Raw genomic sequence first — 72,089 nt, 5'->3', positions numbered from 1 at the left:
TTGTTAGAGGAAATGTGTGGGAAGTATTATAAGATATGCATTGGTTGGAGGAGTATTATGAGATTGGGCTTTGAGGTTTCCAAATTCAATACCATTTATACTTAACTCTCACTTTCTCTGTCCCCAACTTGCAGATAAGATGTAAGCTCTCAGGTAGCTCTCTAGAAACATGGTGACCTACCTGCCGCTATGTACCTCAGCATAATAGTCATAACTCAGAATCCTTGAAACTGTAAGGAACAATACACTCTTTCTTCTATAAGTTCCCTTCGTCATGGTGTCTCTTCACAGCCTATAAAACAAAGATTGGAAGGAATACTTAAGTGAAAATTTTCTCAATAAAATACAGGCAAATAAAATTCAGACATATACCAAATATATCAGGTACCCTGATCAAGATGGCTTGACTACAGAGGGGCAAGAATATTTCAACAAATACAAATGAATAAACAATACACCACATGAAACCAAGAACAGGAAACACATGATCATTGACTAGAGGCAGACAATTTCTTTGGCAAAATCTCACAGTGATACATGAAATAGTCCTGGAGAATCTGGGATATGGAGAAGATATACATTAACATTATGAAGAAAATATACAAGGCCAACAGCATCCTAACTGGAGAACATCTTAATGCATTTCCCTAAGATCAGTAATAAGTCACAGGTGTTCAATCTTTTCATCTAATCCAAGTAGTATGTGAAGTCTTATTCAAAACAGAAAATAGAAAGATGGAAAGGCCATGTCCATATGAAGGAAAGCAGTCAGAATTTTCTGATTTGCAGGTGATATGATCCATATATAAACAGCACGATATATCCACTAGAAAACTCCTACAGCTCATAGACCCACTCACTAAAATCACATTAAAGTCAATAAAATTCCTGTATACCAAAAATAAATATCAACAAACATACCAAGAAAAGAGACCCATTCAGAATAGCCTTAAAAATTTTGTAATAAATATAAGGAACTGAAGACTTGCTACAAAGAACACATTAAGAAAAATAAGAAAAAACTGAAGAAAGCAGAAAATGAGGACACCTCATTTTCATGTATCAATATGACTGATATTTTTTATCGAATTCCTACCAGAATCGTCAACAAGTTTAAATCCATCCCGTCCTAATTGTGATGCAGGGCTTCATTTGAATGAAAAAAAGATCTCAACCAATGAAAGCATAAATGAAGGGCAGTCAGACACTGCCAAATAGTAAGATAGTAAAACACTGCAGGACGCATCATCTTTAATAATTTCAAGTTCATTTTGGGGAATAGTAAAAAAGAAACCCAGCCTGTTGATACAATGAGAACAAACACAATGTCTAAAAGAAGATAATAAAGGACACAGATATTGGTGTATGATCTCATCAGCATCTCTGTTTTGACACAAAGTAACAAACAAAAGTAAACAAAAAACCCACAACAACCACCTCCACACACAAGGTGCAGTTTTCAACCAGTTGGTTGCAACTACTTCCTGGGGCAATCACATAGGAGACATACTTTATACAGGATATTTACATTACCATTCAAAAGAGTAGTAACCTTACATTTATGACTTAACAATGAAATAATTTTGTAGTTGGGGGTTGGCTACCACACCGTGAAACACTGTATTCCTTGACATGCTTTTGGTCATGGTATTTTTTTTTTTGAAGTAACAGAAATGTGACTGATATATAAACTGGTACCAGAGGGAGTGGACTTGTTTTTGTGAGGAATCTCTTGTTTTTTGGAAGAGGGTGGAATACTTTGGATTGGGAAAACTTTTGAAATATGTAAGCAGATCATAACAGTCCATTTTAGTTTGCTACACGAGAGACATAAGAATTGTGAGTAGTGTGCAAAATAGAGCCTCTCTAATGAGACTTCAAAGGATTGCAGGAACTCTATTCGTGACTGGCTTAGAAGCTATTAACATTATTTTAGCAAACAATCTGTCTCGTTTCTGCCTGTATACTAAGAAGATACCTGAAGCTAAATAAAAACGTAACTGAACGCTCTCTACTCCCAGACCCCGTGAGAGAGAGAGACCCAACCGCCTGCTCAGGTGGGCACTCCTGAGGCTGCAGAGCGGAAGAGACCACCAACACTGCTCACCCCTGCCCACATCCCTGGCCCAAGAGGAAACTGTATAAGGCCTCTGGGCTCCCGTGGGGGAGGGCCAAGGAGCGGTAGGACCCCTGCCTGAGAAACCGCCGGACCCTGAAGGAAACAGACCTGATAAACAGTTCTCTGCACCCAAATCCCATGGGAGGGAGAGCTAAACCTTCAGAGAGGCAGACAAGCCTGGGAAAGCAGAAGAGACTGCTCTCTGCACACACATCTCGGACGCCAGAGGAAAAAGCCAAAGACCATCTGGAACCCTGGTGCACTGAAGCTCCCGGAAGGGGCGGCACAGGTCTTCCTGGTTGCTGCCGCTGCAGAGAGCCCGTGGGCAGCACCCCACGAGCGAACTTGAGCCTCGGGACCACAGGTAAGACAAAATTTTCTGCTGCAAGAAAGCTGCCTGGTGAACTCAAGACACAGGCCCACAGGAACAGCTGAAGACCTGTAGAGAGGAAAAACTACACGCCCGAAAGCAGAACACTCTGTCCCCATAACTGACTGAAAGAGAGGAAAACAGGTCTACAGCACTCCTGACACACAGGCTTATAGGACAGTCTAGCCACTGTCAGAAATAGCAGAACAAAGTAACACTAGAGATAATCTGATGGCGAGAGGCAAGCACAGGAACCCAAGCAACAGAAACCAAGACTACATGGCACCATCGGAGCCCAATTCTCCCATCAAAACAAACATGGAATATCCAAACACACCAGAAAAGCAAGATCTAGTTTCAAAATCATTTTTGATCATGATGCTGGAGGACTTCAAGAAAGACATGAAGAACTCCCTTAGAGAACAAGTAGAAGCCTACAGAGAGGAATCGCAAAAATGCCTGAAAGAATTCCAGGAAAACATAAATAAACAAGTAGAAGCCCATAGAGAGGAGACACAAAAATCCCTGAAAGAATTCCAGAAAACATAAATAAACAAGTAGAAGCCCATAGAGAGGAGACACAAAAATCCCTGAAAGAATTCCAGGAAAACACAATCAAACACTTGAAGGAATTAAAAATGGACATAGAAGCAATCAAGAAAGAACACATGGGGGTTGGGGATTTAGCTCAGCGGTAGAGCACTTGCCTAGCAAGCGCAAGGCCCTGGGTTCGGTCCCTAGCTCTGAAAAAAAAAAAAAAAAGAAGAAAGAACACATGGAAACAACCCTGGCTATAGAAAACCAAAAGAAGAGACAAGGAGCTGTAGATAGAAGCTTCACCAACAGAATACAAGAGATGGAAGAGAGAATCTCAGGAGCAGAAGATTCCATAGAAATCATTGACTCAACTGTCAAAGATAATGTAAAGCTGAAAAAGCTACTGGTCCAAAACATACAGGAAATCCAGGACTCAATGAGAAGATCAAACCTAAGGATAATAGGTATAGAAGAGAGTGAAGACTCCCACCTCAAAGGACCAGTAAATATCTTCAACAAAATCATAGATCAAAACTTCCCTAACCTAAAAAAAGAGATACCCATAGACATACAAGAAGCCTACAGAACTCCAAATAGATTGGACCAGAAAAGAAACACCTCCCGTCACATAATAGTCAAAACACCAAACGCACAAAATAAAGAAAGAATATTAAAAGCAGTAAGGGAAAAGGGTCAAGTAACATATAAAGGCAGACCTATCAGAATCACACCAGACTTCTCGCCAGAACTATGAAGGCCAGAAGATCCTGGACTGATGTCATACAGACCCTAAGAGAACACAAATGCCAGCACAGGTTACTGTATCCAGCAAAACTCTCAATTAACATTGATGGAGAAACCAAGATATTCCATGACAAAACCTAATTTATACAATATCTTTCTACAAATCCAGCACTACAAAGGATAATAAATGGTAAAGCCCAACATAAGGAGGCAAGCTATACCCTAGAAAAAGCAAGAAACTAATCGTCTTGGCAACAAAACAAGAAGAATGAAAGCACACAAACATAACCTCACATCCAAATATGAATATAACGGGAAGCAATAATCACTATTCCTTCATATCTCTCAACATCAATGGCCTCAACTCCCCAATAAAAAGACATAGATTAACAAACTGGATACGCAACGAGGACCCTGCATTCTGCTGCCTACAGGAAACACACCTCAGAGACAAAGACAGACACTACCTCAGAGTGAAAGGCTGGAAAACAACTTTCCAAGCAAATGGTCAGAAGAAGCAAGCTGGAGTAGCCATTCTAATATCAAATAAAATCAATTTTCAACTAAAAGTCATCAAAAAAGATAAGGAAGGACACTTCATATTCATCAAAGGAAAAATCCACCAAGATGAACTCTCAATCCTAAATATCTATGCCCCAAATACAAGGGCACCTACATATGTAAAAGAAACCTTACTAAAGCTCAAACACACATTGCACCTCACACAATAATAGTGGGAGATTTCAACACCCCACTCTCATCAATGGACAGATCATGGAAACAGAAATTAAACAGAGATGTAGACAGACTAAGAAAGTCATGAGCCAAATGGACTTAACGGATATTTATAGAACATTCTATCCTAAAGCAAAAGGATATACCTTCTTCTCAGCTCCTCATGGTACTTTCTCCAAAATTGACCATATAATTGGTCAAAAAACGGGCCTCAACAGGTACAGAAAGATAGAAATAATCCCATGCATGCTATCGGACCACCACGGCCTAAAACTGGTCTTCAATAACAATAGGGGAAGAATGCCCACATATACGTGGAAATTGAACAATGCTCTACTCAATGATAACCTGGTCAAGGAAGAAATAAAGAAAGAAATTAAAAACTTTTTAGAATTTAATGAAAATGAAGGTACAACATACCCAAACTTATGGGACACAATGAAAGCTGTGCTAAGAGGAAAACTCATAGCGCTGAGTGCCTGCAGAAAGAAACAGGAAAGAGCATATGTCAGCAGCTTGACAGCACACCTAAAAGCTCTAGAACAAAAAGAAGCAAATACACCCAGGAGGAGTAGAAGGCAGGAAATAATCAAACTCAGAGCTGAAATCAACCAAGTAGAAACAAAAAGGACCATAGAAAGAATCAACAGAACCAAAAGTTGGTTCTTTGAGAAAATCAACAAGATAGATAAACCCTTAGCCAGACTAACGAGAGGACACAGAGAGTGCGTCCAAATTAACAAAATCAGAAATGAAAAGGGAGACATAACTACAGATTCAGAGGAAATTCAAAAAATCATCAGATCTTACTATAAAAACCTATATTCAACAAAACTTGAAAATCTTCAGGAAATGGACAATTTCCTAGACAGATACCAGGTACCGAAGTTAAATCAGGAACAGATAAACCAGTTAAACAACCCCATAACTCCTAAGGAAATAGAAGCAGTCATTAAAGGTCTCCCAACCAAAAAGAGCCCAGGTCCAGACGGGTTTAGTGCAGAATTCTATCAAACCTTCATAGAAGATCTCATACCAATATTATCCAAACTATTCCACAAAATTGAAACAGATGGAGCCCTACCGAATTCCTTCTACGAAGCCACAATTACTCTTATACCTAAACCACACAAAGACCCAACTAAGAAAGAGAACTTCAGACCAATTTCCCTTATGAATATGGACGCAAAAATACTCAATAAAATTCTGGCAAACCGAATTCAAGAGCACATCAAAACAATCATCCACCATGATCAAGTAGGCTTCATTCCAGGCATGCAGGGATGGTTTAATATACGGAAAACCATCAACGTGATCCATCATATAAACAAACTGAAAGAACAGAACCACATGACCATTTCATTAGATGCTGAGAAAGCATTTGACAAGATTCAAAACCCCTTCATGATAAAAGTCCTGGGAAGAATAGGAATTCAAGGCCCATACCTAAACATAGTAAAAGCCATATACAGCAAACCAGTTGCTAATATTAAACTAAATGGAGAGAAACTTGAAGCAATCCCACTAAAATCAGGGACTAGACAAGGCTGCCCACTCTCTCCCTACATATTCAATATAGTTCTTGAAGTTCTAGTCAGAGCAATCAGACAACAAAAGGAGATCAAGGGGATACAGATCAGAAAAGAAGAGGTCAAAATATCACTATTTGCAGACGACATGATAGTATATTTAAGTGATCCCAAAAGTTCCACCAGAGAACTACTAAAGCAGATAAACAACTTCAGCAAAGTGGCTGGGTATAAAATTAACTCAAATAAATCAGTTGCCTTCCTCTATACAAAAGAGAAACAAGCCGAGAAAGAAATTAGGGAAACGACACCCTTCATAATAGACCCAAATAATATAAAGTACCTCGGTGTGACTTTAACCAAACAAGTAAAAGATCTGTACTATAAGAACTTCAAGACACTGAGGAAAGAAATTGAAGAAGACCTCAGAAGATGGAAAGATCTCCCATGCTCATGGATTGGCAGGATTAATAGAGTAAAAATGGCCATTTTACCAAAAGCAATCTACAGATTCAATGCAATCCCCATCAAAATACCAATCCAATTCTTCAAAGAGTTAGACAGAACAATTTGCAAATTCATCTGGAATAACAAAAAACCCAGGATAGCTAAAGCTATCCTCAACAATAAAAGGACTTCAGGGGGAATCACTATCCCTGAACTCAAGCAGTATTACAGAGCAATAGTGATAAAAACTGCATGGTATTGGTACAGAGACAGACAGATAGACCAATGGAATAGAATTGAAGACCCAGAAATGAAACCACACACCTATGGTCACTTGATTTTTGACTAAGGAGCCAAAACCATCCAATTGAAAAAAGATAGCATTTTCAGCAAATGGTGCTGGTTCAACTGGAGGGCAACATGTAGAAGAATGCAGATCGATCCATCCTTATCACCCTGTACAAAGCTTAAGTCCAAGTGGATCAAGGACCTCCACATCAAACCAGACACACTCAAACTAATAGAAGAAAAACTAGGGAAGCATCTGGAACACATGGGCACTGGAAAAAATTTCCTGAACAAAACACCAATGGCTTACGCTCTAAGATCAAGAATCGACAAATGGGATCTCATAAAACTGCAAAGCTTCTGTAAGGCAAAGGGCACTGTGGTTAGGACAAAACAGCAACCAACAGATTGGGAAAAGATCTTTTCCAATCCTACAATAGATAGAGGCCTTATATCCAAAATATACAAAGAACTCAAGAAGTTAGACCGCAGTGAAACAAATAACCCTATTAAAAAATGGGGTTCAGAGCTAAACAAAGAATTCACAGCTGAGGAATGCCGAATGGCTGAGAAACACCTAAAGAAATGTTCAACATCTTTAGTCATAAGGGAAATGCAAATCAAAACAACCCTGAGATTTCACCTCACACCAGTGAGAATGGCTAAGATCAAAAACTCAGGTGACAGCAGATGCTGGCGAGGATGTGGAGAAAGAGGAACACTCCTCCATTGTTGGTGGGATTGCAGACTGTTAAAACCATTCTGGAAATCAGTCTGGAGGTTCCTCAGAAAATTGGACATTGAACTGCCTGAGTATCCAGCTATACCTCTCTTGGGCATATACCCAAAAGATGCCTCAACATATAAAAGAGACACGTGCTCCACTATGTTCATCGCAGCCTTATTTATAATAGCCAGAAACTGGAAAGAACCCAGATGCCCTTCAACAGAGGAATGGATACAGAAAATGTGGTACATCTACACAATGGAATATTACTCAGCTATCAAAAACAACGAGTTTATGAAATGCGTAGGCAAATGGTTGGAACTGGAAAATATCATCCTGAGTGAGCTAACCCAATCACAGAAAGACATACATGGTATGCACTCATTGATAAGTGGCTATTAGCCCAAATGCTTGAATTACCCTATATCCCTAGAACAAACTAAACTCAAGACGGATGATCAAAATGTGAATGCTTCACTCCTTCTTTAAATGAGGAAAAAGAATACCCTTGGCAGGGAAGGGAGAGGCAAAGATTAAAACAGAGACTGAAGGAACACCCATTCAGAGCCTGCCCCACATGTGGCCCATACATATACAGCCACCCAATTAGACAAGATGGATGAAGCAAAGAAGTGCAGACCGACAGGAGCCGGATGTAGATCGCTCCTGAGAGACACAGCCAGAATACAGCAAATACAGAGGCGAATGCCAGCAGCAAACCACTAAACTGAGAATAGGCCCCCCGTTGAAGGAATCATAGAAAGAACTGGAAGAGCTTGAAGGGGCTCAAGACCCCATATGTACAACAATGCCAAGCAACCAGAGCTTCCAGGGACTAAGCCACTACCTAAAGACTATACATGGACTGACCCTGGACTCTGACCCATAGGTAGCAATGAATATCCTAATAAGAGCACCAGTGGAAGGGGAAGCCCTGGGTCCTGCTAAGACTAAACCCCCAGTGAACTAGACTATCGGGGGAGGGCGGCAATTGGGGGAGGGTTGGGAGGGGAACACCCATAAGGAAGGGGAGGGGGGAGGGTGATGTTTGTCCGGAAAACGGGAAAGGGAATAACACTTGAAATGTATATAAGAAATACTCTAGTAAATAAAAAAAAAAGTAACCGAACAATTGTTTTGAGCAAACTTCAAGAGGTAGATATTGTGTGACCTTCCTCAAATTGTATGAATGTGTGTTTGTATTTTCAATTGTTAATGTAGCCAGGACTTCAGTTAATCCCTCCACATTCAGGACTTGGAAGCATATGAAACTGCAAGATCTCACAGGATTAGGAAAATATCCCAATTATTGTAAGGTCCCCAAAACTTGTTGTCACCCCACACTCATAGGGATACAACTTTAGAGAACATGACACCCTCATTCTCATAAGAAGGATGGGTAGCTGATTATTTGTCTGCAGTGGGTCATAGATTTTTATTGTCATTTAGTGGGTTGGTTGCAAGTTTTTACTGGTCATGGTCAGTGAGGAAAGGGTAAAGGAGATTGGAATCAGGGATGTCTTACTTAATTTCTCTTTCCCTCCTCAACCCTTTTCTCTCCTATCTAGAAGTTTTGGGAAGGAGGAGAAAGGGGCTAAAATGATAAAAAGCATAGATTATTCAATCTCTTTTTGTACTAGAAAGCAACACCAAGTCTCAAATATTTCAGGATGTCATGGATTTCGTATTTAAAATTGTATTTGCATAAATGATTGAAATCTTGTTTCAGATATAAGTATCTGCATCTTATTCACAATGTGGTGTATAATTCTAATTGTATAAAATTACTACTGTACACTGCCATGGATAATTAAGGAATGCAAATATCCAACTATAAATAATCAGTGTTCTAGTGATGTTAGGTACTAGTTCAGTTGGTACAGAAATGAGCTTTATTTAGCTTCTTTCATATGTATTCAAAGGTACAGAGAAAGTAAATCCCTTGAAAAAAAGCCACGTTTGTCCACTGAGATAAACTTTCATAAAAAGGTGGTTCTCAAATCCTTTAGAGCTCTGAAGAATCTGCCATTTCAGATGTCCAAATAGTTAAAGGCTTTTCACAGTGGGAGAGACCTCAACTCCTGGCAGTGTCCCCAGTCTGTCTGAAGAAGATGATGGGAACTAAAGAAACCTAACTGGAGTTTCCTTCAAATGTGGCAAAGTGGTCATGGGGTGAAATACCACCCACTTACCTCCACTGCTGCCAGAAAGTTGTCCAGACTGTGGAGAAGTGGATTATGGGGAAGTCTATTGTCCCAGGCTTTGGAGAAAAAAAAAGAGGATAGTCCTTCAAGTGACCTACTTCAAAGGATTGTTGTCAGGGGCCCTGACCTGTTCAACTGAGGGTGGATGACACAATGATATGGAAAAATTTGCTGACTGTCTGTCTGGTAGCCAACAATTTCTGTCATTTCTTTAGAATTGGAAGCTATTTTCTCTGAATTTCCTGTTTCTTCAGGCAACCTTTCTCCTTCTCAGGTCTCAGATGGAGATGATTAGATAGTTTACTCTTAACCTTTTCTTGTCATGAGACACAGAAAAGAAAACGAGTTCACCATCACACAGGAGTGTGACAACTAGGTACCTGACAGGACCAGGGGGGACATGGGAGGTCCAGAATGAGGGGCTCGACAGACAACCCACTGGAGCATCAAAATGCCCGCCACAACCGCTCTGGCACCATAAATCCTGAGCCCCTACGGGTTTGACAACAGAGTGTGCATGGCCTGACTGCAGCCCGGGACTTTTCAAAGCTTGTATCACCCCCGAGCACTTCTGCTTGAGCAGAAAGGCAGATGCCCAGAAGCTGCTGCTATAGTAGGAGGCAGTTATGGCAGTTGGAGGTGGTGGTAGAGGAAGAGGAGGGATGAGAGAAGAGGGAGGAGTTTCCCTGGAAGGACCAGAACAGACAACATTCTGACTACTCCAGAACCCCACCCAAACCCAGCCCACCCCACAAATCCCAAGTCCACTGCCAAACCTCTCCATGCTAAGCATTCATTTCTTCATCCCCACTGTGCTCATTTTAGTTTTTTAAACTCCTTTTTTGTTCTCTGTGAATTTCGCATCATGCAGCCCAACTCCGTTGATATCCACCATCACCTCATATCTGAAGTCCACCCTTGCATCCTTCTCCATATCAGAGAAAAAATAATCTATTTGTGGAAGATGAAAAAAGAAAAAAAATGGCACTATGTCCACAAAAGAGGTGTAAAATTATAAAGATGAAGCACATAAACCCTTAAATTACTTAAAATTAACAAAATTGTTTTTCATTTCAGGAGAGTTGTTATGGCTAATAAGTGCAAGCTATGATAAATAGAGAATACAAAAGCTTAAAAAGTGAGAGAAAATGATTCAGGTACAAAATTTTACACTAATATAATTTAGTTCATGAAGTACCTTCTCCAATTTTGCCAAATACAAATGGACTAAATGTTATGATAGTCATTCTTATCTGATGTATCCTATAAATTTTCTAATTTTATCTAGCTGATCAGTGTTAAAGATAAAGTTATTTTTTTGGTGTAAAAGGGGAAATGATGAGGTGAGCTCCCTTTGTACTAAGGTGTGTCAACTTTCAATTTTTAGTTCTTTACTGGCAGAGAGCTAAGTGCTGGCAGGATTACTGTCTTGTCATTTCTACGGTCCATCATCAAGTTTGCTATTTTGTAGATGTTTGTCCTTCTCACCAGCTCAACACAAGCTGAGAGATCTCTTAGATGTTGTCTAACTGCCGATTGGACATAATAAAGATCTGAAGGCGAAGATATGCTGCAGAAAGTATGTGGGCAGAACTCCAGGCTTACAGAGGAACATAGGGTGAGGAAAGCTGAAGCTGGAGCTTCAGAATAGACATGGTAGGGAAGTGATATGGACCAAAACAGGGCATAGGGGTTAAGAGATAATCACCAGTTGGGTCTCAAAACTAGAAGAATGGGGTTAAATTTAGAGAAGATAGTGCATGCCCTGTGAAAGGCCTAAGACACAAACTGTCAGTCAGAATCTTATGGTAGAGCTTACAGAGGCCTGTGAGCAATGCTCCTTTGGTGACATTAGTAAAAAGAGGAGAACCCCCAAGCAGCATGAGGGTGCCTCCATTGCTAGCTCCTACATTTCACTTTCCTTTGGCAATTGGAATCCAAACTGTTCCGAAAAACATAATGATTTCAACTCTTTCTCCTAAGGGATTTTGTGGCAACTGTAGAAGGCTAAGCTAACGACAAGGCTTCATGAGTGTTCCCAGAACACACACCCATGTCGCAACCTAACCTACAGGCTATTTCTTGATGTGATTTCAAGCACGTGTACATAAGGAGACAGGAGAACCTTCTGACTGCTTATTCAAACTGGTATTATTTCTCAGGAATTTTTAATGGCTGATGTTGATGAGTAAGGATAATTTGACTTAAGATGAGATATTTTTGGGCAGGATTTAGAGGGAAAAATTCATTAAAATGCATAGGAATTACTCAGGTTTTTATAATCAAGCCTTGACGAAAATTTGGTCTTGCAAGCAGGAGTTGCTCAGTGGCTATGCCCTGGGAAGGTCTCTAGGAAAGGGCACCTCAGCTTATGCACTGTACAGGGAGATTATTAGCAGGGAGGCAATGTCTGTTCACCATGACATCAGCGGTCCCTTCTTGGACATTCTATTGTGTCCTAGAGAGTTCTTGGCATCCTCTGTGATGTCACCAGCGTTGTAGTAACCACCAGTGCCCTACTTTTTCTCTGTCCCTGCCTGGCAGATACACAGGAAGACATGTTTTCCCGGCTTCGCAAGAATTTTGGGAGAGTGAACGCCGATTTTGGACAGACTGGAGTGAGGGAATCTCGCCTTTCATCAAAAATAAATGATGGACAACGAAAGCTGGCCTGGGGAATGCTGAGTAAGTTCTGTGAATTGTATGCTGAGCTTTCTGTCAGAGGGAGAATAGGCTTAGGCTGACCTGTCTAGCAATAGGCCAGAACAACTGGAGTATCTGCAAAGGACTTGAATTTCCATGAAGATCACAATTCCTAAAAGTCAAGGATTTCAGAACATTAGTTTGCCCATCCCCAAAGGGAGGATATGGTAAGGCCAATGCTATTATTCTGTGAACTTCTGGCCTTCACTTTTAACGTGCATATGATACGTTACATTGATATAATAACACGATCAGGAGACACTGAGTGTCCAACTTTATTGAACTTAGACAGGGCATCAATCTACTTCACTCTCATTGCTTCTTTAAATAAAGTAGATCTCTGTCTTTAGTATCAGGGAGAGAATTATGCTTCTGGCCTTATGTTCTTAGAACTCCTTTGCCTTTTTCTAATTGGCAGAGATGGGACATCCTTAGCATTATAAATTAGAGTTTGTGTGTTACAAACATTTTTTTACAGTACTAAAACTATTTGTAGCAGGTAGACCAAGATTCAGCCTGTAACCAATTGGCACTTCTGTGGCATTTGGTGTTTCAGTTAGGGGAATTGATAAGTCCGTTGACCATGACATCCCCCGCAATGCTTTTAAATTCCAAATGGTGTGGACTAGAGTATCAGTGCAGGACATCTGAGTATCTCCAATCACTCAAATCTTTTGGAGGTTGAATTTATCACCTGACTTCTGAAAGTACAGCGGTGAGGGTCCTGAAAGAAAGTTGTACCGTGTTAACTTGATAACAATCCCGTAGAAGCCATCTCTGTGGTACATGGAGCATGGGTCAGCAGGCATAGGGAACACCCGGCATCTGACATCTCTTGGTCTCTATAGAGTGCTGGGAGAGTTGACATCCACTGAGGAGGTCTCTTAGGCAACAACAAACTCTTTGTGGTGACACTGTGTTCTACACATGTTCTCCTCCTGTTTGGGGCTTGCCATGGTCTATGCACACTCATCAGTTTCCCCAAAAATGTTCACTTGTGTTCTTCTACCTACAGAGGATGGGAGACTGACATCATCCCCTGGCCCTGTGGTAATCAACAAGGAGGCCAACACGGAGAACACAGAAGAGCAGAGACTGATTAGACAGCTGCAGTCAGCTACTGAGGAGAGAAATGAGCTAAGAGATCTCCTGACTTACGTGACAGAGAGATACAGGAACAACAGGTATGCATTGCTCCAAACTGCCTTGTGTCACTCATGGACCTGCAATGTCACCTACATCTTATTCTATTAAGGTGTTGGGGTCTAGAAAGCTGTGCCTCCCAAAATACTCGTCCTAAACCTCATTTCTGATATAGAGGAGATTCAGAACCTGACCCTTGGTCAGGAGTGAGGTGGGAAATGGTCTCATCTGCTGCCTCCAGCTGAAAATCTGAACTTGTGGCCTTAGTGAGGATTCAGGGATAACGTTACTGGAGCATGAGTTCCCAGTGTGCATTTGGAAAGCCCTTGACAGGTGGTAGCTTTGCAAGGTTCTAGGTGCTGTGAGTTTGGGTGTGTGCTAGGAAGGTGACTTAGTGCTGGACTCTTGTTGCAGTAGCCTGAGGTGACAGATCCCAAATTGTTCATCTCAATGTTTGACTAGATGGCCAGAGACACAGGGCTTTTCCTTCTTTTTTGTTTACCTCTGAGCCAATAATGTGGCATGCATTTTTTCTGATTCTGATTGTGTTCTCCGTTTGCATATTTCGCTCCCTTTTTCATTCTCTTACTGTTTACTTTTCTTTTCCTGTGTGTGTGTCCCAGTTTCTGTGTCTCTGTGTGTACACACCTACATGCATATGCACAATTTTTATATGTTTATATTTCCCCCCACACTTGGAATCTAGGGGTCTATGTTTTTTCCTGAGTATATTCATGTATAACAATTTCATGGTGATGTGAGTGCTTTGTTTTGGGAGCCCCTCTTCAACTGCACACTTCTTTAGCAATGTGGTCACATTTGTCTGTATATTTGTGCCATTTGGGCAGATTATACTTTTGTGGCGATTTATGTTCTCAACTCCATAATTGTGTGAATTGTGTGTCTCTACCATATTAATTATTCAGGATGTAGAATTCCTGTTGTCAAAACAGGAAAAATGAAATCACAGTTTTCTAGGTCTTGGATGTGGGAGAGCTGTGGCCTAGGCCCTTGTTAGCATAACTAGCTTGACTGCAGATCCAGCCCTTCTGAGTGAAGAAAGGGAACCTGGGAACCCTTTATCTCGATGCCGAGCTTATGGGATCCTGGGCCCAGAATAACAAGTTTCTGAAGCTGAAGAAGCTTCCAATATGTAGAACTCAGAAATTGTCCTCCCAGGGCTGGGGTACTAGAAGACCCAGCCTGAGTTCATATATTCCTAAACGCAGATGATCATTGGGTTTTACTCTCCTAGGGCCAGCCGCTACATCAGGTCAAATCCATTTTATGAAAAATTGAAGATAAAGGAGAGGGAGGTCATGTCATTACTGCACAACTTAGAGATGAGGAACATCGAGCATTGTGAGAAATTTCAGGAGCTCCAGAAGGAAATTAACTTCTATCGGTGAGCACTGGTCAGAGAGGCCATTAACTCTGCTTTGCCCACAGGTGCCATCCTTTGTTCTGACTGGAGGTCTAGCAGCTCTCGCTCCATGTCTTGTGCTCTTTAAACATCACTGTGTCTTGGGCCTTTTGGACTCAGTTTTTAGGTCCACAGGAGACTGTTACTCATACCCAGAGTGTCTAGGCATCTTCAGAAGGCTCTAGGTAGACCAGTACTTATTCAGCTCACCAAATGGCTAATAGGCTGAACTGGGCCTCTGCGGTCACACCAGGTTTAACAAAACTCAGTGTGTGGACCACATGGATAACATGACCTTCCCTTAATTCTACTGACCTCCTTTGAGGGTATTTGCCCACTATTTATTAATGTTGCCCCCATGCCTTTTGCTTCCATGGATAGATGTATATCCCCTGTTGTTGTGGAGAGAAATGAACGCTTTTTGGTACTTGGGTCACAGAAACAATTTAGTCTTCCCTGAATTGGCTGTTTGATGTTTGTGCAGCAGCCTTGTGTGTATCAAGATGTATTCTATGAAGTTTTCACTTGTATCTGGGTCCAGAGCGTGTTTGTGAGACTTGCGAGTAGGAATGGGAGGAAGAGGGTGCAGGATCTAACTATGCAGTGTGTGTTTCCAGGAACCTGCCCAGCCGGATCCATATGGACAAGATATGTATGCAGAAGAAGTTGTTCCCATTCAGAAAGGAGAGCAAAGCAGAACAGCTTGATTCTGCACCGCTGCTACAGAAATTTTTGTTTGATTTGAACAAGAAAGATAAAGACGAACAGGAGAAAACCAGCAACCTCCAGACCAAGCAACATCTGGTAGGGACAAGCAGCTGTGTCAGCCTAAAATTATCTGATTCCATTTGCCAATTTGATACATGTTTGCTTTCCCTACCACCTTAATAATGTACACTCCAACAATACAACCACCTCATGCTATGGAATGTTCATTCCTCTGTCTGTGCACGAGTATTCTGGGAAGACAACCACTTTTCAGGAACTGACTTATTAACAACTATGCTTTGGTGCTCTTTTTGAAGCTGCAGTCTGGAAATGGTGACAGATGAATAACCTATCATATTACTGCATGTCCCTGTGATAGAATGGATGCTATGTAGCGCTTTGAACAAGTTTTGTTCCTGTGATAAATGATATTCTGTGGTCATGTGACCTCCAAGTTGGGAAGCACCTTTCAGGGATAAGAACCGAGTGCATATGGCAAATTATTCTTTGTCATTGGCTTTCATCTTGGTGACAGGTTGACTTCTCCTTTCATCCTGCAACCCAATGAGGTCTCTTCCCATTGCCCTGTTCTTGGTTTGCACTGGTTAAAGTCTGAGGCCCAGATGGGCAGCCCACATTACTGTCAGGGTTGTTGTAGACTTTGCCCTGCCCACAGACACACCAGCAATGTTATCAGTTAACACATCAATGGTGACCTAAAATAGAGCTGAGTGGGTAGAAGGCAGCAAGCTGATAGCTAGCATGCAAGTCCCCAACACATCAGTTTCTGAATAACTGCCTTCCTCTCCCTGGTTTCAGGAATTGCAAAAGAGCTAGAATGGGACACACAGCAGGAAGAGAGCCTCCTGAAGAATAGGTTGCTTTCTCAGGATTCCCCTGCGGACCGCCATCCTGAATAATACCAACATTTTTTTGGATGAATACTCTCCCTCATAGTTTAATTTATTTTTTGCTAAGAAACACTAAATTTATCTTTCACTAAGCCAGTCTGACTGATTGATATCTTATTCTCTTTCTGTTTAGGATAACACCACTTGAGAGACCACTTGGGAACTGCATTGCCATTTTGCCTGCTAGAGGAGAAACAGCAATATAACTGTGCTTCTAAATGTTCACTAAGAATATGCTGTTTAGAAATATTTTTGTTATGATCTTAAATGAAGTTTTTGTTTTGTTATTTCATAGTTATATGTTCTTGTTAATATTTTTCACATCTGAAAATACTTTTATATATTTATATTAATATTCATTTTAATCATTTTTGTTTTAAATTGTATTCCTTATGAATAAAACTTGATTTGTAACACTTGACTCTTTAGACCATCTTGCTTATTCAAGTGTTCTGCTCCCTCTTGTGCTCTTAGAACTGACAGCTAATGGTGGATTCTGCATGGTCGAGAGTTCCTGGGCTAAATAGTAAATTCAAAGCCACCAATGCTTACCTAGAGTGATAGTGTGTTTTGTGTGGATAATGTGTTCTTTTCTTGGATGCACATTTTATGATGTGATCACTGCCATACTTTATCCATGCGGTCATGTTTTCTGCTAATCTTTTTTTTTGAAAATTTTTTTTAATTTATTTAATAATTAATAATAATTCTTTGGTTTCCGGGCAAACATCCCCCTCCCCCCTCCCCTTCCTTATGGGTGTTACCCTCCCAACCCTTCCCCCATTGCCGTCCTCCCCCCAACAATCTAGTTCACTGGGGGTTCACTCTTAGCAGGACCCAGGGCTTCCCCTTCCACTGGTGCTCTTACTAGGATATTCATTGCTACCTATGAGGTCAGAGTCCAGGGTCAGTCCATGTATAGTCTTTAGGTAGTGGCTTAGTCCCTGGAAGCTCTGGTTGCTTGGCATTGTTGTATATATGGGGTCTCGAGCCCCTTCGAGCTCTTCCAGTTCTTTCTCTGGTTCCTTCAATGGGGGTCCTATTCTCAGTTCAGTGGTTTGCTGCTGGCATTCGCCTCTGTATTTGCCCCATTCTGGCTGTGTCTCTCAGGAGCGATCTACTTCTGGCTCCTGTCGGTCTGCACTTCTTTGCTTCATCCATCTTGTCTAATTGGGTGGCTGTATATGTATGGGCCACATGTGGGGCAGGCTCTGAATGGGTGTTCCTTCAGTCTCTGTTTTAATCTTTGCCTCTCTCTTCCCTGCCAAGGGTATTCTTGTTCCCCTTTTAGAGAAGGAGTGAAGCATTCACATTTTGATCATCCATCTTGAGTTTCATTTGTTCTAGGCATCTAGGGTAATTCAAGCATTTGGGCTAAAAGCCACTTATCAGTGAGTGCATACCATATATGTCTTTCTGTGATTGGGTTAGATCACTCAGGATGATATTTTCCAGTTCCAAACATTTGCCTACGAATTTCATAAAGCCGTTGTTTTTGATAGCTGAGTAATATCCCATTGTGTAGATGTACCACATTTTCTGTATCCATTCCTCTGTTGAAGGGTATCTGGGTTCTTTCCAGCTTCTGGCTATTATAAATAAGGCTGCTATGAACATAGTGGAGCACGTGTATTAGAATGGCTACTCCAGCTTGCTTCTTCTGACCATTTGCTTGGAAAGTTGTTTTCCAGCCTTTCACTCTGAGGTAGTGTCTGTCTTTGTCTCTGAGGTGTGTTTCCTATAGGCAGCAGAATGCAGGGTCCTCGTTGCGTATCCAGTTTGTTAATCTATGTCTTTTTATTGGGGAGTTGAGGCCATTGGTGTTGAGAGATATCAAGAAATAGTGATTATTGCTTCCTGTTATATTCATATTTGGATGTGAGGTTACGTTTGTGTGCTTTTCTTCTCTTTGTTTTGTTGCCAAGACGATTAGTTTCTTGCTTCTTCTAGGGTATAGCTTGCCTCATTATGTTGGGCTCTACCCTTTATTATCCTTTGTAGTGCTGGATTTGTAGAAAGATATTGTGTAAATTTGGTTTTGTCATGGAATATCTTGGTTTCTCCATCTATGTTAATTGAGAGTTTTGCAGGATACAGTAACCTGGGCTGGCACTTTTGTTATCTTAGTGTCTGTATGACATCTGTCCAGTATCTTCTGCCTTCATAGTTTCTGGCAAAAAGTCTGGTGTGATTCTGATAGGTCTGCCATTATATGTTACTTGACCTTTTTCCCTTACTGCTTTTAATATTCTTTCTTTATTTTGTGCGTTTGGTGTTTTGACTATTATGTGACGGGAGGTGTTTCTTTTCTGGTCCAATCTATTTGGAGTTCTGTAGGCTTCTTGTATGCCTATGGGTATCTCTTTTTTTAGGTTAGGGACGTTTTCTTCTATGATTTTGTTGAAGATATTTACTGGTCCTTTGAGCTGGGAGTCTTCACTCTCTTCTATACCTATTATCCTTAGGTTTGATCTTCTCATTGAGTCCTGGATTTCCTGTATGTTTTGGACCAGTAGCTTTTTCTGCTTTACATTATCTTTGACAGTTGAGTCAATGATTTCTAGGGAATCTTCTGCTCCCGAGATTCTCTCTTCCATCTCTTGTATTCTGTTGGTGAAGCTTCTATCTACAGCTCCTTGTCTCTTCTTTTGATTTTCTATATCCAGGGTTGTTTCCATGTGTTCTTTCTTGATTGCTTCTATTTCCATTTTTAATTCCTTCAACTGTTTGATTGTGTTTTCCTGGAATTCTTTCAGGGATTTTTGTGTCTCCTCTCTATGGGTTTCTACTTGTTTATTTATGTTTTCCTGGAATTCTTTCAGGCATTTTCGCGATTCCTCTCTGTAGGCTTCTACTTGTTCTCTAAGGGAGTTCTTCACGTCTTTCTTGAAGTCCTCCAGAATCATGATCAAATATGATTTTGAAACTAGATCTTGCTTTTCTGGTGTGTTTGGATATTCCATGATTTTTTTGGGGGGAGAATTGGGCTCCGATGATGCCATGTAGTCTTGGTTTCTGTTGCTTGGGTTCCTGCGCTTGCCTCTCGCCATCAGATTATCTCTAGTGTTGCTTTGTTCTGCTATTTCTGACAGTGGCTAGACTGTCCTATAAGCCTGTGCGTCAGGAGTGCTGTAGACCAGTTTTCCTGTTTTCTTTCAGCCAGTTATGGGGACAGAGTGTTCTGCTTTCGGGCGTGTAGTTTTTCCTCTCTACAGGTCTTCAGCTGTTCCTGTGGGCCTGTGTCTTGAGTTCACCAGGCAGGTTTCTTGCAGGGGAAATGTTGGTCCTACCTGAGGTTCCGAGGCTCAAGTGTGCTCGTGGGGTACTGCCTAAGTCCTCTCCGCGGCGGCAGCAACAGAGAAGATCTGGGCCGCTCTTTCCGGGATCCTCCGTGCACCAGGGTTCCAGATGGCGTTTGGTGTTTTCCTCTGGCGTCTGGATGTGCGCAGAGTGCAGTCTCTTCTGGTTTCCCCGGCATGTCTGCCTCTCTGTAGGTTTAGCTCTCCCTCCCACGGGATTTGGGTGCAGAGAACTGTTTATTCGGTCTGTTTCCTTCAGGTTCCGGCGGTGTCTCAGGCGCAGAGGTCCTGCAGCTCCTGGGCCCTCCCCTACGGGAACTCAGAGGCCTTATACAGTTTCCTCCTTGGCCAGGGATGTGGGCAGGGGTGGGCAGTGTTGGTGGTCTCCTCCGCTCTGCAGCCTCAGGAGTGCCCACCTGACCAGGCGGTGAGGTCTCTCTCCCACTGGGTTTGGGAGCAGAGAGCTGCTGCGGGCCGGGCGTTTTCTGCTAATCTTAATAAAACAGTCTACAACACACGTTCATTATTGATCCTGTGTAGCACATTTTGACTAATATACATTCATATTTGTAGAGCTGTAGAAAAATTGACATTTCCAAAGGTATATGGAAGTAATCCTAATGGAGAACCATATGCTTCAGTCTTTCTTGCAATACACTGTCAATATGCCCCCACAGATAATGACCTCCAAAGTCATGTTGGGAAAAAGGTTTTGATAAATGCTGTTGTCCTAGACCATACATATGCTGTGTTTTTATTGTTGTGGATTAGGTGTAGAATGATCATGTATGTCAGTGGGTCTTTTTCTCTACTGTATGTCTGTGGCCTGTCCTGGGTGAATTTCCCTCATAGTCCAAAAAAAGGAATCACATTCCCTGTTGTAGATCATTGTTGGGAACCATGTGCTTCTTCTGAGAGAGCAGCAGAGGTTCTAACCTGTGAGTCATCACCACAGATCCTGCAGGTTCTAACCTGTGAGGCATCACCAAGAACCTGCAGGTGGCTTTTGTCTTTCCAGGGCATGTGCTCCCTTAGGTGGACATGGTACCTCAAATTAAACAGAGAGATCTCAGGAAATGTGTATTCTTACTGAGCTGTGCAGGCTCAATGTGTTAGGCACCCAGGCATCCATAGAGGGCTCAGGTGGCCCCACTGCTCATTGAGGATTCAGGATGTTCCTACAGCATCACTTAGTTTCCATATTAGAGCAGATCCTTCACCTAGTATCAATGATGACCATATCTACTATGCACATTTATAAAATACAGAATGGAAACTATCTTCCTGTAGGCCTGCTGCACATAATGAATTCTTTTGATAGATATTAAGAAATTTATCTTAATCTAAGCAGTTTAGGGAGGAACCTCAAGAGCAACCATAGTGAATGCAGCCTACAACTGTGAGCACATGTTTCTTTTGGATAGCAAGCCTGTGCAAACCCAGAACCTAGGTGGGCCAGTTCAAGCTGCCCTTTTTCCGTGGCAAATCTGGGTTCCTGTTGTAAATGTATTTTTTTCCAGGTGACTGATTTCCAATTTATGGAATTGAACTGACTTACTCAGAGTCTGAGTTACTCAGAAAGTTAAAATTCAGAAGGAATGATCCAGAATGTCCACAAAACAGTTGCTGTGACACCAAGGCTTTTAAGAGCTCAGCATCTAGAGAAGCAATGTATTGTTTGTTTATTCTCAAGCATAGGTCCTCTAGTCATTCATTAGAAGCTGACCATGCCACACAAAGGGTCGTCTGTATCAAAACAGAAGCTAGTGGTACCTAGATATCCACCACACTTTCACATTGCCACTGTATTTGAGGTTCTCAGTTAATATAAAAGGACCTGGAAGAGCTTGTGTCTTGCTATACATATTCCTAATTTATTAGCCTTCAAGACAAGGTGTGCTTTGTCTTGCTAATGCTACCACTGGCATACAATACCTTGCATAATTTCTACTGACATCTGTGACAGGAGACAATAGTTCAAGTTATCCCTTACTTGAATAAACTGTTCTTAGAGTAAATTGTAGTCTAAGTGGCCTTCCATTCTCTCTGACATTGTAAACATTTCCAGTCTTCAGAAAAGTCTGTCACTGTCCAGTACAAATCTTAAGATGTCCACACTGTCAGCTAGGTGTCTTCATCCAGCTTGCCCTGTAATTTTGTGTAACATTAGTTGTGTTCCAGCCTAAGGAGTTAATTCAATGTTACAGTACTTGCCAAACATGCTGAAAACCCTGGTTTCCACCCTAGTCCTATGTGCTATGCAAAAAGAAAATAGGGATCCCCAATTGCATTTGAAGTTTAGCCTCCAGCAAAAGAAGAGCCTTCATAGGAACTTTTAAGTAACTCTAAGCCCCAGCTTCACCACAGCTTCCTCCATTGATTTAATAATTAGTGTATTTTCATTAATGCTCACCATATTTGTGGTGTGCAAAAAATATGCACCATGTCAGTAAAGTATGGGCGCGCGTGTGTGTGTGTGTGTCTGTGTGTGTGTGTGTGTGTGTGTATGTGGGTGTCTGTGATTGTTCATGTCTATGTTTGAGCCTGTTCTTCCATGAACTCACTATAAAATTTTGTAAAATGAATTAGAAGTCTACAGTGAAAACTGTCGAGGTGCATGCAGACTTGGGTTACTACTCTCCCATGGTACCTTGCAGATAACACTGAAATTGTTTGCCTACATTAATACAGCCTAAATCCAGGCTATGCATGATTCTCAGTGAGATTTGGACATCGGCTCCACTACAGAGAGCGACAAAACTTCATTTATTACATGCTCTTGTTACCAAGGTGAGGGAATACTTCACCCCACAGAGAGTCTGGTAGGTTGTGATGGCAGCAAATGAACTCGCTTTTCCCTGTCCTGCCTGACTTTGTCAGCAGAGTGGGCATTCCTGCAGGAAAAACTTTCACATGCTTCTTTAAAAGCACCTGTTCCTCACCTCTAGATAAACTTGAAAATAGGCTTCTCCAAGTCAGTCTGAGTGCTCCTACTCCCAGCTCAGAGCTGTAACACCATAGGATCCTCCAGCCACACTGAAGGGTAGTTCCCATGGAGGAGTAGAACAAAGTGTCTCTTCTGAGAAGTGACTTAAAACAGAAGGTTGAGAAGTGATACTCAACCCCCCAAGTGCTTCTTCCTGGAGAAAGCAACCAGATCTCATTGTTAAACAGTGTAGGCTCCCACATGACCCAAGTCTTTGCCTGGGGAAATTTTCTGGAGCTTAGTTGCCCAGTCAGAATGGGGTTGCATTCTTGATCCATGTTCACTCCTACAACAAAAGTTCCTCCCCTAGAAGCCCATGAGTTGACCCAGGTCCTTCTAGGACCAACAGACAAGAGAGAACAGAGTGCATCCAAGGGGAGAGAAGAGGGCATAATTATTAAAACCTGGAGAAATCCCCCAAATCGGCCACCTAACAACTATAGGGTTTGTGCATATTGTGGATTTCGGAATCTTAAGGACAGACTTTTCTGTAACACCTGCTAGGTGAAGCTGAAGTCTACTGTGGGTGGGATTATCCCGGCAGGGAGGGGATCTGAGTATCCAGGACTGGCCAGCTTCTTCATTCTCCTGGAAGTAATTGTTGGTCAGCTCTAAATCTGAAGTGGGAGTTGGTTTTTCTCAACTCAAACAGGTGATATTTCAATTCTCATCCACTATGTGAGAGACACAGAGTTACCCACGGGGGATTTGAACTTACTTCTATAAAAGTGACTGTGGGCTGAAAGAGGGAAACCATTCCTGCCTTTAGCATTCTGCCTTTATCGGAGACTACAGAGACTAGGTTCCTGGAAAACATGTCCAAGCAGACAGACGTAACGGAGGAAATTTAGGTAAGAAAAGTAATGGGGACCGTGATTTCATATTGTGCCTTTAGCCAGAAATCTCTGATGTCGATAATGCAAGCAGCCTTGAGCCTGCTAAAACTTGTCACTATTTCACGGTGTCTCTGCACTTAGGACTGCCTCAGGTCCTCCTTATATGAAGGCCTCTCTTTTAAAAATAAATTGTATAAAGCAATGTTTATCAACCTGTGAGGCACAACCTCTCACACAGATTGCATATCAGATACCTTGATAACAGATACCTTGCATATTATGACTTATAAGAACAGCAATATTTATTATGAAGTAGCAATGAAACAATTTTATGGTTGGGGTCACCACAGCATGAAGAGCTGTATTAAAGAGTTGCAGCACTAGGAGTGTTGAGACCCACTGCCATAGAAGCTGACACATGGGAGCAGACTCCTCAGATGAGGAGAGGCACATGGCAAGGGATACTGTGTCCCACCCTAGCACCCAGAGGCACAATCTATCCCAGGAGTCTGTGTGCTCATCTTGTCTTCAGTTCTCCCAGGTTCAAGAAGAGCATTGATCATCTCAGGAGAGTCAGCTTGCACAGCCCACATCAGGCCCAATGCTTCCCTTCACAGAGAAGGATGTGGGTGTAAGTGACAGCCAGTGAGACTGAGGGACCTGATGATCATTTGCTCTGAACTGTGATTTCTTCACCTGTAAAAAGGAGGCGTTTCTGCTGAATTGGGTTGTTGTGGAGATGGACAGAGCATACACACTGATCAGGGCTTCCCTGGCATGGTTAATTGGAAATTTTCTCTGGTGATGCATTTAAAAGTAGAATCTCCAGCCACGTGGGGTTAGATGCTGGGAATCTTAAAGATGGTATAAACGTACTGTGACTGTAATGCTACCTCGAATTTACACCCTATGCTCTTGTTTAAATTTAAAAAGACGAATCAAGTATAAACTGCCAATGTGAAATAATCATGACCAGAATTGAGCTAATTCCTTTGAAGTCATTTAGTTTTTCTTTTTCTGCATCTATACTGAAGACATCTAGAGTAGCACTATTGAGATCATAAAGCCTTCTATTAAAGTGCTACCCATCCATTCCTCTCTCCTTGAGGACCTCTCAGGTGACTAAAGGAAACCTGATTTCTTGTCAGATTGTTCCCAGCTGGTGTGATCTCTCTGTCCATGGACCTTGCCAAACGCTGCAGAGCCAATGTGCTGTTTCACAACACAAAATCCAGACATTAATTTTACCAATGAAGTTCCCGGACTCAGATGCTGGTGTCAAGTAAAGCTCCCAAGTGTCCTTCCTAATTCACTGACGTACAAGAAGAAGGGCATTCTTGGTCCCTCTGAACACTTTCCTAAATATCCTTCAACTCAAAGACTTTCAATTGCCTTAGCTCCCTTCATTTGCTTTCAAGTCCTGCCTTGATCTGCTCTGGACCTAAGTGCACTTTTTACCTTTGCAAGAAAGGTGTGTGGTAGGTGAGCCATACAGTAATAAAGTCCATGTTTACAGGAAACTAATGGCTCTTGCATAAATGTCTGTGCCCTGGCGATGCCATAACACAAAATAGTTTTTCATTAAATAATACATTCTTGGTGATCACAGTGTGATCAGATATTTTGTAACCTAACTTTCAAATGTTCTCTCAATTATATAAATCAAGTTCCCTCATGTGTATTCCGGTCTTTCTCTGTTATGTCTGATTGCATCATCGTAGGAATCCCAGGGAACACAAATCATGGGCTTTTGAAACTGTTGTATATGGCCAACCAGGAAGGAAACCTATCCAGGAGACTACTGATACTTGACACATAAATTCACCTCCCTATTTTCATATAGTTTATGGTAAGAGGTCATCATTCCTGATTAAGTCTCATTATCCAGCGGGATAATAAATGGAAGAATAGGGATCAAGGAGGTCACCACACAAAGCAAAAGAATCCATCTCAGATGAAAATGTATGGTGTATTGAATCCAAAATATCCATGAATTTCAGGACACAATTTAAGGCCAAACCTAAGGACAATAGATATAGAAGCGAATTGCAATGGCCAAAAAAATACAAAAAGCCTACAGAACGCCAAATTAATTTTACCAGAAAAATTCCTCCCTTCACATAAAAATTAAAACACTAAATTCACAGATCCAAGAAAGAACATTAAAGGGAGTAGTACAAATATCCATTACCAAATGAATTCAGACCTATTTGAATTACACCAGAGTTCTCAATAGAGCCAGAAAATCTTGGGCAGATGTAATGCAGACCCAAGCTCCTATACACTGTGTAATTCACAATCACCATAAATGAAGAAACCAAGATATTACATGACAAAACCAAATTTAAACAATATTTTTCTCTAAGAAAGCACAACATAGGATAATAGGAGGTAAACTACAAGACAACGAACTAAATTTTACCCAAGAAAATCCAAGAAATTAATCATCTCACAATAATTTCAAGAAAGAGAAGCACACAAACATAATTTCCTCTATAACCAGAAAAAGAAGAGAAAGCAGCAATCATTGGTCTTTAATATCTAACCAGACCCTCTGTGACCAAACCCACAGCTCCTAGGGATTTAACTGCCAGCCAACTTGTATACAAGTATGGGTCTATGGTCCTAGGTACTGTGTATGAGAGGATTGATTTACTTTGTATCAATGTGGTTGTAGGACCTTACTCTGCTAGGCCTGTTGCCCCACCAAATGGAGATCCTAGAGGTGTGAGGCGGGAATGAATATGTGTGAGTTGGGGAGCACTGTTATATAGGGAAAGCTGAGCAGAAATGTGATGATAGGCTTCATTAGGGGATTTTGGAGAGAGGAACAACATTGGAAATGTAAATAAATAAAATAAACAATTAATAAGAGATAGCCAAAAATCAAATAAAAAGTAAAGAGGTAAAGGTAAAATTAAACCAACCAAAAAAAAAAAAAAAAAAAAAAAAGAAAAGAAAACACTGTGGGGGACTGACCTAATTCTGCTTGTATTTTAAAGCTAATTGGTAGAATGTATGACTGGTTAAAACTCCCAAAAAAGTGACTCTGCTCCCAGTTAATTGTGATTATAAAGAAGCACAGCAGAGAGATGGTGGAGGTGAGTTTTTGAGGGCTTTGCTAGAGAGGATCACTAGGAGGGAAGAAGGAAGAAGAAGCTGCCAAAGAAGAAAGGAAGAATGGATGTGATGGAGAGGAGGGAGGAAGCAGGACAGCAGCCATTAGTTAAGACAGAGGAAAGCCTGGTCCTGAGAACTGTCCAAGTGGAACAAAGAGCAGCCCAGATGCTGCATAGTAAGTAGGAGTTCAGAGACATTGTTTGGAAATTAGACCTAATTCCATGCAGGACAGGCAGCTGCCCAGCTACTGTGCAGATTAAGGGATATTATAAATAAATTAAAAACTATGTATAACCAGTAAGCCAGCTCTGTAGAGGATCCTAATAGGAATACTTTATTTGCAGGGAAGGATAAAATACCAGAGGACACAGGAAAAAAGTTTACACCACTAGGACAGTCAATCAAAAGTAGCCTACAAAAGTCTTAAAAATTAACAAACTGACAATAGTTAACACAGAAGTTTAAATAATATTTACATATCAATAACCTCAATTCCCTAGTAAACAATCATATATTTCGCCTGAAACAGGACTGCCATCATGAGAGATATAGAGGGTATACTAGGGAAACAGAACAAAGAACCATGTCCCTTTAGCAATCCTATGCAGTTTCTCTATCTAGTTGACAGAATAGATTTCAAACTCATCCTGTCCAGAAGACATAAGGATATTCACTTCATACTTTGCAATTACTAAAACATACTACAATTCTAAATATATACATATTAACAAAGGCTACCCAAATTTAAAAATGTATGTTATCAGATAGCTACAGATAGTTATAATAGTGAAACTACAGATTAGTTATAATAGTGGTTGTGATTTGTTTATTACTTCTCCATTCTGACAACTTAAGAGATCATATGCAAATAAACAAAATAGGAGAAGCAGAATTAAGTGACATGATCAGGCAAATGGAACTAAAAAACTACAGTGAACTATACATATATTTTCTATCAGCCTGTGGACATTACTCCAAAATTGACCACAGATTAGGAAAAAAAGAAGCCTCAGAAAATATAAGAAAGTTGAAGGAATGTTGTGCATTCTATCTGAGCCCAAAGGAATCAAACTGGTATCACACAATTAAAAGTACAGAAAATACACACACTCATGGAAAGTAAGTAACATATACAATACACTACTGAAGGATCAGGTGAGAAAAAAATAAGGAAATATTAAGATTCCTAGAAATGAGTGACATTGAAAACACAACCACCATCCACAGATCTATATGATACAATAAAAGTTTATGAATTATGTTACAATCACCAAAGTCAAAGGAGTGAACCCATATAATCTCTTCGTCTTCTGTCAGAGGTAGAGAATGTGGAGTGTGTGCTATTGGGATTATGCCTTGAATGGGCTTGCCACCTTCCCAATTTCCCTTTGCAATGATAACATATGTGATTTGGCATTACACATTGGATGTGTGTAATTGGCCATTTGATTTCATAGAGGGAATAATTAAGGGACTGCCTGCAGTTTTCTGAAGCTCTTTGGACAAACTGTGTAGACTGTGAAAGACTATAGGGCTTTTGGAAAGCGAGCTAAGTGCATTTTTCATTACGATATGTTTAAGATCCTATGGACAATTGGGAGTAGAATGTGGTCTTTTGAATGATAGTGGCTCCCATAAACTCACATGTATGAATGTTTGTTGCTGATTAGAGGAAAAGTGGGGGAAGAAGTAGAAGATATTTTTTTTTGTAGGATTGTTATGGGATTGGGTTTTGAGGTTCCCAAATTCCATACCATTTATACTTAACTCCCACTTTCTCTGTGTCCAACTTGCAGATAAGATGTAAGATCTCAGCTAGTTCTCTAGAAACATGGTGGCCTACCTGCTGCCATGTACCCCCACATACTGATCACAGACTCATGATCCTTGAAACAGTAAGCCCCAATAAACTCTTTCTTCAAAAAGTTCCCTTGCTAATGGTGTCTCTTCGAAGCCTAGAAAACAAAGATTGGAAGGAACACTTAAGTGAAAAATTTCTCAATAAAATCCTAGCAAATAAAATTCAGACATATCAGGTAGGATGATCAAGTTGGCTTGCCTCCAGAGAGCAAGAATGTTTCAACAAATACAAATGAATAAACAATACACAACATGAAATCAAGAACAGGAAACACATGATCATTGCACTAGAGGCAGACAATTTCTTTGGCCAATTCTCACAGTGATACATGAAATAGACCTGGAGAATCTGGGATATGGAGAAGATATACCTTAACATTATAAAGACAATATACACGGCCAACAGCATCCTAACTGGAGAAAATCTTAATGCATTTCCACTAAAATAAGGAATATGTCACAGATGTTCAATCTTTTCATCTAATCCAACTAGTATGTGAAGTCTTCTCCAAACAATATGAAAACAGAAATATGTAAAGGCATGTCCATATGAAGGAAAACAGTCAGAGTATTATCCTTTGAAGGTGATATGATACATATGTAAAGAACACTACGGTTACACTAGAAAATTCTTACAGCTCATGGACCCACTCACTGAAATCACATTAAAATCAATAAAATTCCTGTATACCAACAATAAATATCAACAAACATACCAAGAAAACAAACACATTCAGAATAGCCTTAAAAATCTTGTAATAAATCTAAGAAAGTGAAGACATGTTACAATGAAAACATTAAGAAAAATAACAAAAAACTAAACAAACCAGAAAATGAAAACACTTCTCATTTTCATGCATCAGTAGGATTAATATTGTTATATCAAATCCTACCAGAATCATCTACATGCTTAAATCAATCCCGTCCTAATTCTGATGTAGGGCTTCAGGGAATGAAATAAAGATCTCAACCAATGAAAGCACAAATGAGCAGGGCAGTCAGATACTACTACATAGTATACAGTACATCACTGCAGAACGCATCACCTTTAATAATTTCAAGTTCATTTTGGGGAATAGTAAAAAGAACCAAGCCTGTTAATATCATGAGAACAGACACAAAGTCTATAGGAATTATATAAAATACCCAGATATTGGTGTATGTACTTATCAGACTCTGGGTTTTGAAAAAGAGGCAAAACTAAGAAACAAAACAAAACAAAAAACCCACCACCACCACCACCTCCTCCACACACAAAGTGCAATTTTCAACCCGTTGGGTCCAACTACTTCCTGGGGCAATCACATAGAGACATACTTTATACAGGATATTTACATCACCATTCAAAAGAGTAGTAACCTAACTTTATGACTTAGCAACGATATAATTTTTATAGTTGGGGGTTGGTTACCATAAGGTGAAAAACTGTATTCCTTGAGATGCTTTTGGTCATGGTATTTTTTTGCAGTAACAGAAATGTGACTGATATGTAAACTATGTAAACTGGTAACAGCATTAGTGGACTTGTTTTGTGAGGAATCTCTTTTTTTTTTTTTTGGTGGACGGTGTAAGACTTTGGATAGGGAGAATTTTGAAATATTTAAGCAGATCATAACACTCCCTATTAGTTTGCCACATGGGTGACATAAGTATTGTGAGTAGTGTGCAAAATAGAGCCTCTCTGATGAGACTTGAAAGGATGGAGGAATTCTATTGGTGACTGGCTTAGAGGCAATTAGCAATATTTTGGCAAATAATCTATATCCTTTCGGCCTGTATACTAACAAGATACCTGAATCTAAATAAAAAAGTAACAGACCAATAGTTTTGAGCAAATTCAAAGGTAGATAATGTGTGACCTTCCTCAAAAGGTGTGAATGTGTGTTCATATTTTCAATTGTTAATGTAGCCAGGACTTCAGTTAATCCCTCCACATTCAGTACCTGGAAGCATTTGAAAGTGCAAGATCTCACAGGATTTGGAAAATATCCCAATTATCGTAAGGTCCCCAAACTTGTTGTCACCCCACAAAGATATGGATACAACTTTAATGAACATGACACCCAAACTCTCAAAGGAAGGATGGGTGGCTGCTTATTTGTCAGCAGTGGGTTATAGATGTTCATTGTCATTCAGGGGGTTGGTTGCAATTTTTACTGGTCATGGTCAGTGAGGAAACAGTAAAGGAGATTAGAATCAGGGATATCTTTCTTACTTGCTCTTTCTCTCCTCAAACCTTTTTCTCTGCTATCTATGGTTTTGGAAGCAGTAGAAAGGGGCTAACATGACAAAAAGCATAGATTATTCAATCTTTGAAGCAACACCAAGTGCCAAATACTTTAGGATGACATGGAATTTGAATGATGATAGAATTTCATATTATACTTGAATAAATGATTAAACTCTTGTTTAAGGTATAAGTATATGCATCTTATTCACAATACGGTATAAAATTCTAATTGTATAAAATTACTACTGTACACTGCCATGGATAATTAAGGAATGCAAATAGCACTATCCAACTATAAATACTCAGCGTTCTAGTGATGTTAGGTACTTGTTTAGTTAGGTACAGAAATAAGTTTTATTTAGCTTCTTGTATATGTATTCAAATTAAACAGTAAATCCTTTGAAAAAATTCCACATTTGTGCACTGAGATAGACTTTACATAAAAAGATGGTTCTCTAATTCTTTAGAGATCTGAAGAATCTGCCATTTCAGATGTCCTAGTAGTCAAAGCCTTTCCACAGTGGGAGAGACCTCAAGTCCGGGCAGTGTCCTCATGCTATTCTGAAGAAAATGATGGGCACTAAAGAACCCTAACTGGAGTGTCCTTCAAATGTGGCAAAGTGGTCATGGGGTGAAATACTACCCACTTACCTCCACTGCTGCCAGAAAGCTGTCCAGACTGTGGAGAAGAGGATCATGGGGAAGTCTATTGTCCCAGGCTTTGGACAGAAAGTGAGGATAGTCCTTCAAATGACCTACTTCACAGTAGTGTTGTCAGAGCCCCTGACCCATTCAATTGACACTGGATGCCACAATGACACAAGAATATTTGCTGACTGTCTGTCACGGTAGCCAACAATTTCTGTCATTTCTTTAGAATTGGAAGCTATTTTCTCTGAATTTCCTGTTTACTCAGGCAACCTTTCTCCTTCTCAGGTCTCAGATGGAGATGATTAGATAGTTTACTCTTAACCTTTTCTTGTCATGAGACTCAGAAGAGAAAACGAGTTCACCATCACACAGGAGTGTGACAACTAGGTACCTGACAGGACCAGGGGGGACAAGGGAGGTCCAGAATGAGGGGCTCGACAGACAACCCACTGGAGCATCAAAATGCCCGCCACAACCGCTCTGGCACCATAAATCCTGAGCCCCTACAGGTTTGACAACAGAGTGTGCATGGCCTGACTGCAGCCCGGGACTTTTCAAAGCTTGTATCACCCCCGAGCACTTCTGCTTGAGCAGAAAGGCAGATGCCCAGAAGCTGCTGCTATAGTAGGAGGCAGTTATGGCAGTTGGAGGTGGTGGTGGAGGAAGAGGAGGGATGAGAGAAGAGGGAGGAGTTTCCCTGGAAGGACCAGAACAGACAACATTCTGACTACTCCAGAACCTCACCCAAACCCAGCCCACCCCACAAATCCCAAGTCCACTGCCAAACCTCTCCATGCTAAGCATTCATTTCTTCATCCCCACTGTGTTCATTTTAGTTTTTTTAAACTCCTTTTTTGTTCTCTGTGAATTTCGCATCATGCAGCCCAACTCCGTTGATATCCACCATCACCTCATATCTGAAGTCCACCCTTGCATCCTTCTCCATATCAGAGAAAAAATAATCTATTTGTGGAAGTTGAAAAAAGAAAAAAAATGGCACTATGTCCACAAAAGAGGTGTAAAATTATAAAGATGAAGCACATAAACCCTTAAATTATTTAAAATTAACAAAATTGTTTTTCATTTCAGGAGAGTTGTTATGGCTAATAAGTGCAAGCTATGATAAATAGAGAATACAAAAGCTTAAAAAGTGAGAGAAAATGATTCAGGTACAAAATTTTACACTAATATAATTTAGTTCATGAAGTACCTTCTCCAATTTTGCCAAATACAAATGAACTAAATGTTGTGACAGTCATTCTTATCTGATGTATCCTATAAATTTTCTAATTTTATCTACCTGATCAGTGTTAAAGATAAAGTTATTTTTTTGGTGTAAAAGGGGAAATGATGAGGTGAGCTCCCTTTGTACTAAGGTGTGTCAACTTTCAATTTTTAGTTCTTTACTGGCAGAGAGCTAAGTGCTGGCAGGATTACTGTCTTGTCATTTCTACGGTCCATCATCAAGTTTGCTATTTTGTAGATGTTGGTCCTTCTCACCAGCTCAACACAAGTTGAGAGATCTCTTAGGTGTTGTCTAACTGCCGATTGCACAGAATAAAGATCTGAAGGCCAAGATATGCTGCAGAAAGTATGTGGGCAGAACTCCAGGCTTACAGAGGAACATAGGGTGAGGAAAGCTGAAGCTGGAGCTTCAGAATAGACATGGTAGGGAAGTGATATGGACCAAAACAGGGAATAGGGGTTAAGAGATAATCACCAGTTGGGTCTCAAAACTAGAAGAATGGGGTTAAATTTAGAGAAGATAGTGCATGCCCTGTGAAAGGCCTAAGACACAAACTGTCAGTCAGAATCTTATGGTAGAGCTTACAGAGGCCTGTGAGCAATGCTCCTTTGGTGACATTAGTAAAAAGAGGAGAACCCCCAAGCAGCATGAGGGTGCCTACATTGCTAGCTCCTACATTTCACTTTCCTTTGGCAATTGGAATCCAAACTGTTCCGAACAACATAATGATTTCAACTCTTTCTCCTAAGGGATTTTGTGGCAACTGTCGAAGGCTAAGCTAACGACAAGGCTTCATGAGTGTTCCCATAACACACACCCATGTCGCAACCTAACCTACAGGCTATTTCTTGATGTGATTTCAAGCACGTGTACATAAGGAGACAGGAGAACCTTCTGACTGCTTATTCAAACTGGTATTATTTCTCAGGAATTTTTAATGGCTGATGTTGATGAGTAAGGATAATTTGACTTAAGATGAGATATTTTTGGGCAGGATTTAGAGGGAAAAATTCATTAAAATGCATAGGAATTACTCAGGTTTTTATAATCAAGCCTTGACGAAAATTTGGTCTTGCAAGCAGGAGTTGCTCAGTGGCTATGCCCTGGGAAGGTCTCCAGGAAAGGGCACCTCAGCTTATGCACTGTACAGGGAGATTATTAGCAGGGAGGCAATGTCTGTTCACCATGACATCAGCGGTCCCTTCTTGGACATTCTATTGTGTCCTAGAGAGTTCTTGGCATCCTCTGTGATGTCACCAGCGTTGTAGTAACCACCAGTGCCCTACTTTTTCTCAGTCCCTGCCTGGCACATACACAGGAAGACATGTTTTCCCGGCTTCGCAAGAATTTTGGGAGAGTGAACGCCGATTTTGGACAGACTGGAGTGAGGGAATCTCGCCTTTCATCAAAAATAAATGATGGACAACGAAAGCTGGCCTGGGGAATGCTGAGTAAGTTCTGTGAATTGTATGCTGAGCTTTCTGTCAGAGGGAGAATAGGCTTAGGCTGACCTGTCTAGCAATAGGCCAGAACAACTGGAGTATCTGCAAAGGAATTGAATTTCCATGAAGATCACAATTCCTAAAAGTCAAGGATTTCAGAACATTAGTTTGCCCATCCCCAAATGGGGGATATGGTAAGGCCAATGCCATTATTCTGTGAACTTCTGGCCTTCACTTTTAACGTGCATATGATACGTTACATTGATATAATAACACGATCAGGAGACACTGAGTGTCCAACTTTATTGAACTTAGACAGGGCATCAATCTACTTCACTCTCATTGCTTCTTTAAATAAAGTAGATCTCTGTCTTCAGTATCAGAGAGAGAATTATGCTTCTGGCCTTATGTTCTTAGAACTCCTCTGACTTTTTCAAATTGGCAGAGATGGGACATCCTTAGCATTATAAATTAGAATTTGTGTGTTACAAACATTTTTTTACAGTACTAAAACTATTTGTAGCAGGTAGACCAAGATTCAGCCTGTAACCAATTGGCACTTCTGTGGCATTTGGTGTTTCAGTTAGGGGAATTGATAAGTCCGTTGACCATGACATCCCCCACAATGCTTTTAAATTCCAAATGGTGTGGCCTAGAGTATCAGTGCAGGACATCTGAGTATCTCCAATCACTCAAATCTTTTGGAGGTTGAATTTATCATCTGACTTCTGAAAGTACAGCGGTGAGGGTCCTGAAAGAAAGTTGTACCCTGTTAAGTTGATAACAATCCCGTAGAAGCCATCTCTGTGGTACATGGAGCATGGGTCAGCAGGCATAGGGAACACCCGGCATCTGACATCTCTTGGTCTCTATAGAGGGTTGGGAGAGTTGACTTCCACTGAGGAGGTCTCTTAGGCAACAACAAACTCTTTGTGGTGACACTGTGGTCTACACATGCTCTCCTCCTGTTTGGGGCTTGCCATGGTCTATGCACACTCATCAGTTTCCCCAAAAATGTTCACTTGTGTTCTTCTACCTACAGACGATGGGAGACTGACATCATCCCCTGGCCCTGTGGTAATCAACAAGGACGCCAACACGGAGAACACAGAAGAGCAGAGACTGATTAGACAGCTGCAGTCAGCTACTGAGGAGAGAAATGAGCTAAGAGATCTCCTGACTTACGTGACAGAGAGATACAGGAACAACAGGTATGCATTGCTCCAAACTGCCTTGTGTCACTCATGGACCTGCAATGTCACCTACATCTTATTCTATTAAGGTGTTGGGTCTAGAAAGCTGTGCCTCCCAAAATACTCGTCCTAAACCTCATTTCTGATATAGAGGAGATTCAGAACCTGACCCTTGGTCAGGAGTGAGGTGGGAAATGGTCTCATCTGCTGCCTCCAGCTGAAAATCTGAACTTGTGGCCTTAGTGAGGATTCAGGGATAACGTTCCTGGAGCATGAGTTCCCAGTGTGCATTTGGAAAGCCCTTGACAGGTGGTAGCTTTGCAAGCTTCTAGGTGCTGTGAGTTTGGGTGTGTGCTAGGAAGGTGACTGAGTGCTGGACTCTTCTTGCAGTAGCCTGAGGTGACAGATCCCAAATTGTTCATCTCAATGTTTGACTAGATGGCCAGAGACACAGGGCCTTTCCTTCTTTTTTGTTTACCTCTGAGCCAATAATGTGGCATGCATTTTTTCTGATTCTGATTGTGTTCTCCGTTTGCATATTTCGCTCCCTTTTTCATTCTCTTACTGTTTACTTTTCTTTTCCTGTGTGTGTGTCCCAGTTTCTGTGTCTCTGTGTGTACACACCTACATGCATATGCACAATTTTTATATGTTTATATTTCCCCCCACACTTGGAATCTAGGGGTCTATGTTTTTTCCTGAGTATATTCATGTATAACAATTTCATGGTGATGTGAGTGCTTTGTTTTGGGAGCCCCTCTTCAACTGCACACTTCTTTAGCAATGTGGTCACATTTGTCTGTATATTTGTGCCATTTGGGCAGATTATACTTTTGTGGCGATTTATGTTCTCAACTCCATAATTGTGTGAATTGTGTGTCTCTACCATATTAATTATTCAGGATGTAGAATTCCTGTTGTCAAAACAGGAAAAATGAAATCACAGTTTTCTAGGTCTTGGATGTGGGAGAGCTGTGGCCTAGGCCCTTGTTAGCATAACTAGCTTGACTGCAGATCCAGCCCTTCTGAGTGAAGAAAGGGAACCTGGGAACCCTTTATCTCGATGCCGAGCTTATGGGGTCCTGGGCCCAGAATAACAAGTTTCTGAAGCTGAAGAAGCTTCCAATATGTAGAACTCAGAAATTGTCCTCCCAGGGCTGGGGTACTAGAAGACCCAGCCTGAGTTCATATATTCCTAAACGCAGATGTTCATTGGGTTTTACTCTCCTAGGGCCAGCCGCTACATCAGGTCAAATCCATTTTATGAAAAATTGAAGATAAAGGAGAGGGAGGTCATGTCATTACTGCACAACTTAGAGATGAGGAACATCGAGCATTGTGAGAAATTTCAGGAGCTCCAGAAGGAAATTAACTTCTATCGGTGAGCACTGGTCAGAGAGGCCATTAACTCTGCTTTGCCCACAGGTGCCATCCTTTGTTCTGACTGGAGGTCTAGCAGCTCTCGCTCCATGTCTTGTGCTCTTTAAACATCACTGTGTCTTGGGCCTTTTGGACTCAGTTTTTAGGTCCACAGGAGACTGTTACTCATACCCAGAGTGTCTAGGCATCTTCAGAAGGCTCTAGGTAGACCAGTACTTATTCAGCTCACCAAATGGCTAATAGGCTGAACTGGGCCTCTGCGGTCACACCAGGTTTAACAAAACTCAGTGTGTGGACCACATGGATAACATGACCTTCCCTTAATTCTACTGACCTCCTTTGAGGGTATTTGCCCACTATTTATTAATGTTGCCCCCATGCCTTTTGCTTCCATGGATAGATGTATATCCCCTGTTGTTTTGGAGAGAAATGAACGCTTTTTGGTACTTGGGTCACAGAAACAATTTAGTCTTCCCTGAATTGGCTGTTTGATGTTTGTGCAGCAGCCTTGTGTGTATCAAGATGTATTCTATGAAGTTTTCACTTGTATCTGGGTCCAGAGCGTGTTTGTGAGACTTGCGAGTAGGAATGGGAGGAAGAGGGTGCAGGATCTAACTATGCAGTGTGTGTTTCCAGGAACCTGCCCAGCCGGATCCATATGGACAAGATATGTATGCAGAAGAAGTTGTTCCCATTCAGAAAGGAGAGCAAAGCAGAACAGCTTGATTCTGCACCGCTGCTACAGAAATTTTTGTTTGATTTGAACAAGAAAGATAAAGACGAACAGGAGAAAACCAGCAACCTCCAGACCAAGCAACATCTGGTAGGGACAAGCAGCTGTGTCAGCCTAAAATTATCTGATTCCATTTGCCAATTTGATACATGTTTGCTTTCCCTACCACCTTAATAATGTACACTCCAACAATACAACCACCTCATGCTATGGAATGTTCATTCCTCTGTCTGTGCACGAGTATTCTGGGAAGACAACCACTTTTCAGGAACTGACTTATTAACAACTATGCTTTGGTGCTCTTTTTGAAGCTGCAGTCTGGAAATGGTGACAGATGAATAACCTATCATATTATTGCATGTCCCTGTGATAGAATGGATGCTATGTAGCGCTTTGAACAAGTTTTGTTCCTGTGATAAATGATATTCTGTGGTCATGTGACCTCCAAGTTGGGAAGCACCTTTCAGGGATAAGAACCGAGTGCATATGGCAAATTATTCTTTGTCATTGGCTTTCATCTTGGTGACAGGTTGACTTCTCCTTTCATCCTGCAACCCAATGAGGTCTCTTCCCATTGCCCTGTTCTTGGTTTGCACTGGTTAAAGTCTGAGGCCCAGATGGGCAGCCCACATTACTGTCAGGGTTGTTGTAGACTTTGCCCTGCCCACAGACACACCAGCAATGTTATCAGTTAACACATCAATGGTGACCTAAAATAGAGCTGAGTGGGTAGAAGGCAGCAAGCTGATAGCTAGCATGCAAGTCCCCAACACATCAGTTTCTGAATAACTGCCTTCCTCTCCCTGGTTTCAGGAATTGCAAAAGAGCTAGAATGGGACACACAGCAGGAAGAGAGCCTCCTGAAGAATAGGTTGCTTTCTCAGGATTCCCCTGCGGACCGCCATCCTGAATAATACCAACATTTTTTTGGATGAATACTCTCCCTCATAGTTTAATTTATTTTTTGCTAAGAAACACTAAATTTATCTTTCACTAAGCCAGTCTGACTGATTGATATCTTATTCTCTTTCTGTTTAGGATAACACCACTTGAGAGACCACTTGGGAACTGCATTGCCATTTTGCCTGCTAGAGGAGAAACAGCAATATAACTGTGCTTCTAAATGTTCACTAAGAATATGCTGTTTAGAAATATTTTTGTTATGATCTTAAATGAAGTTTTTGTTTTGTTATTTCATAGTTATATGTTCTTGTTAATATTTTTCACATCTGAAAATACTTTTATATATTTATATTAATATACATTTTAATCATTTTTGTTTTAAATTGTATTCCTTATGAATAAAACTTGATTTGTAACTCTTGACTCTTTAGACCATCTTGCTTATTCAAGTGTTCTGTTCCCTCTTGTGCTCTTAGAACTGACAGCTAATGATGGATTCTGCATGGTCGAGAGTTCCTGGGCTAAATAGTAAATTCAAAGCCACCAATGCTTACCTAGAGTGATAGTGTGTTTTGTGTGGATAATGTGTTCTTTTCTTGGATGCACATTTTATGATGTGATTACTGCCATACTTTATCCATGCGGTCATGTTTTCTGCTAATCTTTTTTTTTGAAAAATTTTTTTAATTTATTTAATAATTAATAATAATTCTTTGGTTTCCGGGCAAACATCCCCCTCCCCCCTCCCCTTCTTTATGGGTGTTCCCCTCCCAACCCTTCCCCCATTGTGGTCCTCCCCCCAACAATCTAGTTCACTGGGGGTTCACTCTTAGCAGGACCCAGGGCTTCCGCTTCCACTGGTGCTCTTACTAGGATATTCATTCCTACCTATGAGGTCAGAGTCCAGGGTCAGTCCATGTATAGTCTTTAGGTAGTGGCTTAGTCCCTGGAAGCTCTGGTTGCTTGGCATTGTTGTACATATGGGGTCTCGAGCCCCTTCGAGCTCTTCCAGTTCTTTCTCTGATTCCTTCAATGGGGGTCCTATTCTCAGTTCAGTGGTTTGCTGCTGGCATCCGCCTCTGTATTTGCCCCATTCTGGCTGTGTCTCTCAGGAGCGATCTACTTCTGGCTCCTGTCGGTCTGCACTTCTTTGCTTCATCCATCTTGTCTAATTGGGTGGCTGTATATGTATGGGCCACATGTGGGGCAGGCTCTGAATGGGTGTTCCTTCAGTCTCTGTTTTAATCTTTGCCTCTCTCTTCCGTGCCAAGGGTATTCTTGTTCCCCTTTTAGAGAAGGAGTGAAGCATTCACATTTTGATCATCCATCTTGAGTTTCATTTGTTCTAGGCATCTAGGGTAATTCAAGCATTTGGGCTAAAAGCCACTTATCAGTGAGTGCATACCATGTATGTCTTTCTGTGATTGGGTTAGATCACTCAGGATGATATTTTCCAGTTCCAAACATTTGCCTACGAATTTCATAAAGCCGTTGTTTTTGATAGCTGAGTAATATCCCATTGTGTAGATGTACCACATTTTCTGTATCCATTCCTCTGTTGAAGGGTATCTGGGTTCTTTCCAGCTTCTGGCTATTATAAATAAGGCTGCTATGAACATAGTGGAGCACGTGTATTAGAATGGCTACTCCAGCTTGCTTCTTCTGACCATTTGCTTGGAAAGTTGTTTTCCAGCCTTTCACTCTGAGATAGTGTCTGTCTTTGTCTCTGAGTGTGTTTCCTGTAGGCAGCAGAATGCAGGGTCCTCGTTGCGTATCCAGTTTGTTAATCTATGTCTTTTTATTGGGGAGTTGAGGCCATTGGTGTTGAGAGATATCAAGAAATAGTGATTATTGCTTCCTGTTATATTCATATTTGGATGTGAGGTTACGTTTGTGTGCTTTTCTTCTCTTTGTTTTGTTGCCAAGACGATTAGTTTCTTGCTTCTTCTAGGGTATAGCTTGCCTCCTTATGTTGGGCTCTACCCTTTATTATCCTTTGTAGTGCTGGATTTGTAGAAAGATATTGTGTAAATTTGGTTTTGTCATGGAATATCTTGGTTTCTCCATCTATGTTAATTGAGAGTTTTGCAGGATACAGTAACCTGGGCTGGCACTTTTGTTATCTTAGGGTCTGTATGACATCTGTCCAGGATCTTCTGCCTTCATAGTTTCTGGCAAAAAGTCTGGTGTGATTCTGATAGGTCTGCCATTATATGTTACTTGACCTTTTTCCCTTACTGCTTTTAATATTCTTTCTTTATTTTGTGCGTTTGGTGTTTTGACTATTATGTGACGGGAGGTGTTTCTTTTCTGGTCCAATCTATTTGGAGTTCTGTAGGCTTCTTGTATGCCTATGGGTATCTCTTTTTTTAGGTTAGGGACGTTTTCTTCTATGATTTTGTTGAAGATATTTACTGGTCCTTTGAGCTGGGAGTCTTCACTCTCTTCTATACCTATTATCCTTAGGTTTGATCTTCTCATTGAGTCCTGGATTTCCTGTATGTTTTGGACCAGTAGCTTTTTCTGCTTTACATTATCTTTGACAGTTGAGTCAATGATTTCTAGGGAATCTTCTGCTCCCGAGATTCTCTCTTCCGTCTCTTGTATTCTGTTGGTGAAGCTTCTATCTACAGCTCCTTGTCTCTTCTTTTGATTTTCTATATACATGGTTGTTTCCATGTGTTCTTTCTTGATTGCTTCTATTTCCATTTTTAATTCCTTCAACTGTTTGATTGTGTTTTCCTGGAATTCTTTCAGGGATTTTTGTGTCTCCTCTCTATGGGTTTCTACTTGTTTATTTATGTTTTCCTGGAATTCTTTCAGGCATTTTCGCGATTCCTCTCTGTAGGCTTCTACTTGTTCTCTAAGGGAGTTCTTCACGTCTTTCTTGAAGTCCTCCAGAATCATGATCAAATATGATTTTGAAACTAGATCTTGCTTTTCTGGTGTGTTTGGATATTCCATGTTTTTTTTTGGTGGGAGAATTGGGCTCCGATGATGCCATGTGGTCTTGGTTTCTGTTGCTTGGGTTCCTGAGCTTGCCTCTCGCCATCAGATTATCTCTAGTGTTGCTTTGTTCTGCTATTTCTGACAGTGGCTAGACTGTCCTATAAGCCTGTGCGTCAGGAGTGCTGTAGACCTGTTTTCCTGTTTTCTTTCAGCCAGTTATGGGGACAGAGTGTTCTGCTTTCGGGCGTGTAGTTTTTCCTCTCTACAGGTCTTCAGCTGTTCCTGTGGGCCTGTGTCTTGAGTTCACCAGGCAGGTTTCTTGCAGGGGAAATGTTGGTCCTATCTGAGGTTCCGAGGCTCAAGTGTGCTCGTGGGGTACTGCCTAAGTCCTCTCCGCGGCGGCAGCAACAGAGAAGATCTGGGCCGCTCTTTCCGGGATCCTCCGTGCACCAGGGTTCGAGATGGCGTTTGGTGTTTTCCTCTGGCGTCTGGATGTGCGCAGAGTGCAGTCTCTTCTGGTTTCCCAGGCATGTCTGCCTCTCTGTAGGTTTAGCTCTCCCTCCCACGGGATTTGGGTGCAGAGAACTGTTTATTCGGTCTGTTTCCTTCAGGTCCGGCGGTGTCTCAGGCGCAGGGGTCCTGCAGCTCCTGGGCCCTCCCCTACGGGAACTCAGAGGCCTTATACAGTTTCCTCCTGGGCCAGGGATGTGGGCAGGGGTGGGCAGTGTTGGTGGTCTCCTCCGCTCTGCAGCCTCAGGAGTGCCCACCTGACCAGGCGGTGAGGTCTCTCTCCCACTGGGTTTGGGAGCAGAGAGCTGCTGCGGGCCGGGCGTTTTCTGCTAATCCTAATAAAACAGTCTACAACACACGTTCATTATTGATCCTGTGTAGCACATTTTGACTAATATACATTCATATTTGTAGAGCTGTAGAAAAATTGACATTTCCAAAGGTATATGGAAGTAATCCTAATGGAGAACCATATGCTTCAGTCTTTCTTGCAATACACTGTCAATATGCCCCCACAGATAATGACCTCCAAAGTCATGTTGGGAAAAAGGTTTTGATAAATGCTGTTGTCCTAGACCATACATATGCTGTGTTTTTATTGTTGTGGATTAGGTGTAAAATGATCATTTATGTCAGTGGGTCTTTTTCTCTACTGTATGTCTGTGGCCTGTCCTGGGTGAATTTCCCTCATAGTCCAAAAAAAGGAATCACATTCCCTGTTGTAGATCATTGTTGGGAACCATGTGCTTCTTCTGAGAGAGCAGCAGAGGTTCTAACCTGTGAGTCATCACCACAGATCCTGCAGGTTCTAACCTGTGAGGCATAACCACAGATCCTGCAGGTGGCTATTGTCTTTCCAGGGCATGTGCTCCCTTAGGTGGACATGGTACCTCAAATTAAACAGAGAGATCTCAGGAAATGTGTATTCTTACTGAGCTGTGCAGGCTCAATGTGTTAGGCACCCAGGCATCCATAGAGGGCTCAGGTGGCCCCACTGCTCATTGAGGATTCAGGATGTTCCTACAGCATCACTTAGTTTCCATATTAGAGCAGATCCTTCACCTAGTAACAATGATGACCATATCTACTATGCACATTTATAAAATACAGAATGGAAACTATCTTCCTGTAGGCCTGCTGCACATAATGAATTCTTTTGATAGATATTAAGAAATTTATCTTAATCTAAGCAGTTTAGGGAGGAACCTCAAGAGCAACCATAGTGAATGCAGCCTACAGCTGTGAGCACATGTTTCTTTTGGATAGCAAGCCTGTGCAAACCCAGAACCTAGGTGGGCCAGTTCAAGCTGCCCTTTTTCCGTGGCAAATCTGGGTTCCTGTTGTAAATGTATTTTTTTCCAGGTGACTGATTTCCAATTTATGGAATTGAACTGACTTACTCAGAGTCTGAGTTACTCAGAAAGTTAAAATTCAGAAGGAATGATCCAGAATGTCCACAAACAGTTGCTGTGACACCAAGGCTTTTAAGAGCTCAGCATCTAGAGAAGCAATGTATTGTTTGTTTATTCTCAAGCATAGGTCCTCTAGTCATTCATTAGAAGCTGACCATGCCACACAAAGGGTCGTCTGTGTCAAAACAGAAGCTAGTGGTACCTAGATATCCACCACACTTTCACATTGCCACTGTATTTGAGGTTCTCAGTTAATATAAAAGGACCTGGAAGAGCTTGTGTCTTGCTATACATATTCCTAATTTATTAGCCTTCAAGACAAGGTGTGCTTTGTCTTGCTAATGCTACCACTGGCATACAATACCTTGCATAATTTCTACTGACATCTGTGACAGGAGACAATAGTTCAAGTTATCCCTTACTTGAATAAACTGTTCTTAGAGTAAATTGTAGTCTAAGTGGCCTTCCATTCTCTCTGACATTGTAAACATTTCCAGTCTTCAGAAAAGTCTGTCACTGTCCAGTACAAATCTTAAGATGTCCACACTGTCAGCTAGGTGTCTTCATCCAGCTTGCCCTGTAATTTTGTGTAACATTAATTGTGTTCCAGCGTAAGGATTTAATTCAATGTTACAGTACTTGCCAAACATGCTAAAAACCCTGGTTTCCACCCTAGTCCTATGTGCTATGCAAAAAGAAAATAGGGAACCCCAATTGCATTTGAAGATTAGCCTCCAGCAAAAGAAGAGCCTTCATAGGACCTTTTAAGTAACTCAAGCCCCAGCTTCACCACAGCTTCCTCCATTGATTTAATAATTAGTGTATTTTCATTAATGCTCACCATATTTGTGGTGTGCAAAAAATATGCACCATGTCAGTAAAGTATGGGCGCGTGTGTGTGTGTGTGTGTGTGTGTCTGTGTGTGTGTGTGTGTGTGTGTGTGTATGTGGGTGTCTGTGATTGTTCATGTCTATGTTTGAGCCTGTTCTTCCATGAACTCACTATAAAATTTTATAATATGAATTAGAAGTCTACAGTGAAAACTGTCGAGGTGCATGCAGACTTGGGTTACTACTCTCCCATGGTACCTTGCAGATAATACTGAAATTGTTTGCCTACATTAATACAGCCTAAATCCAGGCTATGCATGATTCTCAGTGAGATTTGGACATCGGCTCCACTACAGAGAGCAACAAAACTTCATTTATTACATGCTCTTGTTACCAAGGTGAGGGAATACTTCACCCCACAGAGAGTCTGGTAGGTTGTGATGGCAGCAAATGAACTCGCTTTTCCCTGTCCTGCCTGACTTTGTCAGCAGAGTGGGCATTCCTGCAGGAAAAACTTTCACATGCTTCTTTAAAAGCACCTGTTCCTCACATCTAGATAAACTTGAAAATAGGCTTCTCCAAGTCAGTCTGAGTGCTCCTACTCCCAGCTCAGAGCTGTAACACCATAGGATCCTCCAGCCACACTGAAGGGTAGGTCCCATGGAGGAGTAGAACAAAATGTCTCTTCTGAGAAGTGACTTAAAACAGAAGGTTGAGAAGTGATACTCAACCCCCAAGTGCTTCTTCCTGGAGAAAGCAACCAGATCTCATTGTTAAACAGTGTAGGCTCCCACATGACCCAAGTCTTTGCCTGGGGAAATTTTCTGGAGCTTAGTTGCCCAGTCAGAATGGGGTTGCATTCTTGATCCATGTTCACTCCTACAACAAAAGTTCCTCCCCTAGAAGCCCATGAGTTGACCCAGGTCCTTCTAGGACCAACAGACAAGAGAGAACAGAGTGCATCCAAGGGGAGAGAAGAGGGCAGAATGATTATAACCTGGAGAAATCCCCCAAATCGGCCACCTAACAACTATAGGGTTTGTGCATATTGTGGTTTCAGAATCTTAAGGACAGACTTTTCTATAACACCTGCTAGGTGAAGCTGAAGTCTACTGTGGGTGGGATTATCCCAGGCAGGGAGGGGATCTGAGTCTCCAGGCCTGGCCAGCTTCTTCATTCTCCTGGAAGTAATTGTTGGTCAGCTCTAAATCTGAAGTGGGAGTTGGATTTTGTCAACTCAAACACGTGATATTTCAATTCTCATCCACTATGTGAGAGACACACAGTTACCCACGGGGGATTTGAACTTACTTCTATAAAAGTGACTGTGGGCTGAAAGAGGGAAACCATTCCTGCCTTTAGCTTTCTGCCTTTATCGGAGACTACAGAGACTAGGTTCCTGGAAAACATGTCCAAGCCGACAGACGTAACGGAGGAAATTGAGGTAAGAAAAGTAATGGGGACCGTGATTTCACATTGTGCCTTTAGCCAGAAATCTCTGATGTCGATAATGCAAGCAGCCTTGAGCCTGCTAAAACTTGTCACTACTTCACGGTGTCTCTGCACTTAGGACTGCCTCAGGTCCTCCTTATATGAAGGCCTTTCTTTTAAAAATAAATTGTATAAAGCAATGTTTATCAACCTGTGAGGCACAACCTCTCACACAGATTGCATATCAGATACCTTGATAACAGATACCTTGCATATTATGACTTATAAGAACAGCAATATTTATTATGAAGTAGCAATGAAACAATTTTATGGTTGGGGTCACCACAGCATGAAGAGCTGTATTAAAGAGTTGCAGCACTAGGAGTGTTGAGACCCACTGCCATAGAAGCTGACACATGGGAGCAGACTCCTCAGATGAGGAGAGGCACATGGCAAGGGATACTGTGTCCCACCCTAGCACCCAGAGGCACAATCTATCCCAGGAGTCTGTGTGCTCATCTTGTCTTCAGTTCTCCCAGGTTCAAGAAGAGCATTGATCATCTCAGGAGAGTCAGCTTGCACAGCCCACATCAGGCCCAATGCTTCCCTTCACAGAGAAGGATGTGGGTGTAAGTGACAGCCAGTGAGACTGAGGGACCTGATGATCATTTGCTCTGAACTGTGATTTCTTCACCTGTAAAAAGGAGGCGTTTCTGCTGAATTGGGTTGTTGTGGAGATGGACAGAGCATACACACTGATCAGGGCTTCCCTGGCATGGTTAATTGGAAATTTTCTCTGGTGATGCATTTAAAAGTAGAATCTCCAGCCACATGGGGTTAGATGCTGGGCACCTTAAAGATGGTATAAACGTACTGTGACTGTGATGCTACCTCGAATTTACACCCTATGCTCTTGTTTAAATTTAAAAAGACGAATCAAGTATAAACTGCCAATGTGAAATAATCATGTTCAGAATTGAGCTAATTCCTTTGAAGTCATTTAGTTTTTCTTTTTCTGCATCTATACTGAAGACATCTAGAGTAGCACTATTGAGATCATAAAGCCTTCTATTAAAGTGCTACCCATCCATTCCTCTCTCCCTGAGGACCTCTCAGGTGACTAAAGGAAACCTGATTTCTTGTCAGATTGTTCCCAGCTGGTGTGATCTCTCTGTCCATGGACCTTGCCAAACGCTGCAGAGCCAATGTGCTGTTTCACAACACAAAATCCAGACATTAATTTTACCAATGAAGTTCCCGGACTCAGATGCTGATGTCAAGTAAAGCTCCCAAGTGTCCTTCCTAATTCACTGACGTACAAGAAGAAGGGCATTCTTGGTCCCTCTGAACACTTTCCTAAATATCCTTCAACTCAAAGACTTTCCATTGCCTTAGCTACCTTCATTTGCTTTCAAGTCCTGCCTTGATCTGCTCTGGACCTAAGTGCACCTTTTACCTTTGCAAGAAAGGTGTGTGGTAGGTGAGCCATACAGTAATAAAGTCCATGTTTACAGGAAACTAATGGCTCTTGCATAAATGTCTGTGCCCTGGCGATGCCATAACACAAAATAGTTTTTCATTAAATAATACATTCTTGGTGATCACAGTGTGATCAGATATTTTGTAACCTAACTTTCAAATGTTCTCTCAATTATATAAATCAAGTTCCCTCATGTGTATTCCGGTCTTTCTCTGTTATGTCTGATTGCATCATCGTAGGAATCCCAGGACACAAATCATGGGCTTTTGAAACTGTTGTATATGGCCAACCAGGAAGGAAACCTATCCAGGAGACTACTGATACTTGACACATAAATTCACCTCCCTATTTTCATATAGTTTATGGTAAGAGGTCATCATTCCTGATTATGTCTCATTATCCAGCGGGATAATAAATGGAAGAATAGGGATCAAGGAGGTCATCACACAAAGCAAAAGAATCCATCTCAGATGAAAAGATATGGTGTATTGAATCCAAAATATCCATGAATTTCAGTACACAATTTAAGGCCAAACCTAAGGACAATAGATATAGAAGCGAATTGCAATGGCCAAAAAAATACAAAAAGCCTACAGAACGCCAAATTAATTTTACCAGAAAAATTCCTCCCTTCACATAAAAATTAAAACACTAAATTCACAGATCCAAGAAAGAACATTAAAGGGAGTAGTACAAATATCCATTACCAAATGAATTCAGACCTATTTGAATTACACCAGAGTTCTCAATAGAGACTCTAATAGCCAGAATATCTTGGGCAGATGTAATGCAGACCCAAGCTCCTAAACACTGTGTAATTCACAATCACCATAAATGAAGAAACCAAGATATTACATGACAAAACCAAATTTAAACAATATTTTTCTCTAAGAAAGCACAACATAGGATAATAGGAGGTAAACTACAAGACAACGAACTAAATTTTACCCAAGAAAATCCAAGAAATTAATCATCTCACAATAATTTCAAGAAAGAGAAGCACACAAACATAATTTCCTCTATAACCAGAAAAAGAAGAGAAAGCAGCAATCATTGTCTTTAATATCTAACCAGACCCTCTGTGACCAAACCCACAGCTCCTAGGGATTTAACTGCCAGCCAACTTGTATACAAGTATGGGTCTATGGTCCTAGGTACTGTGTATGAGAGGATTGATTTACTTTGTATCAATGTGGTTGTAGGACCTTACTCTGCTAGGCCTGTTGCCCCACCAAATGGAGATCCTAGAGGTGTGAGGCGGGAATGAATATGTGTGAGTTGGGGAGCACTGTTATATAGGGAAAGCTGAGCAGAAATGTGATGATAGGCTTCATTAGGGGATTTTGGAGAGAGGAACAACATTGGAAATGTAAATAAATAAAATAAACAATTAATAAGAAATAGCCAAAAATCAAATAAAAAGTAAAGAGGTAAAGGAAAAATTAAACCAACCAAAAAAAAAAAAAAAAGAAAAGAAAACCCTGTAGGGGACTGACCTAATTCTGCTTGTATTTTAAAGCTAATTGGTAGAATGTAAGACTGGTTAAAACTCCCAAAAAAGTGACTCTGCTCCCAGTTAATTGTGATTATAAAGAAGCACAGCAGAGAGATGGTGGAGGTGAGTTTTTGAGGGCTTTGCTAGAGAGGATCACTAGGAGGGAAGAAGGAAGAAGAAGCTGCCAATGAAGAAAAGAAGAATGGATGTGATGGAGAGGAGGGAGGAAGCAGGACAGCAGCCATTAGTTAAGACAGAGGAAAGCCTGGTCCTGAGGACTGTCCAAGTGGAACAAAGAGCAGCCAAGATGCTGCATAGTAAGTAGGAGTTCAGAGACATTGTTTGGAAATTAGACCTAATTCCATGCAGGACAGGCAGCTGCCCAGCTACTGTGCAGATTAAGGGATATTATAAATAAATTAAAAACTATGTATAACCAGTAAGCCAGCTCTGTAGAGGATCCGAATAGGAATACTTTATTTGCAGGGAAGGATAAAATACCAGAGGACACAGCAAAATAATTTACACCACTAGGACAGTCAATCAAAAGTAGCCTACAAAAGTCTTAAAAATTAACAAATTGACAATAGTTAACACAGAAGTTTAAATAATATTTACATATCAATAACCTCAATTCCCTAGTAAACAATCATATATTTCGCCTGAAACAGGACTGCCATCATGAGAGATATAGAGGGTATACTAGGGAAACAGAACAAAGAACCATGTCCCTTTAGCAATCCTATGCAGTTTCTCTATCTAGTTGACAGAATAGATTTCAAACTCATCCTGTCCAGAAGACATAAGGATATTCACTTCATACTTTGCAATTACTAAAGCATACTACAATTCTAAATATATACATATTAACAAAGGCTACCCAAATTTAAAAATATATGTTATCAGATAGCTACAGATAGTTATAATAGTGAAACTACAGATTAGTTATAATAGTGGTTGTGATTTGTTTATTACTTCTCCATTCTGACAACTTAAGAGATCATATGCAAATAAACAAAATAGGAGAAGCAGAATTAAGTGACATGATCAGGCAAATGGAACTAAAAAACTACAGTGAACTATACATATATTTTCTATCAGCCTGTGGACATTACTCCAAAATTGACCACGGATTAGGAAAAAAACAAGCCTCAGAAAATATAAGAAAGTTGAAGGAATGTTGTGCATTCTATCTGAGCCCAAAGGAATCAAACTGGTATCACACAATTAAAAGTACAGAAAATACACACACTCATGGAAAGTAAGTAACATATACAATACACTACTGAAGGATCAGGTGAGAAAAAAATAAGGAAATATTAAGATTCCTAGAAATGAGTGACATTGAAAACACAACCACCATCCACAGATCTATATGATACAATAAAAGTTTATGAATTATGTTACAATCACCAAAGTCAAAGGAGTGAACCCATATAATCTCTTCGTCTTCTGTCAGAGGTAGAGAATGTGGAGTGTGTGCTACTGGGATTATGCCTTGAATGGGCTTGCCACCTTCCCAATTTCCCTTTGCAATGATAACATATGTGATTTGGCATTACACATTGGATGTGTGTAATTGGCCATTTGATTTCATAGAGGGAATAATTAAGGGACTGCCTGCAGTTTTATGAAGCTCTTTGGACAAACTGTGTAGACTGTGAAAGACTATAGGGCTTTTGGAAAGCGAGCTAAGTGCAGTTTCCATTACGATATGTTTAAGATCCTATGGACAATTGGGAGTAGAATGTGGTATTTTGAAGGATAGTGGCTCCCATAAACTCACATGTATGAATGTTTGTTGCTGATTAGAGGAAATGTGCGGGAAGAAGTAGAAGATATGTTTTTTTTTTTTTTGTAGGATTGTTATGGGATTGGGTTTTGAGGTTCCCAAATTCCATTCCATTTATACTTAACTCTCACTTTCTCTGTGTCCAACTTGCAGATAAGATGTAAGATCTCAGCGAGTTCTCTAGAAACATGGTGGCCTACCTGCTGCCATGTACCCCCACATACTGATCACAGACTCATGATCCTTGAAACAGTAAGCCCCAATAAACTCTTTCTTCAAAAAGTTCCCTTGCTCATGGTGTCTCTTCGAAGCCTAGAAAACAAAGATTGGAAGGAACACTTAAGTGAAAAATTTCTCAATAAAATCCTGGCAAATAAAATTCAGACACATCAGGTAGCATGATCAAGTTGGCTTGCCTCCAGAGAGCAAGAATGTTTCAACAAATACAAATGAATAAACAATACACCACATGAAATCAAGAACAGGAAACACATGATCATTGCACTAGAGGCAGACAATTTCTTTGGCCAATTCTCACAGTGATACAGGAAATAGACCTGGAGAATCTGGGATATGGAGAAGATATACCTTAACATTATAAAGACAATTTAGAAGGCCAACAGCATCCTAACTGGAGAAAATCTTAATGCATTTCCACTAAAATAAGGAATATGTCACAGATGTTCAATCTTTTCATCTAATCCAACTAGTATGTGAAGTCTTCTCCAAACAATATGAAAACAGAAATATGTAAAGGCATGTCCATATGAAGGAAAACAGTCAGAGTATTCTCCTTTGCAGGTGATATGATCCATATGTAAAGAACACTACGGTTCCACTAGAAAATTCTTACAGCTCATGGACCCACTCACTGAAATCACATTAAAATCAATAAAATTCCTGTATACCAACAATAAATATCAACAAACATACCAAGAAAACAAACACATTCAGAATAGCCTTAAAAATCTTGTAATAAATCTAAGAAAGTGAAGACATGTTACAATGAAAACATTAAGAAAAATAAGAAAAAATTGAACAAACCAGAAAATGAAAACACTTCTCATTTTCATGCATCAGTAGGATTAATATTGTTATATCAAATCCTACCAGAATCATCTACATGCTTAAATCCATCCCGTCCTAATTCTGATGTTGGGCTTCAGGGAATGAAATAAAGATCTCAACCAATGAAAGCACAAATGAGCAGGGCAGTCAGATACTACTACATAGTATACAGTACATCACTGCAGAACGCATCACCTTTAATAATTTCAAGTTCATTTTGGGGAATAGTAAAAAAGAACCAAGCCTGTTAATATCATGAGAACAGACACAAAGTCTATAGGAATTATATAAAATACCCAGATATTGGTGTATGTACTTATCAGCCTCTGGGTTTTGAAAAAGAGGCCAAACTAAGAAACAAAACAAAACAAAAAACCCACCACCACCACCACCACCTCCACACACAAGTGCAATTTTCAACCCGTTGGGTCCAACTACTTCCTGGGGCAATCACATAGAGACATACTTTATACAGGATATTTACATCACCATTCAAAAGAGTAGTAACCTAACTTTATGACTTAGCAACGATATAATTTTGTAGTTGGGGGTTGGTTACCATAAGGTGAAAAACTGTATTCCTTGAGATGCTTTTGGTCATGGTATTTTTTTGCAGTAACAGAAATGTGACTGATATGTAAACTATGTAAACTGGTAACAGCATTAGTGGACTTGTTTTGTGAGGAATATCTTTTTTTTTTTTTTTTTTTTTTTTTTTGGTGGACGGTGTAAGACTTTGGATAGGGAGAATTTTGAAATATTTAAGCAGGTCATAACACTCCCTATTAGTTTGCCACATGGGTGACATAAGTATTGTGAGTAGTGTGCAAAATAGAGCCTCTCTGATGAGACTTGAAAGGATGGAGGAATTCTATTGGTGACTGGCTTAGAGGCAATTAGCAATATTTTGGCAAACAATCTATATCCTTTCGGCCTGTATACTAACAAGATACCTGAATCTAAATAAAAAAGTAACAGACCAATAGTTTTGAGCAAATTCAAAGGTAGATAATGTGTGACCTTCCTCAAAAGGTGTGAATGTGTGTTCATATTTTCAATTGTTAATGTAGCCAGGACTTCAGTTAATCCCTCCACATTCAGTACCTGGAAGCATTTGAAAGTGCAAGATCTCACAGGATTTGGAAAATATCCCAATTATCGTAAGGTCCCCAAACTTGTTGTCACCCCACAAAGATATGGATACAACTTTAATGAACATGACAGCCAAACTCTCAAAGGAAGGATGGGTGGCTGCTTATTTGTCAGCAGTGGGTTATGTATGTTCATTGTCATTCAGGGGGTTGGTTGCAATTTTTACTGGTCATGGTCAGTGAGGAAACAGTAAAGGAGATTAGAATCAGGGACATCTTACTTACTTTCTCTTTCTCTCCTCAAACATTTATCTCTCCTATCTAGGGTTTTGTGAAGCAGGAGAAAGGGGCTAACATGACAAAAAGCATAGATTATTCAATCTTTTTTTATACTAGGAAGCAACACCAAGTGTCAAATATTTTAGGATGACATGGAATTTGAATGATGATAGAATTTCATATTATACTTGAATAAATGATTAAACTCTTGTTTAAGATATAAGTATATGCATCTTATTCACAATACGGTGTAAAATTCTAATTGTATAAAATTACTACTTTACACTGCCATGGATAATTAAGGAATGCAAATAGTACTATCCAACTATAAATACTCAGTGTTCTAGTGATGTTAGGTACTTGTTTAGTTAGGTACAGAAATAAGCTTTATTTAGCTTCTTGTATATGTATTCAAATTAAACAGTAAAACCTTTGAAAAAATTCCACATTTGTGCACTGAGATAGACTTTACATAAAAAGATGGTTCTCTAATTCTTTAGAGATCTGAAGAATCTGCCATTTCAGATGTCCTAGTAGTCAAAGGCTATTCACAATGGGAGAGACCTCAAGTCCGGGCAGTGTCCTCATGCTATTCTGAAGAACATGATGGGAACTAAAGAACCCTAACTGGAGTGTCCTTCAAATGTGGCAAAGTGGCCATGGGGTGAAATACGACCCACTTACCTCCACTGCTGCCAGAAAGCTGTCCAGACTGTGGAGAAGGGGATCATGGGGAAGTCTATTGTCCCAGGCTTTGGAGAGAAAGTGAGGATAGTCCTTCAAATGACCTACTTCAAAGGATGGTTGTCAGAGCCCCTGGCCCATTCAGTTGACACTGGATGCCACAATGACACAAGAATATTTGCTGACTGTCTGTCACGGTAGCCAACAATTTCTGTCATTTCTTTAGAATTGGAAGCTATTTGCTCTGAATTTCCTGTTTCTTCATGCAACATTTCTCCTTCTCAGGTCTCAAATGGAGTTGAAGACTAGATAGTTTACTGTTAAATTTTCTTGTCATGAGACTCAGAAAAGAAAACGAGTTCACCGTCACACAGGAATGTGACAACTAGGTACCTGACAGGACCAGGGTGGACATGGGAGGTCCAGAATGAGGGGCTTGACAGACAACCCACTGCAGCATCAAAATGCCGCCACAACCGCTCTGGCACCATAAATCCTGAACCCCGACGGGGATGACAACAGAGTGTGCATGGCCTGACTGCAGCCCGGGACTTTTCAAAGCTTGTATCACCCCCGAGCACTTAGAAGAGCTTGAGCAGTGAGGGAGATGCCCAGAAGCTGCTGCTGTAGTAGGAGGCAGTTTCAGCTGTTGGAGGTGGAGATAGAGGCAGAGGTGGGATGGGAGAAGGAGTTTCCCTGGAAGGACCAGAACAGACACTATTCTTACCATGTGAGAACCCCACCCAAATACACCCCACCCCCACAAAAACCCAGTCCACTGCCAAACCTCTCCATGCTAAGCTTTCACTTGTTTATCCCCAATGTGCACATTTTAATTTTTTTAAACTTCTCATTTGTTCTCTGTGAATTTCACATCATGCAGTTCAACTCCATTGATATCCACCACCCCCTCATATCTGAAGACCACCCTTGAATCCTTCTCCATATCAAAGAAAAATAATCTACTTGTGGAAGATGAAAATAGAAAAAGATAAAAAATGGCAATATTTCCACAAAAGAGGTGTAAAATTAAAAAGATGAAGGCCATAGACCCTTAAATTGTTTACAATGAAAAAAGTACTTTTCGATTCATGGAAGTTATTATGGTTAATAAATGAAAGTTATGATAGACGGAGGATAAAAAAGTTTAAGAACTGAGAGAAAGTGATTCAGGTACAAAATTTTACACTAATATAATTTAGTTAATGAAGTTCCTTCTCCAATTTTGCCAAATAGAAATGGACTGAATATTGTGACAGTCATTCTTATGTGATGCATCTCAAAATTTATCTTACTTTATCTAGCTTATCAATATAAAGATAAGGGTATTTCTTCTTGTAAAAGAGGAAATGCTGAGGTGACATCTCTTTGTACTAAGGTGTGTCAACTTCAATTCTTAGTTCTTTACTGGCAGAGAGCTAAATGCTGGCAGGATTTCTGTCTTGTCATTTCTATGGCCCAACATCAGGTTTGCTATTTTGTAGATGTTTGTCCTTCTCACCAGCTCACCACAAGCTGAGAGATCTATCAGGTCTTGTCTCACTGCCGATTGTACGTAATGAAGACCTTATGGCCAAGAGCTACCTCAGAAAGTATGTGGGCAGAACACCAGACATACAGAGGAACATAGGGTGAGGCAAGCTGAAGCTGGAGATTCAGAATAGACATGACAGGGAAGCGATATGGAGCAAAACAGTATGTACTTGTAAAGAGATATTCACCAGTTTGGTCTTAAAACTGGAAGAATGGGGTTAAATTTACAGAAGGTGAGGGCATGCCAAGTGAAAGGCCTAAGGTAAAAACTGTCAGATAGAATCTCATGGTATAGCTTACAGAGGCCTGTGAGCAATGGTCCTTTGGTGAAATTGGTGCAAGGAGGAGAACCCCACAAGCAGCATGAGGGTGCCTTCATTGGTGGCTCCAACATTTCACTTTTCCTCTGTCAATTGGAATCCAAACTGTTCCTAGCACAATAATGATTTCAACTCTTTCTCCTAAGGGATTTTGTGGCGACTGTGGAATGCTAAGTAAAAGGCTTCATGAGAGTTCCCATAACACACACCCATGTCGCAACCTACCCTACAGGCTATTTCTTGATGTGATCTCAAGCACATGTACATAACGAGACAAGAGAATCTTTTGACTACATATTCAAACTGGTGTTTTTTTTTCAGGAATTTTTAATGTCTAATATTGCTGAATGAGGATAATTTGAGTTAAGATGAGACATTTTGGGGCCGGCATAGCAGGGAAATGTTCATTAAAATGCATAGGAATTACTAAGGTTTTCATAATCAAGCCTTGAGGAATATTTGGCCTTGGAATCAGGAGTTGCTCAGTGTCTATGCCCTAGGAAAGTCTCCTGGAAAGGGCACCTCAGCTTATGCACTATACAGGGAGGTTATTAGCAGGGAGGCAAATTCTGTTCACTATGATATCAGATGTCCCTTCTTGGAAATTCTATGGTTTCCTAGAGAGTTCTTGGCATCCTCTGTGATGTCACCAGGGTTGTAGTAACAACCAGTGCCCTACTTTTTCTCAGTCCCTGCCTGGCAGATACACAAGAAGACATGTTTTCCCATCTTCCCAAGAATTTTGGGAGAGTGAATGGCGATTTTCGACAGAGTAGTGTGAGGCAATCTGGCCTTTCATCAAAAAAAAAAAAATGGACAAAAGAAACAAGTCTGGGGAATGTGGAGTAAGTTCTGTGAATTGTATTCTGAGCTTTCTGTCAGTGGGAGTATAGGTTCAGGCTGATATTTCTAACAATGGGCCACAACAACTGGAGCATCTACAACGGAATTGAATTTCCATGAACATCACAATTCCTGAGAGTCAATGATTTCAGAAAATTAGTTTTCCCATCCCCAAAGGGAGGATATGGTAAGGCTAATGCTATTATTCTGTGAACTTCTGGCCTTTACTTTTAAAGAGCATATATTACATATGTTATGTTACATTGATAAAATAACACCATCAGGAGACATTCAGGCTCCAACATTTCTGAATTTAGACAGGGCATCAATCTACCCCGCTCTCATTGCTTCTTTAAATACAGTAGATATCTGACTTTAGCTTGCCCTGTAATTTTGTAGAACATTAATAGTGTTCCAGCCTTAGGATTTCATTCAATGTTATAGTACTTACCAAACATGCTGAAAACCCTAGCTTCCACCCTAGTCCGGCGTGCTATGGAGAAAGAAAATAACGAACCCCAGTTGCATTTGAAGTTTACCCACCAACAAAAGGAGAGCCTGCAAAGGACCTTTTAAGTAACTATAAGCCACAGTCTCTACACAGCTTCCTCCACTTATTCAATTATTAGTATATTTTCATTAATGCTCACCTTATTTTTGGTGTACAAAGAATATGCACCATGTCAGTAAAGTATGGGTGTGTGTGTGTGTGTGTGTGTGTGTGTGTGTGTGTGTGTATGTTCCTGTCTATGTTTGAGCCTGTTCTTCCATGAACTCACTATAAAATTTTATAAAATGATTTAGAAGACTGTAGTGAAAACTGTCCAGGTTCATGCAAACATGCTTTACTACTGTCCCATGGTACCTTGCAGATAACACTGATACTGTGGCCTACTTTAATACAGCCTAAATCCGGGCTCTGCATGGTGCTCATTGACATTTTGATGTCGGAACCACGACAGAAATCAGCAAAAGTTTCATTTATTACATGCTGTTGTTACTAAGGTGAGGCAAAGCCTTGCCCCATATAGCGACTGGTAGGATGTGATGGCAGTACATAAACTCGCTTTTCCCTGTCCTGTGTGTCTTTGCCTGCAGAGGTCTCTCCTGCAGGAAATACTTTCACATGCTTCTTTAAAAGCACCTGTTCCTCACATCTAGATCAGCTGTGAAAGGAGGCTTCTCCAAGTCAGTCTGAGTGCTCCCACTCCCACCTCAGAGTTGCAACACCATAGGATCCTCCAGCCACACTGAAGGGTAGGTCCCATTGAGGAGTTAGACGAAAGTGCCCCTTCTCAGAAGTGACTTAGAACAGAAGGTTGAGAAGTGAGAGTCAACACCCAAGTGCTTCTTCCTGGAGAAAGCAACCAGATCTCCCTGTTAAACAGTGTAGTCTATCACAGGACCCAGTTCTTTGCCTGCAGAAGATTTTTCTGGAGATTAGTTGCCCAGTCAGAATGGGGTTACATTCTTGATCCATGCTCACTCCCACAACAAAAGCTCCTCCCCTAGAAGTCCTTGAGTTGACCCAAGTCCTTTTAGGACCAACAGACAAGAGAGAACAGAGTGCATCCAAGGGAAGAGAAGAGGCCAGAATGATTATAACCTGGAGAAATCCCCCAAATCGGCCACCTAACAACTCTAGGGTTTGTGCATATGGTGGATTTCAGAAACTTAAGGTCAGATTTTTCTGATAACACCTGCTAGGTGAAGCTGAACTCTACTGTAGGTGGGATTATCCCAGGCAGGGAGGGGATTTGGGTCTTCAGGCCTGGCCAGCTTCTTCATTCTCCTGAAAGTAATTGTTGGTCAGCTGTAAATCTGAAGTTGTAGTTGGGTTTTCTCAAATCAAACAGATATTTCAATTCTCATACACTATGTGAGAGACACACAGTTACCCACGGGGGATTTGCACTTACTTCTATACAAGTGACTGTGGGCTAAAAGAGGGAAACCATACCTGCCTTTAGCATTCTGTCTTTATCAGAGACTACAGGGACTAGCTTCCTGGATAGACATGTCCAAGCAGACAGACATTGTAAGGGGGAAAATTGAGGTAAGAAATGTCATGGGGCCAGTGATTTCAGATTGTACCTTTAGCCAGAAAATCTCTGGTGGCACTAAGGCAAGCAGCCTTGGGCCTGCTAAAACGTGTCACTACTTCACAGTGTTTCTGCCTTTATTTCTGCTCAGGGTCCTCATTATATGAAGGCCTTTCTTTTAAAAAAATTATATAAAGCAATGTTTCTCAGACTGTGAGGCACAACTTCACACACAGATTGCATATCAGATACCTTGCATATTATGACTTATAAGTACTGCAAACTTCATTAGGAAGTAGCAATGAAAAAATTTTATACTTGGGGTCACCACAGCATGAAGAGCTGTATTACAGAGTTGCAGCACTAGGAGTGTTGAGACCCACTGCCATAGAAGCTGACACATGGGAACAGATTCCTCAGATGAGGAGAGGCACATGGCAAGGGATACTGTGTCCCATCCTAGGACCGAGAGGCAGGATCTATCCCAGGAGTCTGTGTGCTCATCTTGTCTTCAGTTCTCCCAGGTTCAAGAAGAGCATTGATCATCTCAGGAGAGTCAGCTTGCACAGCCCACATCAGGCCCAATGCTTCCCTTCACAGAGAAGGATGTGGGTGTAACTGACAGCCAGTGAGACTGAGGGACCTTATGATCATTGGTTCTGAGCTGTGATTTCGTCCCCTGTAAAATGGAGGCCTTTCTGCTGAATTGGGTTGTCGTGGCGATGGACAAAGCATACACACTGATCAGGGCCTCCCTAGCATGGTTAATTGGAAATTTTCTCTGGTGATCCAGTTAAAAGTAGAATCTCTAGCCACGGAGTGTTAGATGCTGGGCACCTTAAAGGTGGTGTAAATATACTGTGATTCTAATGCTACTTCGAATTTACACCCTAGGCTCTTGTTTTAAATTTAAAAAGACGAATCAAGTATAAACTGCCAATGTTAAATAATCATGGTCAGAATTCGTCTAATTCCTGTGAAGTTATTTAGTTTTTCTTTTTCTGCATCTATCTTGAAGGCATCTAGAGTAGCACTATTGAGATCCTAAAGCCTTCTATTAAGGTGTTACCCGTCCATTTTTCTCTCCTTGAGGACCTCTCAGGTGACTAAAGGAAACCTGATTTCTTGTCAGATTGTTCCCAGCTGGTGTGATCTCTCTGTCCATGGACCTTGCCAAACGCTGCAGAGCCAATGTGCTGTTTCACAACACAAAATTCCAGACATTAATTTTACCAATGACGTTTCCAGACTCAGATGCTGACGTCAAGTAAAGCTCCCAAGTGTCCTTCCTAATTCACTGACCTCCCAGAGAAGGGCATTCTTGTTCCCTCTGAACACTTTCTTAATAATCCTTCAACTCTAAGACTTTCCATTGCCTTAGTTATCTTCATTTTCTGTCAAGTCGTGCCTCAATCTGCTCTGGACCTAAGTACACTTTTTACCTTTGAAATAAAGGTGTGTGGTAGGTGAGCCATACAGTAATAAAGTCCATGTTTACAGGAAACAAACAGATTGCGTAAATGTCCTTGCCCTTGCAATGCTATACCAAACCATAGTTTTTCGTTAAATAATACATTCTTGGAGATCACAGTGTGATCAGATATTCTGTATCCTAACTTAATAAGTTAGAACATTAATAATGTTCTCTCTATTATACAAATCACATTCTCTCATGTGTATTCTGGTCTTTTTCTGTCATGTCTGATTGCATCATCATGGGAATCCCAAGGAACATCAATCCTGGGCTTTTGAAACAGTTGCATATGTCCAACCAGGATCCAAAACCACCCAGGAGACTACTGATACTTGACACACATAAATTGACCTCACTATTTTCATATAGTTTATGGCAAGAGGTCACCATTCCTGACCATGTCTCATTATCCAACAAGATAATAAATGGAAGCGTAGGGGTCAAGCAGGTCACCCCACAAAGCACAAAAAATCCATCTCAGATAAACATGTACGGTTTGTTGAATCCAAAATATCCATGAATTTCAGGACTCAATGTAAGTCCAAACCTAAGGATAATAGATATTGAAGAGAATTAAGAGTTCCAGTTCATAGGTTCAGTAAATATCTTCAACAAATCATCGCAGAATACTTCCGTAAGCTGAAGAAAGGAAAGGCCAAACATACAACAAGCCTACAGAACGCCAAATTAATTATACCAGAAAAATTCCTCCCTTCACATAAAAATTAAACACTAAATGCACAGATACAAGAAAGTACATTAAAAGGGGTAAGGTACAAATACCCAGTACCAAATTAATTCAGACCAATTTGAATTACACCAGACTTCTCAAGAGAGACTCTAAAAGCCAGAAAATCTTGGGCCGATTTAATGCAGACCCAAGCTCCTATACACTGAGTAATTCCCAATCGCCATAAATGGAGAAACCAGGATATTACATGACAAAATCAAATTTAAACTATATTTTTCTCTATAAAGCACACCAGAGGATAATAGGAAGAAAACTCCAAGACAATGAACTAAATATTATCCAAGAAAATCCAAGAAATTAATCATCTGACAATAATTACAAAGAAGGGAATTATACAAACATAATTTTACCTATAACCAAAAAAAGAAGAGAAAGCAGCAATCATTGGTTTTAAATATCTAACCAGACCCTCTCTCACCAATCTTCCTTGGTCCTAGGGAGTAAATAACTAGGCAATGTGTATACAAGTATGGGTCTATTGTCCTAGGTACTGGGTAGAAGAGGATTGACTTATCTGGTATCAGTGTGGTGGTAGCACCTTGACTCTGGTAGGAATGAGGCCCCACCAAATGGAGATCCTAGATGCGTGAGGTGGGAATGGATATGTGTAGTTCGGGGAAGGCTGTTATATAGAAAATGCTGAGAAGAAATATGATGATGAGGCTTGATGAGGGGAGTCTGGAAAGCCGGATAACATTTGAAATGTAAATTAATAAAATAACCAATTAATAAAAGATAGCCAAAATTAAAATAAAAAGTAAAAAGTTAAAAGAAAAATTAAACCAAAACAAAATGAAAGAAAACCGTGTGGTGTATTGATAAAATTCAGCTTGTATTTTAATGCTAATTTGTAGAATGTAAGACTGTTTAACCCCCAGAAAAGTGACCCTGCTCCCATTAATTGTGATTATAAAGAAGCACAGCAGACAGATGATGGAGGTGAGTTTTTGAGGGCTTTGCTAGAGAGGATCATGAGGGGGGAAGAAGGAAAAAGCTGCCAAGAAGAAAGGAAGAATGGATGTGATAGAGAGGAGAGAGGAAGGAGGACAGCAGCCATGGGTTAAGACAGAGGAAAGCCTGGTCCTGAGGGCTGACCAAGTGGAACAAAGAGCAGCCAAGATGCTGCATAGTAAGTAGGAATTCAGAGACATTGTTTGGAAATTAGACCTAATTCCATGCACGACAGGTGGCTAGCTGCCCAGCTACTGTGCAGATTAAGGGATATTATAAATAAATTAAAAACTATGTATACTCAGTAAGCCAGCTCTGTAGAGGATCCTAATAGGAATACTATAGTTTGCAGGGAAGGATAAAATACCAGAAGACACAGGAAATAAATTAACACCACTAGGACAGTCAATCAAATGAAATGGATGAAAAAGTCAAAAATTTTAAAAAATGACAAAATTAACACAGAGGTTTAAAAAATATTTACATATCACTAAACTCAATTCCCCAGTAAACAGACATATATTAAGCCAGAAACAGAATTACCATCCTGAGAGATATAGAAGGTATACTAGTGAAACTGAACTAAGAACCATCTCCCTATTCAGTTTGTCTATGTAGCTGACAGAATAGTTTCAAACTCATCCTGTCCACAAGATGTAAGGAAATTCATTTCATACTTTGCAATGACAAAAAGATACTACAATTCTAAATATACACATATTAAACACAAGCTTCTCAAAATTAAAAATATACATTATCAGATACATATGAAACAACAGATTAGTTATAACAGTGGTTGTGATTTGTTTAAATTGTCTATTCAGACCACCTAACAGATCACATGCAAATAAACAAAACAGGAGGAGCAGAATTAAGGTACATCGTCAGGCAAATGAACCTAACAAACTACATTGAACTATACATATACTTTCTATCAGCCTGTGGACCTTTCTCCAAAATTGACCACATATTGGGATGCAAAACAACCCTCAGGAAATATAATAAAGTTGAAGTAATGTCATGCATTCTATCTGAGCACAAAGGAATCAAAGTGGTATCACACAATTAAAAGTACAGAAAATACACACACTCATGGAAAGTAAGTAACATAAACAATACAACAACTGAAAGGGTCAGGGGAGAAATAAATAAGGAAAATTTAAAATAGGTCTAATCTCTTTGTCTACTATGAGAAGGAGAGAATTTGGAGTGTGTGCTCTTGGGATTATGCCTTGAATTGGCTCACCACATTCCCAATTTCCCTTGGCAATGATAAGATATATGATTCGGCATTACACATTGGAAGTGTGTAATTTGCCTTTTGATTTCATAGGGGGGAAATAATTATGGGACTGCCTGGAGTTTTATGAAGTTCTTTGGCTGAACTGTGTAGACTGTGAAACACTACAAGGATTTTTGAAGGATGTGGGAAATGCATTTTTTTGATATGTTTAAAATCCTATGGATAATTGTGAGTAGGATATGGTGAATTGAATGATAATGGCCCACATAAACTCACATGTATGAATGTTTGTTTCTTGTGAGAGGAAATGTGCAGGAAGAATTATAAGATATGTATTGGTTGGAGGAGTATTATGGGATTGGGCTTTGAGGTTTCCAAATTAAATACCATTTATACTTAACGCTCACTTTCTCTGTCTCCAACTTGCAGATAAGATGTAAGCTCTCAGCTAGTTCTCTAGAAACATGGTGACCTACCTGCTGCCATGTACCTCAGCATAATAGTCATAACTCAGAATCCTTGAAACTGTAAGCAACAATATACTCTTTCTTCTATAAGTTCCCTTGGTCATGGTGTCTCTTCACAGCCTATAAAACAAAGATTGGAAGGAATACTTAAGTGAAAAATTTCTCAATAAAATACAGGCAAATAAAATTCAGATGTATACCAAACATATCAGGTACCATGATCAAGATGGCTTGACTACAGAGGGGAAAGAATATTTCAACAAATACAAATGAATAAACAATACACCACATGAAAGCAAGAACAAGAAACACATGATCATTGACTAGAGGCAGACAATTTCTTTGGCAAAATCTCACAGTGATACATGAAATAGTCCTGGAGAATCTGGGATATGGAGAAGATATACATTAACATTATGAAGAAAATATACAAGGCCAACAGCATCCTAACTGGAGAATATCTTAATGCATTTCCCTGAGATCAGTAATAAGTCACAGGTGTTCAATCTTTTCATCTAATGCAAGTAGTATGTGAATTCTTATCCTAAACAGAAAATAGAAAGATGGAAAGGCCATGTCCATATAAAGGAAAGCAGTCAGAATTTTCTGATTTGCAGGTGATATGATCCATATATAAACAACACGGTGTTTCCACTAGATAACTCCTACAGCTCATAGACCCACTCACTAAAATCACATTAAGGTCAATGTATTAAGGTTCCTGTATACCAAAAATAAATATCAACAAACATACCAAGAAAAGAAACCCATTCAGACTAGCCTTAAAAATTTTGTAATAAATCTAAGGAACTGAAGACTTGCTATGAAGAACACATTAAGAAAAATAAAAAAAACACTGAAGAAAGCAGAAAATGAAGACACCTCTCGTTTTCATGTATCAATATGACTGATATTTTTTATCGAATTCCTACAAGAATCGTCTACAAGTTTAAATCCATCCCGTCCTAATTGTGATGCAGGGCTTCATGGAAATGAAAAAAAGATCTCAACCAATGAAAGCATAAATGAAGGGCAGTCAGACACTGGCAAATAGTAAGACAGTAAAACACTGCAGGACGCATCATCTTTAATAATTTCAAGTCCATTTTGGGGAATAGTAAAAAAAAACCCAGCCTGTTGATACAATTAGAACAAACACAATGTCTAAAGGAAGATAATAAAGGACGCAGATATTGGTGTATGTTCTTATCGGCATCTCGGTTTTGACAAAGAGGCCAAAGTAACAAACAAAAGTAAACAAAAAACCCACAACCACCACCTCCGCACATAAGGTGCAGTTTTCAACCAGTTGGTTGCAACTACTTCCTGGGGCAATCACATAGGAGACATACTTTATACAGGATATTTACATTACCATTCAAAAGAGTAGTAACCTTACATTTATGACTTAACAATGAAATAATTTTGTAGTTGGGGGTTGGCTACCACAACGTGAAACACTGGATTCCTTGACATGCTTTTGGTCATGGTATTTTTTTGAAGTAACAGAAATGTGACTGATATATAAACTGGTACCAGAGGGAGTGGACTTGTTTTTGTGAGGAATCTCTTGTTTTTTGGAGGAGGGTGGAATACTTTGGATTGGGAAAACTTTTGAAATATGTAAGCAGATCGTAACAGTCCATTTTAGTTTGCTACACGGGAGACATAAGAATTGTGAGTAGTGTGCAAAATAGAGCCTCTCTAATGAGACTTCAAAGGATTGCAGGAACTCTATTCGTGACTGGCTTAGAAGCTATTAACATTATTTCAGCAATCTGTCTCGTTTCTGCCTGTAACTAAGAAGATACCTGAAGCTAAATAAAAAAGTCACTGAACAATTGTTTTGAGCAAACGTCAAGAGGTAGATATTGTGTGACCTTCCTCAAATTGTATGAATGTGTGTTTGTATTTTCAATTGTTAATGTAGCCAGGACTTCAGTTAATCCCTCCACATTCAGGACTTGGAAGCATATGAAACTGCAGGATCTCACAGGATTTGGAAAATATCCCAATTATTGTAAGGTCCCCAAAACTTGTTGTCACCCCACACTCATAGGGATACAACTTTAGAGAACATGGCACCCTCATTCTCAAAAGAAGGATGGGTAGCTGATTATTTGTCTGCAGTGGGTCATAAATTTTTATTGTCATTTAGTGGGTTGGTTGCAAGTTTTTACTGGTCATGGTCAGTGAGGAAAGAGTAAAGGAGATTAGAATCAGGGATGTCTTACTTATTTTCTCTTTCCCTCCTCAACCCTTTTCTCTCCTATCTAGAAGTTTTGGGAAGGAGGAGAATGGGGCTAAAATGATAAAAAAAAAAGCATAGATTTTCAATCTCTTTTTGTACTAGAAAGCAACACCAAGTCTCAAATATTTCAGGATATCATGGATTTCGAATTTAAAATTGTATTTGCATAAATGATTGAAATCTTGTTTCAGATATAAGTATATGCATCTTATTCACAATGTGGTGTATAATTCTAATTGTATAAAATTACTACTGTACACTGCCATGGATAATTAAGGAATGCAAATAGTACTATCCAACTATAAATAATCAGTGTTCTAGTGATGTTAGGTACTAGTTCATTTGGTACAGAAATGAGCTTTATTTAGCTTCTTTTATATGTATTCAAAGGTATAGAGAAAATAAATCCCTTGAAAAAAAGCCACGTTTGTCCACTGAGATAGACTTTACATAAAAAGGTGGTTCTCAAATCCTTTAGAGATCTGAAGAATCTGCCGTTTCTGATGTCCAAATAGTTAAAGGCTTTTCACAGTGGGAGTGACCTCAACTCTTGGCAGTGTCCCCAGTCTCTCTGAAGAAGATGATGGGAACTACAGAACCCTAACTGGAGTTCCCTTCAAATGTGGCAAAGTGGCCATGGGGTGAAATACCACCCACTTACCTCTACTGCTGCCAGAAAGTTGTGCAGACTGTGGAGAAGTGGATGATGGGGAAGTCTATTGTCCCAGGCTTTGGAGAACAAAAAGAGGATAGTCCTTCAAGTGACCTACTTCAAAGGATTGATGTCAGAGACCCTGACCCGTTCATCTGAGGGTGGATGACACAATGACATGAAAAATTTGCTGACTGTCTGTCTGGTAGCCAACAATTTCTGTCATTTCTTTAGAATTGGAAGCTATTTTCTCTGAATTTCCTGTTTCTTCAGGCAACATTTCTCCTTCTCAGGTCTCAGATGGAGATGATTAGATAGTTTACTCTTAACCTTTTCTTGTCATGAGACTCATAAAGAAAACGAATTCACCATCACACAGGAATGTGACAACTAGGAACCTGAAAGGACCAGGGGGGACATGGGAGGTCCAGAATGAGGGGCTCGACAGACAACCCACTGCAGCATCAAAATGCCCGCCACAACCGCTCTGGCACCATAAATCCTGAGCCCCTACAGGTTTGACAACAGAGTGTGCATGGGTGACTGCTCCCCTGGACTTTTCAAAGATTGTATCACCCCCGAGCACTTCTGCTTGAGCAGAAAGGCAGATGCCCAGAAGCTGCTGCTGTAGTAGGAGGCAGTTATGGAAGTTGGAGGTTGAGGTGGAGGCAGAGGAAGGATGAGAGAAGTGGGAGGAGTTTCCCTGGAAGGACCAGAACAGACAACATTCTGACTACTCCAGAACCCCACCCAAACCCAGCCCATGCCACAAATGCAGAGTCTACTGACAAACCTCTCCATGCTAAGCATTCACTTCTTCGTCCTCACTGTGCTCATTTTAGTTTTTTTAAACGCCTTTTTTGTTCTCTGTGAATTTCGCATCATGCAGCTCAACTCCGTTGATATCCACCATCACCTCATATCTGAAGTCCACCCTTGCATCCTTCTCCATATCAGAGAAAAAATAATCTACTTGTGGAAGTTGAAAAAAGAAAAAAAAATGGCAATATGTCCGCAAAAGAGGTGTAAAATTATAAAGATGAAGGACATAAATCCTTAAATTATTTAAAAATAAGAAAATTGTTTTTCATTTCAGGAGAGTTGTTATGGCTAATAAGTGCAAGCTGCGATAAATAGAGAATAAAAAAGCTTAAAAAGTGAGAGAAAATGATTCCGTTACAAAATTTTACACTAAAATAATTTAGTTAATGAAGTACCTTCTCCAATTTTGCCAATTACAAATGGACTGAATATTGTGACAGTCATTCTTATCTGATGCATCCCATTAATTTTCTAATTTTATCTAGCTGATCAGTGGTAAAGATAGAGGTATTTTTTGGTGTAAAAGGGGAAATGCTGAGGTGACCTCCCTTTGTACTAAGGTGTGTCAACTTTCAATTTTTAGTTCTTTACTGGCAGAGAGCTAAGTGCTGGCAGGATTACTGTCTTGTCATTTCTACAGTCCATCATCAAGTTTGCTATTTTGTAGATGTTTGTCCTTCTCACCAGCTCAACACAAGCTGAGAGATCTCTTAGGTGTTGTCTAACTGCCGATTGGATATAATAAAGATCTGAAGGCCAAGATATGCTGCAGAAAGTATGTGGCAGAACTCCAGGCTTACAGAGGAATATAGGTTGAGGAAAGCTGAAGCTGGAGCTTCAGAATAGACATGGGAGGGAAGTGATATGGACCAAAACAGGGCATAGGGGCTAAGAGATAATCACCGGTTGGGTCTCAAAACTAGAAGAATGGGGTTAAATTTAGAGAAGATATGCATGCCCTGTGAAAGGCCTAAGACACAAACTGTCAGACAGAATCTCATGGTAGAGCTTACAGAGGCCTGTGAGCAATGCTCCTTTGGTGACATTAGTAAAAAGAGGAGAACCCCCAAGCAGCATGAGGGTGCCTCCATTGGTGGCTCCTACATTTCACTTTCCTTTGGCAATTGGACTCCACACTGTTCCTAACAAGATAATGATTTCAACTCTTTCTCCTAAGGAATTTTGTGGCAACTGTCGAATGCTAAGCTAACGACAAGGCTTCATGAGTGTTCCCATAACATCCCATGTCGCAACCTAACCTACAGGCTATTTCTTGATGTGATTTCAAGCACGTGTACATAAGGAGACAGGAGAACCTTCTGACTGCTTATTCAAACTGGTATTCTTTCTCAGGAATTTTTAATGGCTGATATTGATGAGTAAGGATAATTTGACTTAAGATGAGATATTTTTGGGCAGGATTTAGAGGGAAAAATTCATTAAAATGCATAGGAATTACTCAGGTTTTTATAATCAAGCCTTGACGAAAATTTGGTCTTGCGAGCAGGAGTTGCTCAGTGGCTATGCCCTGGGAATGTCTCCAGGAAAGGGCACCTCAGCTTATGCACTGTACAGGGAGATTATTAGCAGGGAGGCAATGTCTGTTCACCATGACATCAACGGTCCCTTCTTGGACATTCTATTGTGTCCTAGAGAGTTCTTAGCATCCTCTGTGATGTCACCAGTGTTGTAGTAACCACCAGTGCCCTACTTTTTCTCAGTCCCTGCCTGGCAGATACACAGGAAGACATGTTTTCCCGGCTTCGCAAGAATTTTGGGAGAGTGAACATCGATTTTGGACAGACTGGAGTGAGGGAATCTCACCTTTCATCAAAAATAAATGATAGACAACGAAAGCTGGCCTGGGGAATGCTGAGTAAGTTCTGTGAATTGTATGCTGAGCTTTTTGTCAGAGGGAGAATAGGCTTATGCTGACCTGTCTAGCAATAGGCCAGAACAACTGGAGTATCTGCAAAGGAATTGAATTTCCATGAAGATCACAATTCCTAAAAGTCAAGGATTTCAGAATATTAGTTTGCCCATCCACAAAGGGAGGACATGGGAAGGCCAATGCTATTATTCTGTGAACTTCTGGCCTTCACTTTTAACGTGCATATGATACGATACATTGATATAATAACACGATCAGGAGACACTGAGTGTCCAACTTTACTGAATTTAGACAGGGTATCAATCTACTTCACTCTCATTGCTTCTTTAAGTAAAGTAGATCTCTCTCTTTAGTATCAGGGAGTGAATTATGCTTCTGGCCTTATGTTCTTAGAACACCTCTGACTTTTTCTAATTGGCAGAGATGGGACATCCTTAGCATTATAAATTAGAGTTTGTGTGTTACAAACATTTTTTTACAGTACTAAAACTATTTGTAGCAGGTAGACCAAGATTCAGCCTGTAACCAATTGGCAATTCTGTGGCATTTGGTGTTTCAGTTAGGGGAATTGATAAGTCTGTTGATCATGACATCCCCAGCAATGCTTTTTAAATCCAAATGGTGTGGCCTAGAGTATCAGTGCAGGACATCTGAGTATCTCCAATCACTCAAATCTTTTGGAGGTTGAATTTATCATCTGACTTCTGAAAGTACAGCGGTGAGGGTCTTGAAAGAAAGTTGTACCCTGTTAACTTGATAACAATCCTGTAGAAGCCATCTCTGTGGTACATGGAGCATGGGTCAGCAGGCATAGGGAACACCCGGCATCTGACATCTCTTGGTCTCTATAGAGTGCTGGGAGAGTTGACTTCCACTGAGGAGGTCTCTTAGGCAACGACAAACTCTTTGTGGTGACACTGTGGTCTACACATGCTCTCCTCCTGTTTGGGGCTTGCCATGGTCTATGCACACTCATCAGTTTCCCCAAAAATGTTCACTTGTGTTCTTCTACCTACAGAGGATGGGAGACTGACATCATCCCCTGGCCCTGTGGTAATCAACAAGGAGGCCAACACGGAGAACACAGAAGAGCAGAGACTGATTAGACAGCTGCAGGCAGCTACTGAGGAGAGAAATGAGCTCAGAGATCTCCTGACTTACGTGACAGAGAGATCCAGGAACAACAGGTATGCATTGCTCCAAACTGCCTTGTGTCACTCATGGACCTGCAATGTCACCTCCATCGTATTCTATTAAGGTGTTGGGGTCTAGAAAGCTGTGCCTCCCAAAGAACTTGTCCTAAACCTCATTTCTGATATAGAGGAGATTCAGAACCTGACCCTTGGTCAGGAGTGAGATGGGAAATGGTCTCATCTGCTGCCTCCAGCTGAAAATCTGAACTTGTGGCCTTAGTGAGGATTCAGGGATAACGTTCCTGGAGCATGAGTTCCCAGTGTGCATTTGGAAAGCCCTTGACAGGTGGTAGCTTTGCAAGGTTCTAGGTGCTGTGAGTTTGGGTGTGTGCTAGGAAGGTGACTGAGTGAGGACTCTTGTTGCAGTAGCCTGAGGTGACAGATCCCCAATTGTTCATCTCAATGTTTGACTAGATGGCCAGAGACACAGGGCTTTTCCTTCTTTTTTGTTTACCTCTGAACCAATAATGTGGCATGCATTTTTTCTGATTCTGATTGTGTTCTCCGTTTGCATATTTCGCTCCCTTTTTCATTCTCTTACTGTTTACTTTTCTTTTCCTGTGTGTGTGTCCCAGTTTCTGTGTCTCTGTGTGTACACACCTACATGCATATGCACAATTTTTATATGTTTATATTTCCCCCCACACTTGGAATCTAGGGGTCTATGTTTTTTCCTGAGTATATTCATGTATAACAATTTCATGGTGATGTGAGTGCTTTGTTTTGGGAGCCCCTCTTCAACTGCACACTTCTTTGCCAATGTGGTCACATTTGTCTGTATATTTGTGCCATTTGGGCAGATTATACTTTTGTGGCGATTTATGTTCTCAACTCCATAATTGTGTGAATTGTGTGTCTCTACAATATTAATTATTCAGGATGTAGAATTCCTGTTGTCAAAACAGGAAAAATGAAATCACAGTTTTCTAGGTCTTGGATGTGGGAGAGCTGTGGCCTAGGCCCTTGTTAGCATAACTAGCTTGACTGCAGATCCAGCCCTTCTGAGTGAAGAAAGGGAACCTGGGAACCCTTTATCTCGATGCCGAGCTTATGGGGTCCTGGGCCCAGAATAACAAGTTTCTGAAGCTGAAGAAGCTTCCAATATGTAGAACTCAGAAATTGTCCTCCCAGGGCTGGGGTACTAGAAGACCCAGCCTGAGTTCATATATTCCTAAACGCAGATGTTCATTGGGTTTTACTCTCCTAGGGCCAGCCGCTACATCAGGTCAAATCCATTTTATGAAAAATTGAAGATAAAGGAGAGGGAGGTCATGTCATTACTGCACAACTTAGAGATGAGGAACATCGAGCATTGTGAGAAATTTCAGGAGCTCCAGAAGGAAATTAACTTCTATCGGTGAGCACTGGTCAGAGAGGCCATTAACTCTGCTTTGCCCACAGGTGCCACCCTTTGTTCTGACTGGAGGTCTAGCAGCTCTGGCTCCATGTCTTGTGCTCTTTAAACATCACTGTGTCCTGGGCCTTTTGGACTCAGTTTTTAGGTCCACAGGAGACTGTTACTCATACCCAGAGTGTCTAGGCATCTTCAGAAGGCTCTAGGTAGACCAGTACTTATTCAGCTCACCAAATGGCTAATAGGCTGAACTGGGCCTCTGCGGTCACACCAGGTTTAACAAAACTCAGTGTGTGGACCACATGGATAACATGACCTTCCCTTAATTCTACTGACCTCCTTTGAGGGTATTTGCCCACTATTTATTAATGTTGCCCCCATGCCTTTTGCTTCCATGGATAGATGTATATCCCCTGTTGTTGTGGAGAGAAATGAATGCTTTTTCGTACTTGGGTCACAGAAACAATTTAGTCTTCCCTGAATTGGCTGTTTGATGTTTGTGCAGCAGCCTTGTGTGTATCAAGATGTATTCTATGAAGTTTTCACTTGTATCTGGGTCCAGAGCGTGTTTGTGAGACTTGTGAGTAGGAATTGGAGGAAGAGGGTGCAGGATCTAACTATGCAGTGTGTGTTTCCAGGAACCTGCCCAGCCGGATCCATATGGACAAGATATGTATGCAGAAGAAGTTGTTCCCATTCAGAAAGGAGAGCAAAGCAGAACAGCTTGATTCTGCACCGCTGCTACAGAAATTTTTGTTTGATTTGAACAAGAAAGATAAAGACGAACAGGAGAAAACCAGCAACCTCCAGACCA

At 40.6% G+C, this 72,089-nt stretch overlaps 3 protein-coding genes across 7 annotated transcripts in view; all 3 read left to right on the top strand.

Annotated features, from left to right (window-relative positions):
• Nucleotides 1-12,221: 12,221 nt before the first annotated feature.
• On the top strand, nt 12,222-17,008 carry LOC134480032 (disks large homolog 5-like). Of its 4 annotated transcripts, NM_001430130.1 has the most exon segments (5): nt 12,222-12,385; nt 13,419-13,587; nt 14,802-14,951; nt 15,587-15,773; nt 16,722-17,008. In NM_001430130.1, coding segments are annotated over 5 exon segments (648 nt in total). In that variant the 5' UTR covers nt 12,222-12,258; the 3' UTR covers nt 16,737-17,008.
• A 17,091-nt stretch (nt 17,009-34,099) lies between these two features.
• LOC148004077 (disks large homolog 5-like) lies at nt 34,100-38,897 on the top strand. Of its 2 annotated transcripts, XM_087564065.1 has the most exons (5): nt 34,100-34,267; nt 35,301-35,469; nt 36,683-36,832; nt 37,468-37,654; nt 38,603-38,897. In XM_087564065.1, the coding sequence occupies exons 1-5, from the start codon at nt 34,141-34,143 to the stop codon at nt 38,615-38,617; spliced, it is 648 nt and encodes a 215-aa protein (XP_087420191.1). In that variant the 5' UTR covers nt 34,100-34,140; the 3' UTR covers nt 38,618-38,897. The 2 variants fall into 2 exon arrangements, with proteins under 2 accessions (XP_087420191.1, XP_087420190.1); XM_087564064.1 differs by lacking the exon at nt 38,603-38,897 and having other exon boundaries at nt 34,129-34,267; nt 37,468-37,738.
• A 29,626-nt stretch (nt 38,898-68,523) lies between these two features.
• The window catches only part of LOC134480029 (disks large homolog 5-like), a 4,812-nt gene continuing 1,246 nt past the window's right edge, over nt 68,524-72,089 (top strand). Inside the window, 4 exon segments of the mRNA NM_001430124.1 lie at nt 68,524-68,713; nt 69,747-69,915; nt 71,129-71,278; nt 71,914-72,089. The exon segment at nt 71,914-72,089 is cut by the window's right edge and continues 1,246 nt beyond it. Coding sequence (NP_001417053.1) covers nt 68,587-68,713; nt 69,747-69,915; nt 71,129-71,278; nt 71,914-72,089 — 622 coding nt within the window. The 5' untranslated portion in view covers nt 68,524-68,586.

Source organism: Rattus norvegicus, chromosome 8 (assembly GCF_021556685.1).
Source record: "Rattus norvegicus strain SHRSP/BbbUtx chromosome 8, alternate assembly SHRSP_T2T, whole genome shotgun sequence".
NCBI classification, from domain to species: Eukaryota; Metazoa; Chordata; class Mammalia; order Rodentia; family Muridae; genus Rattus; species Rattus norvegicus.
This window is presented reverse-complemented; position numbering and strand designations above follow the sequence as displayed.

Bases quoted from the DNA above. Each gene is read 5' to 3' on its own strand.
- LOC134480032 (XM_087560215.1), top strand. From the start codon at position 12,259: ATGTTTTCCCGGCTTCGCAAGAATTTTGGGAGAGTGAACGCCGATTTT. The intron at 13,588-14,801 runs GTATGCATTGCT...TTACTCTCCTAG, and splicing joins GAGAGATACAGGAACAACAG to GGCCAGCCGCTACATCAGGT. The intron at 14,952-15,586 runs GTGAGCACTGGT...GTGTGTTTCCAG, and splicing joins AAGGAAATTAACTTCTATCG to GAACCTGCCCAGCCGGATCC.
- LOC148004077 (XM_087564064.1), top strand. From the start codon at position 34,141: ATGTTTTCCCGGCTTCGCAAGAATTTTGGGAGAGTGAACGCCGATTTT. The intron at 34,268-35,300 runs GTAAGTTCTGTG...TTCTACCTACAG, and splicing joins GCTGGCCTGGGGAATGCTGA to ACGATGGGAGACTGACATCA. The intron at 36,833-37,467 runs GTGAGCACTGGT...GTGTGTTTCCAG, and splicing joins AAGGAAATTAACTTCTATCG to GAACCTGCCCAGCCGGATCC.